Here is a 66386-nt window from a genome sequence, read left to right on the forward strand (position 1 = left end):
AATAGCCCGGCGTCAAGGACGCAAACTGACGTTCTATCGGGATGATCAGGAGAAAATGCCTTACGTATCATAATAACGGTATATGGTAATGACAAAGGTATTTTGTCTCGTGGGTAACTTTGGAAAGGGGGATTAAAGAAGTGAGAATGTCCGGTTATGCTTGTATGGCGATGCATTGTAAAGAATAAAAATATCGCAATCCGCACCCATGAGGTCCTAATGACGCATGCTCCGCTATTATTCACGATGTACTTTCAATTATAAGATTCCGATTTGAACATGATGTTTGAATATAATATTCTCGTCAGGTCGTAAATTTCAGCTTTGTTATCACATCTGAGCTTGTGGTGGATTCCATAAGACTCCTGAACAAACAAAAAATCTGAAAATAACGATTAGAGTTTCGCGATTCAATGAATTGTTGTCTTGGTTAGAACAAAATTAGACATTTTGTTTGAATATCTAGGTAAACCAATAGCGGGATACAAGTCATGTTCAGACCAGATTTCGTTGCCGGCCTATACCGGTAGTTACCATGCCATTATTCAAATCAAATAGCCGAAATATTCGAATCTTTCCTTTGGTATTATCCTGTTGTTATTACTCAACACTAATTTTCTGATCTGTTTATATCATTTTAGTTAGGCTATTATCCCACTTTATAACCCATCCTAGCTCACCTACAATTAACAGAATATCCAAGAAAACACATTTAACTCTTAGTAGGTGTGTTTGGGGGTGTATGTTTAAACCCACAAGACTCCTAAGTTCGAATGATGGAAGATTTTTCAAAATTGATCTGTCGTTTGAAAAATCAACGTTTCTAATTTATCGTTTCAATTCAGATAACTCTTTGAGATAAATTCCATTGAAGATGTTATAGTTCGTTCATCAAGGCCCATGTTGATACATTCAGATACTTTACGTCCCTTCAAAGGAAGGTGAGAAGGCGTTAACTGTCGGGGCACGGCATCAAATCTGACCAATGTTAGCGTCCCCATTTCAACTCGGTTACGTAATTAAGTTGTGAAAACATTCTTTCGGAAATGAAATTCTATTCGTTGAAATGGCGTCGAGGCTAAATTGGGAAATGGCCACTTGGCAACGGTTATCTGTGAGTAAGATAATATGTGGGATTATCCCCCATTGAGAAATGTTGAATGAATAGGCGCGGCAAGAACAGAACTTTCAAAATGATGACAAACGCTTGTCGGTTAGATACCGCATTGAGTTATTTTTGTAAATTCACACTGTGATTGCTGTACAATCCCAGGGGTAGACTCATCCGGCCTCCTCGGCGAATTTACTTGATGTATCATACCATATAATAGAATATTTCGTAACATCATCATCGGCACGCGTACCACACATGCTCAAGTACCTTACTCAGCTTCTCAAGAGTGCAATTTACAACATACCCGGCGTATTTGTGACGTCAGAAAGAATGGAATCCATTCCCATTTATAAACAATAGTTACCACTGAGTGATATGAAGAATGTGGAATCGGTGGCCCAATTTTGGCTATTCCGGACAACTAGTCTTTTTAACTTCGGTGCTATTTTAAAATCTTTCTCCAAATTACGTGTGTTCTTTTGCACAATATGAACACTCATCATCTATTCTATGAAATAAATCTATTGGCCTTGGCCGGCTCTTGAAACACTAATTCAAATTCACGCGCTAACTATTTGTATAAGAGATTTTAATTGTATCTATATATACCTATTTTTACCTGAATTAGTTTAGCAGCATCTTCCATGATATACCAAAAATTAAAACTTGGATCTAACCAACTTAACTTCTGCTCTGTGTGTGTGTTGACTGATCTTTTTAAATTACATCGATTTGCTCGTATTTTTTGACAGTACAGATAAGAAATTCCCGGTGGAATACTAATAGTGGTGTAATCGATTTTCAAAAATCGCTCATAGCGGTAAATCAAACAAAATTATTTACCTGAAATTTAAAATAAATCAAAACAAAAAATGAAATATTTCTGTTTCACAATCACTAAAAATTCCCTCCGGGATTAGTGTGGTTACGCAACTGACAAAAAAAATGAATTACGCAAGAAGTATCCAAGTTAACTTAATTTAACAGGGTTTCCCTCCTACATAAAGTAAAAGTTCTATATTTAATATTTGAAGTTTACCTAATAAATATGATTATTTAGCAACACAATGAACTATATTATAAGTTCATCAGGTGTGGGACGTCACTTTTAGAAGATCTTAAAATTTATTCTATTTTTGATTTGGTAATTCGAACACAAATAAATAGTGATTAAATAATGAATTCCCCGACGCAGGGGATAAATATGATGTTCTTTCGATGATTTTGAGAATCATTGACGTCATAATACAAAATTTATTATCATAATCGGTAATTGGGAATAGTAGAGATTATTTTCATCGTTCTATTTATTTTACACCACATCGATGTTTCAATTATGATCCTTCCATACACCCATCTATAATCGGAGTTGTGAATACTAGATGATTTTTGTGGTCAGTAGCATAGCCAATCAAATTTGACGTAGAGATACATTGCCACACCCACAGATCGATAGATCCAGTGGAACTGCGACTTAAGATGCCCGGCATGGGTAAAGATATCAACAACGGATGGTTAACAGGTGGCACATTAAGATATTCGGTGATGTCTCAGACCTCCTGGATGTTTGACGTTGTCGAAATTTAAAGCCATCGAACATTTCGGCGAAACATACATTTCTTTGGTCAAACATAAAAATGTGGAACAAATCTGTTACTAAATCGCGACAATTGGGACAAATATTGCGACCCGACAGTGTAAACATTGCGTAGTTTCGTTTTATAAGAATTGCAAAAAGAAAAATAACCGACTCGTTAGCAATATATTGTAAAGACAGACCTCCTGTCTCACTCTCCCACGAAGAATCGTGTCTAGGGGTCAAACAAGGCGGACAAAAGACGTTCGGAAAACTTCCGTCGTGTAAACTCTAGCAGTGTCAATATTATGTCTTTCAATTCAACTTAGTAAACAGTCACATAATGGATGTATATGTACATAACGAGATCTATGATTTAGCCTGCGAGTTTAAAAATATTCAGTTCAGCTCGCAATAGAATGTCACTACCTATGGAATACCTCGCACATCTGGGCCGGTTGTAAACTCCACCCACGTGTGCTCTTCGAGTTCACACGGAAACAACACTAATACGTGTGGTTTAATGGGTATTCACCGTTACCCAAAATCCGGCCCAGTCTGCGGTGAAGATTTCTATTGGGCGCCACGTGACATTACTTTCTATGTCCTTTTAATTTTATATAAGTGTTAAGTTTAATGACCTCACATACGCGATAAATGCAAACTATTATATTTGCACATTGGCTCAATATACATTAACCAAAATTTTCTTCCCTTTTTCTTTTAAACCAAAAGCAAAGGTCACAAATCTTTCATAAACTTTATTAAAATAGAAAAAAGAGGTTGAATTGGATGCTTGCGAATCTTGACTAGTCACTTGCTTATATCTCATCCAGAAGGTTATATTTGAACTCGCGTCTCCTCTACATAATTCTTAATTTTCATCACTTTAAATTAAAGCCGTAGAATTTCCTGAATACAACTTTTATCAAAATGAAAAAAAAAAATATTCATAAATTGAACTTTTTGGGAAAATTACCAGAAATAATAATTCTGATCTGAAAATATACACCCGCATTTCAAATCCATTGAAGCTCGAACTATGTAATATTCAAACATATGTCGCGATTCTGCGTCACATGTTAATTATCTCCTTGTTTTCATGATAAATTCTAATTATAAGTCTCACACGGGGATAATATCAACAAAATTTAAAATTTGTGACGCAAAACAGAATGCTTGGATGACGTTGTATGATTCTACGTCGACAGATAACTTTACGATTTCAACTGGTAGAACGAGATTTGATTATTGGTTTTTATTGCAATCCAAACAAATTCTGAGGAGAGCAACTGTTTTTAATTGAAAACAATCACAAGTGATAGGATTCAGTCAAGTACGGCCTAGAATGAATCACATCATATCAAATTTTTACATGTATGGGCCACTATTAATTTTTTCTATAATAAATAGCATTGGGCAAAAAAAAAATGTTGCGACTAGCCTATATTGGAAATTTTTGACACCTTGTCGTTTTGTTGACGAAAACCGACTTTTTCAAATTAAATTCTTTATAATAATTAGTGATATTTTTGTTGAAGTATTTCTGGGCGTATCCAATTGAAATTCCCATAGAAGCACCGTGTTTACAGTTTTAGTGTGGTGAAAGTGTTGGAAATAATAATAACTCCATTCTGGAAATGAATTCAATTATCTTGTGCGCTGGGTCGTGTTTTCAAGGATGTCGGCGTATATTCAACAGAGGAACAAGCCAAAATTTCTGAAGCAGCATGGCAATTTCGCAACTTTGATTTTAAAACGTGAAAAATATTGCATCATTAGAAAAACGTTTTTAACAAAAGATTTAAGGGCAGAAACCACTTATGAATTATGATACATGCTTCTTAAATCCCGCAATAAGATTACTGTCTTAGGTTCAATTATCCATTGTTAACACCCTAAGTAAAGGTTAGAAAATTTACACAGATGAACCGAATCTTCTTATATACGTCAATCCATAGACCCGAAACGATAAGTGCAACAAACCGACACAATAATAATTCAGTGAAACCATAATATATAATATAGCTGGTCGGTATTCAAGTATGCGTCCATTTCTTGCTAAATCAATATGTAATATGGTTATTTTCAAGTATCTCAATTTTTACCGATTCTACTAAAAATCCTAATACGAACGAAAAGTACGATTGGTACGATGACGCTCTTCATTCATTAACATTCGTTCCGTATAGGTACTGATGAATTGCAATTAAAATTCAGAAAATATTGACAAAAGTATTTGACAACCGGTAATTCCAAACGGAATCTGGCAGTACTAATATTCGTGCTTGGCTAAGAATAAGGCGGATTCATGTCAGAAGTCGGTATTTCATGACGTCAATCGCAATTCTGATTTCAAAGGAAGTCAGTGCTGAGTTGTCATATAATGAATGGCCCCTCGTTTTGTTATATATCGAAGTTGACATAACCAAGGCGTAGGCCTACAAAATTGCCCTCATCCAAATCCCAAAATTGCCCTCATTTTAGGCAATATATGTTTGCATAACTGATTTGTAATCCAATATAAAATATACGAGAAAAAGAACAATGAAGCCATATTAGAGACTGTTGTTTACAACAAAAACAAATTGAACAAAATAATTTGAGCTGTTCTGAATTTTGATCCACCGAAAAAGGGCAAAGTCGCCAAGATGGCTACGCCTTGCTCTGTCGTTTCTTTAGAGGTAAAAGTTCAAGAACACGTTTGCAGCTTTAAAAAGCCACTTAGATTGGAATTTAAAAATTGCCATCAGACCCATTATAGTCTTACAGGCCGAATTGCCGGTACTTTTCTGTCGCGTTAGTCGTTTCTGGTGGTTGACGCAACCACTTCAACACTCGAGTTGCAAATGCAAATCAAAACATTGTAACTGAAACCACGCCTGTGAAAACATTTTAACAATAACATTGTCTGCTAAACTGTACCTGGAATTTTCAAGTCAGAAATATTGCAAATGCTGCTTTTGTCAAGGAATATAATATATATGTATGCCATTTTTTATAATCATTCGAGTATAAAACAAAATTGGAACATTGTCTAGATTGCCTTCCACAGAATATGAAAATAATATATTTACTCACATACAACAGCAAAATAAGCTCGCTGTATTTAATTTTTTGTATATAAATCGTTTGCTTACTTTTACTTGTATGTCATTCAAAAATATTTTAAAGTCGACGAGAAAGAATTTAGAATCTGAATTGTTGTTTGTTGCGGACTGGGAGTCAATTTTGGTAGGAAGGAAAATTTTACAATTGACGCACAAGACTTTTAAACCATTATCAGCTAATTCGCCCAGAGAAGAGGAAATTCCATCATTTTTTCAAAACAACGTCAAAGCATGATTGAAAATAAAGGTCATAATAAATGTAATATTTTCCATCCCACTACAAATATTTTTCATCATTCATTATTCGATTGTAGTGTGAAAATTGCTAGTTTGGGTAAAAAACAAATATCGTTTACCCCAATGTTCTAACTTAGCTACATCTTATGATCGCAAAGAGTGAATGACGCTTCACAATGGCAGACAAACTTTCCCCCTTTTTTTTATTAAAATTCGTTACATCTTATTCAGATGCTTTCTGGGATAGACGTCTAAACAGTAAATATTTGTTTCGGTTCCCATAAAACACGAGTTTATGTTTTCGAAATTGGTTGAACAATGGACCGACTCACCTATATACTGAAAGAGTAGTTCAAGGTGATTCACAAACTTGAGGTAATAAAGTTACGTCATACTTATGTCGCGACGAAAAAATCAAATTTGGTTGATTAAACTAAGTAAAGTCCAATCTTACAACTGTTACATCCATATTATCCACTATTTACACGACAACAAGACGGCGTCAAATCATGGAATTGTTTATATGACCAAACACGTCACTGGCGACATATCACCATGTTGATGTTGACCACCCGCAAGCTGAATCTCACGGATGAAAATTACTATGAATCGCGTAAGTGCAATGGGTATAACAAGAAGTAGTCTGTAACGGGATATATCTACTCCTAGTCTTACCTTAATTATATTATTGCACAAACACATATTAAATTTACTTTATTTTAATTATAAAGATAATCCTATAAGTACAGAATATATCATGTGCTGTTTGCAAGAATCGTATAGAAATTAAAATATTGCTATTTATGCCGACTATAGGCAAAGATTGCTATCAAATGTTGTATTGTGGGATCGGTTGGGATACAAATTAGTAAATTATATTTTCTATAATGGTTTACAAGTTTCCATGTAACAATGAGTGTCCCATTTTCATATTTGTTTACCGTTAATCAGTTTATGCACAAAAACTAGTCAACAATGAATTTTAAACGACGGTTACTTCGCCAATACCACTGAATTCACTTTAATATTGTTTGCTTCTTATTTTTTTTGTACCAGAATATAATATATCGATGCGTCATGATCATATACGGATCAGTAGCGATGATTGACAGTTGAAATGGAAATATTTACAACACAAAATTAGGGCGAATATTTTCAAACTTAGTTGGCCTTCATACTCTGAAACTCGAAGCCAAAATCACGATGTGCGTTTGGGGTGATTTTAGCAGTTAAGGAGTGTATATTTGCATATATATTTTTATCGCAATTAACTTGACAAATGATATCGTTAACATTTTTTCTGTCTACGTGGGTTAAGGTAACCATCACGAGTGTGGACTTTTATGCCTATTTTTGTTAGTGGGTAAAGTTTACTTGCAGCTGCATTGTACATAGTAAGATATGTCCGCAGTCAATTCTTCAAATATGTATAAAACGATTCATACTTGGCTGTATGTGAATTTTTTGTTGTCAAAATGTGACGCCAAAAATTTCCAGATGAGTTGAAGAATCACACCCAAGCCATATTTGTTAAAATATTTTTGCAACGAAGACTAATTTCCTGCCAAACCTGTTGCACGAAGCTAATAATATTAACTTTATAAATTTGAACTTAAAAATTGTCTCACTAGCCCCGCAAATTCTTACTGTGTTTTGATATCGGGTGATGTAAGTGAGATGGAACAGCTAACTGATATTGCAAGAGGCATGTTTATGATAAGTGGGCATTACCATAAAAATTCCTAGACAAATTTTGCAACATTTTAAACGGGTCGATGCCTGATACAGCGTACTAACGTCCATAGAAAATATTTCGCAAGATGAAAAAAGCCGCGGGAACTTAAACACTACGAGACATAGCAAGGTCCTATTAGGTAATGAAATGATGATGACGCACTATGCAATAAAAACGCTTGTTGATTGTGTATCATCATTTTGTAAGTAAAACAATGATTATACATTTTACGACAAAAATGAATGAAACCTCCGAAAACAAAAGGTTGCACAAAACAACTCGTAATGTAGTCCAGGTGGTAAAAACAATAGCTTTTGGGTGTTTACAAATTTTTTATTGCTGGAAAATACCAAGGTTTATAAAGAGAATATTGATAAAATAATCAAAAATTGTTATTTTAAATTAAAATAGAATTAAAAACATTGTTCATCGTTTCAACAATCACGTATACAAAACTCCGAATTCAAAATTCCATAAAAGACTAAAGTTAGAACGCATTCAATGATATTACGTCCAATATACCTTACCAAACATAATATGCCAATAAAGCTTAACGAAAATCGCTTGTATACATACATATATTTACTTTATATTTGATATAATTCTTTGTTTATTTAAACTTTAGCTATATTCCTTCACTTGTATTTCTATTATGTAACAAAACAACAAAACAAGTTAATTGAAAGTTTTCGCTTATGTATTCATGCTATTCAACAAGATACCATCTATATTTCATCAAATTACAAAAATATACAGACATGCAAATGATTTAAAATAAAAAGCTGAATGAATTGCGAAACTATTGTTTTGTATCAATGCGTAAAACACGTGAAAGATTTATATCTTCTTACCAGAGTTATATAACTTTGAAATGACACAACTTTAACACTCTGGTGGTTTTGAATAAAAATATTAACGTACACCACAAATTTCAAATGAAATCAAATCTATCACGTTGAGGTCAACTTGTATGTCATTTTTCGTTAGTCTTTGTCTTCATAACGTAGACGTGTGGTTTATACGCAGAATGAAAAACCTCTTTTGACATCTGAGCCTGCTTGCTTGAAGATATTCAAAATGATAAATGATGCGAATACAGTGTTCTGCAATGAACAAAATAGAATTCAGTATTTAATCTAAAAAGTCATCTGAGTTTACACTATAGGTCAAACAATTCATCTTTTTGTTTGCTAACTGTCTATATTTTATATAACTTAGAGATTGGCCTATTCAATGTCACCTGTCTGTCCCACAATTTCGTAAGAAGTAACATCTTGCCTAACATGTTATTCCAATTCAAGTTAATGTGTATCTTGATAGTCGATACATGTAAATTTGCTCAAAACTGAGTACTTTAGGATTTGAATGTAATAGTGAACAAAACCATAATAACAAAAAATTTATATTTATTTTAGTTCTGCTGATAATATAAACCAATTCTAAACCGCGATAAAAATTAGAATTTTTTTTTAATTTTTGAGCAGAATTTGCTTTTATGTATAAAATATTCGAACCAAAACATTTCTGTGAAGTTTATGAGATGAATCGTAGTTAATAAAATGTTCTATTTGTCTCAAAACATTTTAAACTTGCATGATACATTAAAAATATTTGCATGAGGTATAAGGATAAACTCACCGTTATACAATAAAAAATATGGAATATGACAAATGACAGCAGACCGTAATCCCATGCAGCGTGGGTTTATATATATTCCATTATCAAATCTAATCTTATGAGTTTCTATTTGAAATAAAACAAGCTTACTCAACATCAGAGCGATTTTTATACATTTAGGTCATCATGATCTGATAATTTTGTCAAATACCTATACGATACTTAGAGAAAAAAATATTGATGATTATCGCGAATTACGTAAAATTGAAGCAGATATGTATTGAGAACAAGAAACAAGTGAGCATTCAGTTATGTTGTCACATACATTATTGAAAATCCAACGAATTACTTTCAACAAATATTGAAATGTTATACCAAGCGGAAATCATTGATCCATTACACGAAATATAATTTTTTCATTGATAGTTTCCATTAACTTATGGAAAATGAATTTTTCAGCACTGTATTTTGTACGAGAAGTTAAGAATAAATTTCTTGGTTGTACCAAATTTTAGTAAAAATATTGCCTTGAAACATATTTATTTTTACAGAATTTGTTGAATATCATAATTGGATGCTAATTTTATTATAAAATAACATTAAACTTTCAATTTTTTACTTCTACATTGACTAAATATTGTATTGATTATGGCAATATTACCGTACATAGCCAAGTGGCCCCTCCATACAAAGTATGAATATGTTGATGTTTCCAGTCGCTTGCTAAGTAAATACATTATTACTAGTTGATTATTATTAAGGAAATCTCTGCATCTGTATAACTTATTTAAGATATCGCAAGGAAATCCGACATATTTATTCAAAGCCGTAAAAGGAATGATATATTCAGTATCGTATCGTGGTGTAAAAAATCAATTCTTGTAATACGTTGTAACGCATGATACTGTACACGCGCAACATTCAACACTGAATGGGTTTCTGCAGCAATCGAAAGTATATTCTAGATTCAAGACGTCACAGTGACGCAATGCGTCAAATTGGTGCAGATTTGAAATAAGAAATACAAAGATAAATTTAGCTGAAGAATCAGGACTACGTAAACCGTAATTATTTATTTATAAATGGCTTCAAATATTAGGGACTTTTTATAAACAAAAATAGTTGAAGCAATAGAATACAATGTAAACCATATATTTATAGAAAAAATATTTTTAACGTAATATCTTGAATTAAAAATGAGTTTGATTTCTGAAAATACACCTATAAAATACAATATTCTTTCCAGGTTTAGTTCAATTAAGTGCGTATATATATATAAAAACTTTTTGATTAAAATATTACTACGACCTGCCATGCTTTTCATTCTTCCGTGCTAATTCATTTGACTAAGCAGCTAGTTGTAGTTGCCACGAGCGTATCAGAAAACACAAAAATCCAGTTTCAGTATGCTAAAAATTTTACTGGGTAGTCTAAGCAGTTTGACGGTGTAAAGTAGTGATCCGCTTGATACATTTGAAAAATCCTATTCAATATTCTAGTTTTAATCTCTGAACTCAACTGCACTGCTTCATTTCGACTTACGACAATAAACAGCTTTTATTATTTTTCAGCAATGTATTCCGTGTCAATTGTTCCAATGTATAACATACTTCCAATACTCGTAGCGATGTAATGATAAAGCCGTTACATGAACAACGGTGATATTTAAAGTTAGAGATTATTAGAGAAAAATTCCGAAAACAAGATGTGGTTTCTCGCTTTTAAATTGAGGCGGAATTTTTTTTATATTATCTATCTAATGTTTATTTGCTAAAATGTATCTGTTTCCCCGTCTGATCATTTGTGAATCCAAATTTTCATTTGAAGTTCAAGGTGCTAAATAATGGTGATTTGATAAAGTTATATTTTTAGTAAACACAAAATTATCTTCGAAAAGAACAACTATAATTGGTAATTACTGCGACTAAATCGATTATTTATTATAGTAAAAACAGTTGTTTGACAAAATTAGGATTCTAAACTGGAGTTTTTCCATGTAAACTGACGAAAGTTCATTCGTTTTCTTTTTATATTAAACAAATAAATTGATAAACATCTTAAAAAAGTTACGAAACTTTAAAAAACATCATCGAAAAAATTCTAAGACTGTCGAAAAGAAAATTTGATATTTAGCGTATAATACAAAACCGTAAGATGTGGTAAAGATTACGCTACGTCACTGTAAAAGCGTGAAACGTAAAATTAAATAAAAGCTTGTAAAACAAGACAAAGAGAAAAATTTTCAGTTAATTTGTGGTAAATCTACATCCAATATGTGAAGCATAAAAAAATTCATAGTTATTAATAGGTGATTGGCAAGTATTCAAAGCCTAATGAATGAATGCCTGTTATGGAAAGCAATTGCATGCTGCAGGTATATAAAAAGCAAATGTAGCTTGGCTTGGCTAGACATATTGTTACATAATTCTCAACAACTCAACAAAGATAAGGCATTACAACGCTAATATTTTATTTGGGGGATTATCGAGTTTAAGTATTCATGCAATTATTTTAACAAACCCGAGTTTTCAACTACAACATGCAAAAAACGATGGGATACAGATATAGGTTGGCACAATATACATTACAATAATCGTGTTATTTGAAAAATTATCCAAATACAAATTTGCATAATGTATCCGTAGGTTTGTTTGTGTGATCATAAATGTTAGACTACGTATAATTTTTTGAATGCATGAAAGTATGTCCCAAAATTGTACCTTGTTTTATATAATTTTATGATAACTGCATATAATAGTAATATCTGTCTTCATATATATACTGAAAATAACGTTTAATTACTCCCAACAATCAAATATATATTAAAATATAAGCAAGAGTGTCAGCTACAATAAAATGGATTAAAGTTTGAAGTTTGTTTGTCAAAATTGTACTCGTTGGAATAAAAGAAATAATTTCTTTCACAATATGTTATTTGGATTGTAATCTAATCAAATGGTCGAAAAACACTTGCATTAATGGCAGAATGAAAACTATAGTTACAATGTTTCTGAAGAAAGATTTTTGAAATATGTTTTGCCTCGACAGATCATGCAGTCTATTGTATTTAGCTGGCTTTTTACGAATGCATATTGCAAAAAAAAAATACAAAAAAAATAGAACTGAGCCCAGAACATGATAATGGAATTGATGAATCATAGAGAAATGCTGTAATTCAAGTTACATGCGCTTCACTTGTAAAGTAAATATAAAAATATTCATTCCATATACGTATTAATGCAATTGTTGAGAAACGTCAAAAGTTCAATTATACAACTTTTTGTGGCAAAATGGTGTATAGGAATGTGACGAATTAAAATATATATTGATATATAAATATACAAATCATATATAACTATTTCAATTGTAAGCGCATCACGCAAAATCTGATATGTGGTTTCAATGTATTAAATATTTTTTGGCACAACAACTCTGGGTGAAGTTGTAAAAATCCACATATTCGGCTTCGACGTTCTTAAATATCGAAATTATGAACAATGAATGAAACTCCAAAACGAAAACTGGTGTGAAAAAGTTTTGTTCAATCTCAAGCATAATATGACAACTAATGTTCTACGGGTACTTGGACTTACTTCCTATCAGATCTAGAGACGATTTATACAACATGCATTATGTCCCACCATTACATAATTAAAAGCATGTATTGAATAAAAACAAATGCACATTGTTTCAGAGTAAGGTGCAGAGTGTGTAACATATGATCGCTTTTGAAGAGTGATTTAATTGCATGTTGATTGATGATACAAAATCTTCAAAAACGCGCAAAATGTAGAATCATTTTGTGAATTTTTCAAAACAAGAGTAATGTGTAATCAAATACAACTTTCCTCACTCTGCCTGTTATCGGATCCGAATGACCGACTAGAACTAGATACTTTTGCAGGGATTAAAACGGGTGATATGGATGTAGGGTATTTCGAATCGTATTGTAGATTATTCGAATCGTTTCAGACGAAAATTCCGAAACGCCGATATCTTGTATTTTATTTGGCCGCCAAAAGTCATAAATTTTTTTCATTGAAGCCATATTTATACAACGCAATTCCGACATATGAATCTTTTTATTAGTTAGTTATTGATGAAACATGTTTCTTGTTGGGTGAGAACGCTCAGCATACTGTCTGATTGGTGGATTCTATATAATCAAATATCGATTTGATTTTGGAATCATAGGGTATTCGACAATGCCTAGCTTCAGTTGAATGATGGATTTTTCAACCTATAAAGTTTATAACTGGTTTTTAATTTCATTAGATATAGGAAGTATTATGCGCAACTGCTGCAATAATTGTAGGCAACATGACGAAATGTTATGACGTTATAATCATGTAACTTGTTTTTCCATGCTCCTATTCGGTACTGAAATAGCTACTGAAACATTTTTGGTAACAATTCTAGAGTTCGGAACAGATAATTTAAGCCTTGGATTCAGTGACCTCAATTTTTCAGATCAATGTAATCCACGGAAAGTTTAAATACTGCAGGGTGTGCCGTGAACACGCCCTATCTAACGCATGTTTATACTAAATACGGTAAGTCAAAATGCGGTAGACATATTCATGGTGGTCCATCATAAGTAAAAAAAAAAATATTGTGTTATAATAAGATTCAACCATTTATATTGACAAAACAGTCATTAAAATTTTCTACAGTCAGAAATCCCTTTTTCTTTTTATGTATACGTGACAAAATATATTTTAAAAAAGTCATTTATTTTAATCAATCTTTTTTTCACGTTTATTTTTTCAAGTGTTACGAAAAAAAATTTGAGAAGCAACGCTGAATATAGCAAGCATGCACTATATGCTGCATTTTTATATCGTTTCGTATCACTTTTAATACTATCTTATTTGCTGTATAACAAGCAATTGGACCCCTGCCGAATAGATTGCAATTTCTGTTGAGAAGTAGAATTACTGGCATAGTTCATTAAAATACGTATAGAATTAAAATGGTCCTACGGGTAAACAAATGAAATAAAAAGTGTGAAGTTCACGATGACCATATTAATGTTTTTGAATACATTTAAAATTCAAATTTATCAGAAATTCCAGATTGTGTGCAGAATTATCTCCCCTATTTAAGAAAAGTATAGAAGGTAAATTTTAATCAAATTAAGCACTGTTCAATTTCAATTTCATTGTATTGTCAATACAACGTGTAGTAAACAGTTCATGTGCGTACAAATTTTACCAATACAGACAACCGACCGAAACCGCACAAAAGAGCCAGTCGCGACACAATCTCTTTTAAGTGCACCACGATGTTGCCCATATGTCAGCATAAACGAATCTGTTCAAACAAAATACGGCCTTAGCTCTTGTCTGAGTACACACCAATTTATTTATCAGGCAATAAATTTTCTATCAATTCTTCGTACCGCTGCACTGGAGATTAACTTGAAAATAACTTGAGTTTGACAATAATTCAAAGCGGATTTTGGTAAAATTTGCTCTTTTCATTATTTGATGATTGCGTCTGCAAGTACAGCACGATGCACATTTATATGAAATGATCTTTAGTAACAATCTCAGAAGTCCAAGACCTCAGACTAGTAGTTGTAATGACGTGAAAACTCCGGTTGAATTTATTCAGATTTTTTGCAGAAAATCAACCAGATCTTACGACAAGACTCGGGTGGCAGAAATCTTAACAGTTCTTCGAGTGGGCATTATTTGAAGGTCGATTAGTCATTGTCGCGAACGAATCAATTTGCCCCGGCAGCGAGAGCAATATTCGAGCAGGTGTTTGACGGTTCACAGAAAAATGATCAGAAACCTTTAAAGCGACTGCAATTGGCGACATCAAAGTGAATGATGCGCATTTAGTGAGTAGGCCTATTTACTAGCACCAAATATTCACTGACTAGAAGAGTGAGATTTCAGCAAATATTTTTCTATCTTATAGGTTAAATATAGGTTTCAAGGTCTTTCCGCCTTTCAACTGAGCGAGGGGTATGATTATTGTATTTAAAGAGAGCCGTTATCTAACACCTTATGCACACTTGTATGTTTTCTTGCAACACGCACAAAGTAAACCTCTTTTAGCGAGCAGCGAGAATCAAACAAACTAGGGACCAACGTGGTGATGGTAGTCCGTTTGTTCGCTGTAATTGAATGTACATAACTTAAATTCCATACGGTATGCAAATAATATTAAGTGACGCTGTTGACTATGGATAACTATGATAATTTTTCTAGTGGGGGCCGATTGTTATCTGTAAACACGTGGAGCTAGTCGTACGAGGAGTATTTATTAAGATAGTATCAGCCTGGGAGACATGATTTTGTATATCGTCAGATATTGCTCACAACAGAAGGCACGTGACATGACGAGCAAATAAATGTAAATCCCTTTATTTATTGTCATACTGTATGATTTGGTCAATCTATATATCATGGTTAATAATGACGTCAGATGTATGCTTCTGACCAAGCAAGATACATGATTTTCTTTCTTTGCTGTGATCTAACATGATCATTATACTAAATGTTAAAAACTTAATGGACTATATTCAAAGTAACAATGTTTATGATTCAAATGTTCTTTGTTGTTTTTCAATTTCAACCTTAGTACAGAAAGAACTGTTTAGTTATTCCAATGAAGTAACTTCAGCCACGTCTCCAAAAATTTTCAAAAAATATATAGAAGGAAAATGTAGACGAAGGTTTGTCCAAAACTACCCTTTTAATTATAAGATCCGGTGCATTGATTCTGATTTTGTGAAGACTAAATCTCCTTCTAGTGAGTCATGCTATTATGTAAGTTACCCGTTTCATCCGGATGCTTCAAGCCCTAGTAAATAAACAACGTAAATTGGGTAACCAGGAACAGAACACTTCGGAAATCCAATTATCATTTTCTAAATTATTTCGGCAACAAATTAACAGTATTGAAATCTTTGGCAATTTGTACAAACATTACACCCAGTTATCCTTCGGAAATGTCGAATATGTTTTGACAACAATTGCCAGTAAATTGTAGTGCCCAGAAAGCGATGTTAACAATACCCAAATTAAAATGCCGGTTTAATATTTCTGATTCTGTACTGTATATACCAGTTTATTATCAAAAACATTTCATATTGCATGAACTTTTTCTGAGTAAAGAGGAACCTTAGGATCGAATCACGAACAAGTAAACTGAAATATCACACATAAGACAATTAGTTGCACGTTTTGCATCGTTTCAACAAACAAATTTGGAAGTAAAACTATAAATAGCGTATTATGTTCAGATAGGAATTTGTAACGATAAAGAGTCATTAAATGACACGTGGAAATTGATCAAATTACACATATCAGACATGCAGACTGCATACATAACATCTCAAGCACGGGTCCTTCAATGGCATTTCGCTTTGTTCAAATGTTTTACGACCTTATCTAAATGCGTATTGGAGTGTTCAACTTTAACTATACGGATATAAAAATGTCATGCATTCATCTTCCATTCATTTTAATTAGAGGACGTCATTAAATTGCGTCATTTGTTTGTGATTGTGAAAAACCCCATATACGGCAAAGGGGGATGATACTTGCTTGAATTTGCACTCGTGTGAAATGGGAAAATTTGCCCTATTCTGGCGTACGCTACGTTAACGATGTAGATCTGACTATTAGATAGCTTTATTAAATTGTATACAGATTATAGAATTAAGCAAGCCTAAGGCGGGCTTTTTAATGGTTGTTTGAAAGAGAGTCACAAAGATTCGATTGTTTTGAAAATGTCACGGCAATTTTCACGACCGATTTCATATTATAACCCGTTTCCTGCAAGTTCAATAATTTATTGAACGTTATTGGATTATTTTCATTTCATAGATAGTCCTATATATGATTGGTGTTTCAAGAGTGAATTGGACTTTGTCTCATGTACCATATTATTTGTTTTTGAGGGTTAGATCCAAGAATAATTGCTACACCAGTAAAACCAAACACATAAAGTTGCAAATTTTATTTGGCTCTGAAAAACTGCATACACTATTGAAAATAATACTGGAAGATACAGCTAGTGACGTTCACTGACGACACAGGATGAGCGACAGTTGCACAAAGGGATAATACGTGCAGTGATACCTGTGGATAACCCACAATAAACACGTAAACAGAACTAACCTAGAATATGATGTCATCGACAAAATTACTATGAACTTATTTTCCAACAACATACGGCGATTCTCCGGTTTTATTCAGTGAAAGTACTACAAGTGCCGAAGACAAGTTTTACGTACAAGAAGATTTCCACTAAAGCAGGGGAGAAGTCATGTCGCGCTGAGATTACAACAGAAAGAGCTCAAAGGCTAGATTGTAAAACGCGATAGATGTTAAAACAGTCTTAAATATAATTCATTAACAAAATTAACCATGGGTCAGGTCAATAATTTGCTTTCTAAACTGAGGTGGCGAATAAATAGAATAGGGTCGTACCGTAAGATGGCGTTCATAGGAAAGCTGGAGAAAATGATCGCAGGGTAATAGGACAGACAGACGGCAGCGACCGCAAGTTTAATTTTAGCTCATAGATCATGTGAATGAAATAAAGTTTAGAGAAACGATCTGTGTATTCAATTAATCTGGAAAGTCAGAGTGTCAATGTTGTCAAAGATATTGTGACCTGAAGAACATGTACCCTATTTTAAACTAGGTGGTAGTCATATGAAAACTTTTTTTTTTATATTTTGCAGTTTAATATGAAAAGTTGGATTAATAATTTAGCGTACTGTGTATTTAAGTTTACTCTCGTGGCCGATATTCTTCCGGGGCTATAAAATATAAAATGGAGAAGACACTTTAATAGCATATTTTATGTTAAGGATATGGATACACACCATGAAAAGGCATACGGCATATTTCAATATTTGTGAAGGGAGGTAACATTTAATTATTCCAAACGCAGACATTTTGATAGATTTGAACGTGAGTAAATGAACTTTAGATAATCATCATCAAACTAAATCGAGAAAATTAATCAACAGGTAACAGGTCTTCGGGCATGACTTGTAAGGTTGGCGACAAATAATGACTCTTCTAGCCGCAGTTATTCAATATTGTGGTAGGCGTCTCCAGTTGATTATATCAAATCAAGCTACACGTAATTTTTATATTCATCGACATAATTGTGTTATAACATTATCTCAGTGCTTATCATACGTTCATGATAATATCATTCTAATTGAAAATTTTAATATATTTGTTATCGACAATAAACTAATTCTAGTATTACAGTTTGTAGCAAACCTAGCACATATATTTTTTTACTTTTGCTTTTTCGAGAACAACTCGGTTCGAGAGAGTGATACAAAAGGATCGTACGCCCTGCTCGCCTACGCTCTTGCCGTCACATTTTTTCTCGAGCGTTTTCACGTTCTCTAACGCAGTTAATTTCTATTTTTAAATATATATGTATTGTTGAATAGCAATAGGAAAAAATACGTTGAGCGTCCGTATCACGAGCGAGTGTATAAAAGAGACGATCGGGTTGCGAGGTTAACATTCAAAGACGTTGCGACTATTGTGAACAGAGCTTTTACGAGCATTACAAAGATATACGCAACTAATTGCTTTTATACTACGAATCTTTTATAAAACAATTTCAATCAAACACTTCAAGATGTGCAAACTTCAAATTATTCTTTTCGTTGTGATCTGTTGTATCGCGTATGGGTCAACTAGACCAACTACAGAAGATGGAAGTCGAAAAGTATCAAAACACGACAGGTAAGAATATTTTCATTTAATTTTTACATTGATTAATTTCAAACCTTTGAAAAAATTTCATTGGTTATGTGAGATCATTTCAATAATCATATTTATCTTATTTCGACAGATCTTCTGCAGCTAGGCGACATGCCGATGTTAACATCTCAAGTCATGTTGCCCGAAAAATGCATGAACGCAGAAGAATGAAAATGCTTGCGAGACTTATCGCAGCAGCTGAAGATGGAAAGAACATAAGTGTTGAGGTAAATATTCAACTTTATGTATTTTTATAGTGATTCGTTTTGACTAAATGAAATAGCTTCGCTGATTCGCGAGTTCTTTGTCTTCGCGATTTCTGATGCACGAGAAAGATTACGAAAATTACGCAGTATAATGTTTATGTAAGTAAACGCTGAATAATCAAGGGAGTATATTATGGTACGTTAGTAACATAGATCAAAAATTGATATGAATGAAATTCAAATATTGTATTTGTTTCATGAAACAGGATAAACGAGCACTTTTATGGAGATTCATGTCGAGAAGGATACGTCACCGGGGATAAACGATTACTTCGGCCATGTCCTATTGTACGTGGATATACCTTGCTTAGAGATCTTCTCATGGAGCTTATCTCAGGAGAGGGCAGTTGGATGCAGCTCTTATACGCGAGAGAAGGAACAAATTTGTCCGCAAAGAACGACGATCACAATGCGGCTATCAATGCTGAATCCGCGGGTGCAAAGGATAAGCATTAATATTCAGATAAAGACTATTTTTCGGACTATATTGATGCTTTATTCTAAATATCGAGGATATAAGGAGGAAGACTGTCGGATGTTACAGATTACGATTTTTGGAAAATTCGACTTCGATGGTTGACCTATCACCCCGCCGCGACACAGCACTTCGTTGTTCGCGTGTAGAGGTGATGTCACCGAATTACCGAAGGATTACCACATCGTTAGCTCGATTCACCAATGACTTCAATCTGTGGATTAACGTCTGAGGGAAGTGTGACTTTAGTTACATAACTCGGTGTCGAGTAAAACATATACAAGGTGCACCACTGTGATTGTGCGCAGACGACAACTTCGTTCCAGTTAAAATAATTTTTATCCAATATTATCGAGTCGATGTTTACTGCAGACCTCTGACAGAAAAGTTTGGGATGTAACATCTATCCCAGTGCATTTATTTACCGAGACATTTTTTGCTTTGATTGTCCAATATTGTTCTGGAGTGTGCTTTTAAATGCTCCTTCCAATTCCAAAAGTTCTATGCATTCAATTGCATTAAGCATAATAATATAGCTATAATTATTCCGGTTTTCTGCGCACACTTTTACTACATTTTCGTGTTATTGTTCATTTCTTTCATTCTCCATATTATTGTCTACTGTGAGTTTCAACGTTTTACATTCTGCACCTAACTTGTATTTATTTATGCAATTGTGCCATTGGGCCAGGTATTTATTTTGCTAAACTACCGTCTTCGTATTTATTTTTTATCGTTTTTATATTAAAAATTTTGTAACTTCAAGATTAATAAACATATGAGACAATACTTTGTTTGTTTTTTCCACTGCGTCTAATCAACAAAATGGTTGTTCCGTAGACAACTCAATCATATTTCACAAAAGATAGGTTCTCTTGTGTCATACAGATTTATCTCCCACAAGAAAATTGAAAAGGATAGAAATGTTTTACAATTGAGCAATTCACGACTATGTTTTTCAGTAGAATATGAAATTTTGCAAAATACGACACATTGGTTATTAACGCACATAGGAGACAAATTGGCGGTAGTATTTTTAGTACATTATGTCAAACTTACGTGAAAATGAGAGAATTTGAAAAAATAGAAATTGACCATGTGTCGAACGTGCGCGACACCTTATCTTAATCTTGATCCATTTTAAAATTGATTCACACTTATTAAAATACATACAGGAGTTGTGGAACACTGATTACGCAAGAACTAAATATTGCCGTGAACTAGGTGTCAAAGTAGACAATGACATCATGAATGTGTCTTTCGAAGTTTACGTCATATCCGTTTACAGCGCAAACGATATTATTTGAACAAGTCGCACTAATATGGTTCATAACTGCCAAATAATTATTTTGGCAGCGTGTGATGCAAACGGAGCCAATCAATTCTATATATGTGAAAAGAAAACTGGAGGCAAAAGGATTGAAAGGAATAATAGGATACCAGGTGGATGTGTCACGTGCTTCCCAAAAACAATAGAAATCATTCATGCATTCATCACTATTGTCGAATTAAATCATATAAAGCTATCTTCTCAACCTCAAATATAATTTGGACCTATTTATTCACAAAAAAGTTAGCAGTTGGCGATATTTTTCAGTTCTTTAGAATTTCACATTCGCCCATTGCTCAGTTCACAGAGTGTAACTGTCATCAGTTGCAGACCTTGCTGTGTCAAGAATTTTAATGACCCTTGCTTGTGGATCGTCGACCATCATGATGTCTCATGAAAGCATTTAACTTTAATCGCTTCAGAGTCATAAATATATACATTTCTGTATATTCAAGTGTCGTAAAATATGCGACACATGTTGTAATTAAAAAAGGTGCATTCAAATTAAGTGTGCAAACGCATCGGCGCAAAACTTGCTCGCAACATCGAAAAACCGAACATGAAGTTAATAGTGCTACATAGACCGATCTGACAACATTAGCACTTGCGCTTTTTTATTGCATCATTACGTAATTGCTGAATTTGTGTCTAATACTGTAATGAATATATGACACTTAACTAAACATTAATCATTCAGTTAATATAGTAATATTCATTCTCACTTCTTTACCATGGATGTAGTTGGAAGGATGTCAGCAACACGGTTATTTACATCTGTAAAAATTTATCAACATTAATAATCTCTACAAGTTTCATGTCATTTTAGCACCGCTCAAAATTATCTAAAGATATGTAGTAGTCACATGCAGTTTGATAATCTGTACATTTTATGATTCACCAACTAACCTGAACATACTGCAGCTTGATAACTTCATGCACAATACACCATGACGCTCTCAGTCATGGTCAAGAAAATTATGATCGTGCTGAGGAGATGGCCTCCGATTTATTCACACAATATACAATGTTCTTAGAAGTGCCATCAACACCGATAACTGAACCCGAATTCAATTTGCATTCACAGGTGCTTCCTGACAAGTCTTCCATCCCAAGTCACAAAGACACATCAGAGAGACTTCTGTCGCACTTGAACGGCGCGAAAAGAGATGACAATTTGCGCGTTCGGGTTGTGGATCAGCGACCCGTGACCGCCCCACGTCACATCAACGAGTTCATCAAGTAAGTCATTCAAATATCACCACGTTCATGTAATTTTCTGCTATTTTTATCTGTTTGTATTTCTACTCAGTTTGGCCGACAGCCTGCGACAACAAGCTGCCATGGCAAAAACTTGCCTCGAACTTCAAAAAACAATATTAAAATTGCCTTCCGTTAGAATAAAGGTGAAGTGCAAGACAACTTCTCCTAGCAGGTCGACACCAGTTGCCAAATCTTTTCCAAAACCACAGGCTCTCATGTCGCACGGATATACCGCATACAGATCCAACAGAAGGTCATACATTAATGGAAGAGGAAGGAATCGACATGGCGGACTGAACAGACGACATACGCCATACAGACGCTACTACAGGGGCTAGGCGCATTCTTTCATTCAAAACTGATTCATCATCAAACGAGGATGATTTCGTTAAAATCGTTGAAAAACGTTTTTGCGACTTTTTGCTTTGAAATTCAATACGAGTAGGAATCATGAAGACAAGATAATAATTGCCCCTTTCTTCTCTTATTCAAAATCCAAGTATCTTGTTTGTCCACATTGTATTTTATGTTTCCTGAAGTTTCAGCTGTTTGTAACTGTGCCTTAGTCCACGCAATGACTTACACTGCCGACAATCAATCCAGAGGCTCTTTATTGAATGTTCGGGTCTCTGGTTTGATTGTGGTTTGGTAGAGTGTCACTGTTATCGAGTTGTATGTGAAAGAAACTTTTGAAAATTTCCTATTTTAGTTTTAGTGTAGTATTGCATGATGTTACCTTCATAACGCACGTATCTATATGCGTGTATAATCCAGTACGACATTTTATTTTTTCGTATAACTCAACGTTTCTGAGCATTTTTGTCTTTTTGTAAATATTCTTACTCACATTTTTCATTTCTTCGAAACATCTAGAACAATACGGCTTCAAAGTAGCGTATTCCCCTCAAAACTAAATTAGAAACAGCATTTCGAAACTACGTCACGACCAGCTTTGCGCAAGCCCCTATCAGTGACAGCATCTGAAAGAAGACCTATCCTATAAAATCATGTGATGTGCAAAGCATTTAAACACGGAGATTATGTTTATGCGCTTGAATAGTATAATGCTTTGTCATTTTATTTTGGGATAAAATTTGAAAAACTGTGGTAGAGGAATGTTTCGCTAAAAATTTCTTGGTGATAGTCAAACTTTGCATTGGAAACCAACAACCACCTTTCTTCAAAAACGCAAATTTGACAAAATAACTTTTAATTCGAACAAAAAAAGCAGAAACCGCTGTATAATTTTGATATTATTACCTTTACACAATATTCAATCTACATGAAAATATTAAACAAAGGCAAAGGGAAAATGACTAACGCATAGTGGGGGTTTTCATTTTACTCCAAACCCTGAATTGACGTCAAGAAGAACGAACAAATATTGCTCATTGCTTTAATACATATTTCTGTTATCTGATGTTTTTCAAAATGTAAAGATTGGGTAATAAGGAAAATTACAAGGGTTTTTCTTTGGAAAATTTGTAAAAATTTACCAATGTTCACTGTATCACTATATTCCTGTATTGGACAAACTAAAATCAGAAGTGGTGTTAACGAAATTTATTTGTCCGTGGTGGTACGTTTATTGTGGAATTTGTTTATTATTGTTCATTTATGTTTTTATTATACTATAGCTGAATTTTAAACATATATGTTGCTTTAGCGCATCTTCATCTTAATAACAAAGTTGTAGAGTTGTGAGCCTGGCCGTTTTGGCGAAGCATGTGACCAGCAAAAATCTTTTCAAGCTGCAAAAAAATGATTGTGACTCTATTGTATGAACCGAATCATACATTTTGCTAAATATGATAAATGATATCTAAATGATTGTGTAACTTCACTTATTGGGCACAATTTAAAGATCCAAACGAACAATTTCTCAAGTTTTAAATATGTTTTCGAGTTCGGGTCCAAAATCGAATCTCCGGAGACTATTGTAACTATTCGCAACACAACTCATTTTATACCCATGAAATTTGCAATTTGTCTTGAATTTATTTAACAAGATATAATATTTTATCACTAATACAAAGAATATGGTATCTTCTACATCGTTTTGTCAATATGTTTTTACTACTTGTCGTTTGCTTTACAAAAACTTTCTGTATAAACAGTGTTTTCACTTTTATTTTGCTATTATTTGCAATGCAAATAGGATTAAGCTTGTTTATATAATTTTCCTCGACGCATTTAAAAACATTATTTAACGCTCCAATTTTAGTCAACTTTTAACACCTTTTGTTAACAATAATAAATCCATTTCATGCTTGTATTATGTGCATACGTAATTGTCGAGAATTAGCAATTTATTCATTATTTATTATTGCAAGGTTTAAGCAGAAATGGGGTGTATGTGAAATTAGCGGCTATCAAAGTCAATATTGTTGGATAATATCCGCTAAAAAGGGTTATTAAGATTTATATCTGTATAGTTGTGGGAGTGTTTGGAATCCAATACCAGTACTCGTGTTTAAAAGTGGAGATATTAAACCTCAGGTTTTGTTAAATGAAATATTAAAATTAACGATGAAATGAAAAGGTCACATTCAAAGCGTTTAAAAATCGAAAGAAAAAGAACTTGAATCTTGACGAACCACAGTAACACAGTGGATTTTAGGGCTTATCTCGCAGATTGTAGAATTTGGCTTCGAATTCCAGCTATTTAGATAATCGAATCGTAAATCTCCATTCAAATTGTGATCAAGTTCGTGCATGTCTGAAAAAATATTTTTAGGCCTCGTTTATAGCAAAGATAATAATCAAAAATATAATTTAGTTAGATCTTAAAAATAGATATCGTGATTTTATACACATTTCGTAATGTTTCGCTCTCGGATGATGGTTACAAAAGGTTTTGGAATTTTGCACCAAGAAAATAACTAGCAAAAACAATGAAACACACTGATATTTGTATTAACAATTTTGCTGAATTTATTAGTGTGTTATTGTATCTACAGAGTTAATTTTATCTATCATTAACCGACCAAAAAGAATTGACTAAACATGTTTTTTTCGTCTTTTTCCATTTCGTTTGAGTCAGAATCAAAACAATTTCGTTTTACGGTTGTCAATTATGTTAAATGCTTATCTTTGGGAACGTCCAAAAATGACTACTCCTTAGGAAGGAGCTGTCACGTACACACTGGGGTAGTTGGGATAATCTCCAGCATTTGGATAATACCTCTTGAAAGAAAAGCAAACAAATTATCACAAATTCCTGCTCTTATTCAAAGTAATCGAGGACTTGTAAACATTACTGAGCGATGAGTAAGATAATAAACTGCCAAAAGTATGCACCACAAGCGGCAGATAAAACCGGTATCATATCAAATTATAAAACTTGTGTGAGATGTAGCTTAACTTAGTATCCTTTCTGGATATAAAAGCAGATCAATCTGGCAAAATACGACTAGTATATTATATAATTATAGCAGGTAGTCATCCGACAGCTAATCTGTCTTTGGAATTTCTTAAACATTCAAAATGACAATTTCCAGTCGAGGAGTCATATTGACATCCCACCGCTTGCCCTTCAAATAAAAGCGATCCCTCCATCGAATATGAGCTAGAGATGGATCATGCTTTCAATGCCTGAAATGCACGATAAAATTCTAGACATCATGAGGTCATACAGGTATCATCCGCATTTCATCTCCATTCTTGGTCTTGAATCTAAATACAACGGCACCCATTATATATCATTATTTATAAGAGAAACATATTTGCGGTAACAATTTTCCGAAGAAAAGACAAAGAGACTCCATTGGCATTAAGTATAATTGAGCTCAAATAGTCAGTTAGCTGTCACCATATGCCATTCTGACACAAATAAAGTCTTTGTTGCGTCTTCAAGACTGAACAAATTGCAATTTTTTTTTCGTGTCTTTGTTTATGGTTCGGAAACCAAAGATTCATAGGCTGTTCACTGACGTTCATAAATCGTAAATCGCGAAATTAAAGCGACGGTAAATCGTATAAAACACATACACTTGTTTATTTTTCACATTATGTCATGCTATAAGATGGAAGCCAAACAAAAGTCAATTGAGAATCTGGTAGACAACCTCATTAAATTTTAAAGTAGAAGAGAGGGACTTCCACACCGGTGATGGGACTTGACGTTTCAATTCATGAGTAATGCTTTATTACATGATGCAATCTTACTCTCCCAAATAAAATGATATATTTGAATTCTTACCGTCCCTGGGGTATTAAGGTTTTGATTTCACAATCGAGCGAATTCGCAGAAATTTTTTCTTATCATATCATCACAAATGATGAAACATAATCACGTCCGTTTGTATCGCCATTTTTTCTGAATGAATCCATTATGATGTAATCGATTACGTCATGGTTATTCAAGGACGCAACAAAATGAAAAGCAACTCCCTAAAATTGAAATTTTCATCAAGTATGATTGATACATGAATACCTGGAAAAGGAGCGCTGTACATATGGGCTATCCTTGATCAAATGTTAATTTACTAAACAATTTACTCCCTAAAATTGGGGATTTCGTAATAAGTAGGGTCTCATTAAAAACGCCGCTTATTATACGATAAAGTAAATAAATAAGTACCTAGGAGAAATGCCGGATGTCTGAATAGCACGCATATTACAGCATCCTATTTCATTACCTAAACTGCTTGAAAATATCCCCTAGAAGTTAAACAATAGAGATTATGTGACTAATCTACAGTAATTCTTATTACTTTCACTCCAGTAATTCGGCTTTCAATATATGACAATATAATGTCCCGTCCATTTTGTTTCTACGCTGCACAAAACAACGCATACACCACGCCTACATTTGAAAAATTTCATCGGTTTCATTCAAATCGTGAGGTGGTCCATTGGGTTACAAAATAGTTGGAAATTTAATTTTAGGAAACAACGACTCTGTGACAAAAAGTGTCGTACAAGTATACTAGCCAGTGTGCATTTTATAACAAAAATTCAGTGAAAATATTCAATAATATTCTGTTTGGTATAGATGTGGTGGAAATAAAGCAACTTTAACCTCTAGTTCTAGGAATATTTTAATTATAAGCAATACAACAAACAACTGAAAAGTATATTCATATTCGTTTATAAAATATAATTTTCTATCAATAATTTTTATGCGAATTTTGTCAAAAATTTTGAAATTTCATAAAACTGTTTTCTTCGCGAATATTTTGACGAGGTCTGCACCTGTTCCATCAATAGACAAATAGAAAATTCCTCACAATGATATATCCATCATATTTTAATATTAAAGTCACTGGTTATGACAGGTCTTTACGAATTAAAGCCTTTGAAGTTCCTGTTGGTGAATAGACGAAGAATGCACGTTTATTTTGCCATTGTACAAAGACAGATGAATATGTGTGAAGCATAGACCAGAGATTTACAGTAACTAAAATACGCTTTCAATTTCGGCGGTTCTGCCTATTGAATCCCAGCTTTTCCTTTTGAGTTTATCCAAGGTATTAATGTAATGGAGAAAATATATATCAACAAAGCGTTTATTGTGTGTGAGATTTTCTTACGCAGGTAGATGGTTTTTAATCTCTAAACATTAGTTATAGATGACATGAATGTATATAGTACTACTTTATATTCCGCATACCACTGGTACTATGTTGAAATGTAGACTTTTAGTTCATAGATTTCATGAATAGGATTTTTCGACTGACTCATGGATCGTGGTGCATACTGACTTTTCATGATTTATTCATGATAAGTGATCCATGATAAGTGAAAACCATGTTTTCTAAAAAAAAATGGCATGCTTGTAGAGCATGGGACTCTTATACGGAAACCCATTTGTTAATAAATTTCGGATTGTCAAATGTCATCTCTCATGCTCTTTAAAGTACTATGTCATTATGTCGATTGGATATCGAAGGTTTACTATAAAGGTCTTGTTTCAAACACGATAATCCTACTAAAAATGCGACTTTAGTATATAAATTTCGAATTTTACCTCAGTTAACCGCAAGAATCGGACAAACAATTAGATTTTCGAAATGCACGTACGTGTCTCAGACAAATGAAATTGGGCTTCCGGTTTTCGCGTACGAATTCCGATTTAAGGTTTGGGGATTGTAACTTTTGTTGCATTCCAGAACTTCATTTCAGTCCGACGTTATGGACAATTTTATCTACTGTTTATTGTATCGCAATAATTAGAATCAGATTCTACTCCGAACGATTATAAGGCGGTGAAAACTATTGGAGCAATGACTGAAAAAGAGAGATTCACGCATGCACTATTTTTATACTTTGGTCTTGCTTCGGAATTTCGATGATATAGCTGCATGTTGATGAATAACACAGCCAGAAAAACGATAATTAAATACAAAACACTTTTAATCCTGGCTTAATACAATTTCAAAGAGATATCGCGGATGTTACATTTGTGAACATAATTATATAATTAGCGGCCACGGTAAATTATTTTCTAATCTTTCGAAAGGTTACATAGAAAGGGTCAAAGGTCCTGATTCACGTACGTTGCGATTGTAACCTCAAAAAGTTCAACGCAAAGTTTTTATTCAGTTTTCGTAAAGATTGGCTATGAGTTCTTGTCGTTTGCTCCCACTACGTCGTCGTGTCAGAAATTTTTCATGAAAGAGTTCTTATGTGCTGGGACTATTTTGATTGACTGAACTATTTTCCTAGTGACGAAATTGACTTGCTTGAAGTATGATGGTGATGTTGCTATCAGTAAAATTATAGAAGTAAGTCGATATTAAGATGTAAATTTGTTTCCTTTGATCTAAATAACGCCTCAAGAGTTTTAATCAAAAATATGAAGCCGGCTACTTCGGTGGCCAATCCAAATTATAGTCATTACCGAAGTTTTGAGACTTTGAGGTCAGAGATATTCTTAGATTCGTCATAACCTTTACGACTATTTTGAATTAATCGCTTACGTTATTGATGTTATTAAGACAAATTCGTCGACAATATTTAAATTTGAATATCCGATCTAGATATATTTAAAATATAATTAGTTACGGCATATTATAATAACTTCATATGATTTATCAAAGAACATTCGACAAGCCATCCGTTCGAGAGCGGTTCGGGAGCGTATGAAAAATGGTAAATTTTTATTCAATAATACAAATTGGTGTGACGTCCAGTTTAGAAGGCAATTAAAATATTGAAATGTTATCTAACTTACTAAGAATTTGAAGTTTTTGAGATGTATCCTAAAAAGGGAACAATTCAACTTATTTTTATGAGAAAACCAGTTGTACGCGATCTCTAACTTACATTAGCTATTTATAGACTTGTAATTGCACAATCAGTGAACTACTTCCCTTTTCCGGTCTAAAAAAGGGATTCATTAAATTGTATAGATCATTAAGAAAATCACGTTATAAGACGTAAAACCTATTAATTATCGTGTTCACTTCACGTTCCTTCCCACTAAATGAAAACTATTGAAACTTTCAAGACATTAGATAAATCAACAAGTAACTTGATTTATACTTCTATTAATTGAATTTTGTATCAAATATTTTAAATTAGATTTTGGGACAAGGACGAACTATATTCGAAAAAGCGAAGTCCCGTAGATTTTAAAATTGTATCGAAATCCCAATCCAGGGAAACGGGTTTGAGTTTAGTTATCTCATTAGTATAGTTTGCGGTAGCTATTTACTCTCGACAAACAAAGCTAGCATTATTATATAAATGAGATCTTGTGGGAATCCACAGGTTTACAAAAATTCTTCACATTCTTTAGACATTGTATGCTGACTATTCATTATTACTATAAGTGTGCGTTGGTCAGTGAGCGATAACGGAAATTGTCACTCGTTGACAGTAAGTCGTCATTGTAAAATTATAATGATAGCGGAATGCATCTCTGATTATAGTCTCCATTGTCTACGATTTTACTTTTATGCGATCACCATATTTGGCAAATGTGATGACAAAACTTCACTATATTATTTGTATTTAACAGTAATCCACGACTTATGTCGAGGGTTTTCATGTACTGATTTTTAGATTAAAACTTGTTTTGCTTTACAACAAACAGTCGTATTTTATATCTTTACGCGAAACTTATGTTGAAACCCAACGTAGCAGCTATACGACAACATATATTTTCAATATAGAATACAAGGCTGTAATTCATATATCGAAGCCATATCGAGATGATTCATCAATTTTAATTCTAAATTCTGATATCTACTTCGCACCTGTGACATCAAGGACACTGCCCAGAATTGTCTTTTCGTCGAGATGGAGGTCGGGCACTGACGTAACACCGCATAACCAAAGGACAAAGGAATCCGATAGAATTGGGAGGAGAAGTCTCTCTTAATCCAACTACTCTGCTGACACCGTCAAATATTTCTCCCAATGGTAAATACAAAAAGTTCGACGAACCAACGTTCATTGGCTAATGTCGAGAAAAGAAATGAATGAAAATGATCTAGAATGATCAGAACAAAATTAAACAAAACGAATTACCATTTTGATAACATATTTAACACTGATCGTTATTTGAACAACCTGGTACTTTTCAATTCGCGATTCAATATATTTGTTGTTTGAACTTGATAAATTAAACCGGAAACGCTGAAAAGGCGGGACAGCAGGTTTTTCATTGGTGATGCAAAAGGTTTGGTCGTACATTGTCAATATATATGTATAAAGTCAGAGGAAAAATAGATTTAATTCTTTGGATTTTAAGCTTAATTTAATTGAATATATTATATTTTAGGAAATGAGATCAATTCACGAAACAGCCAGTTCATAAAAACATATACTGAACACTAACGAAAATATAAAGAATGTGGGATTAAAATGCTTTCTAATTTATGTACTGCTATGTATACGCATTGGCGTAGGCCTATTTCGAGGCCTAAATAAATTGGAACGTGACAATAAACATTCTTTTCCGTTAGAAAATAAAATTTTATTCAAAACTCAATGTAAAATAAAAAATTCCCATTTTTGACACAGTCGCGTAAAACATAATTGGTATCATATTAAAAACAAAAGTAATCACTTTTCGTAACGTTACGTGCGTTCCAACCACAGTATCTTACTATAGATATATCGAAGTGTAATTTTCTGCTATACTCGTCCAAGAAAAGTATTCAAATATTTCAAAGAATTAAGAAAAATCCAAAAATATGTCGCCTTTGAAAGTTTGGTTTATTTGAATACTTACCTCATGCATTTATGATTCTTTCAAAATTTACCAGGAACCATAATTATGCGCGTATTCACTTTTAGTCAATATTTTTGGATCACAAGTTGGTAATATGGGGCATGGAGTGCAATAGAAATAATAAAAAATAATCGATTCCTATCAAGTAATGTATAAATATTTTCGATAAAGAGTTGATTGCCGTTCGACGAAATTGTATTAGAAATGTTTAATCCACTATCTTCGCTCATACCCATAAATCACAATCTGCGCACATGTTTAGACAAAATCTAAATTGGACTGGTCGTGTCTAACAAGAACGAAGAATTCCAAAATTTGCTGACTATCCAATTCATTCTTGTTAATTGATGGAATGTTTACGTTGTTGTTTGAAAACAAAAGACTCGTTATGGTGTAGTTTTGGTAACACGGATTTCAGGCTTGTTGCAACAAATTCATTAGCGCTGTGATCAAAGCTTTGGATTGCCAAATTATCTCGAGGGGTCTTTTCATTTAGTAAATCCCCTTTAAATTATCCAGTTCCGAAAAACAACATCATCATCCTTTTTCTAGATAAAATCATCACAGTTTACCTTATCATACGCTACAGAAAAAAACGCTATGCTAAATTTATCAGTATTGTCATGTAAATTTGAATCCTGAAACATGTATTTCTGCTGATTGGTGCTGAAAATGGAATACTACAAAACATTTGATATTAGTTTATTGTTAGTAATATATCGTAATTCATTCACGCATTCGTAAAGCAGTCAGATTGTGGCCAGTGAAAACCCATAATCCTCCAGTAACACACAAACAAGATATTGAAGAGTTCACTTAATTGAATAACCATGAAATGACACATAGTTAACTCTGTTTTCCAGTATAAGACTATTTTTGTCTATGATGTTATTAACATTAATCAGCTTTTCTGGGTTGTTGAACAAGAATTTGTTTATGTTAATTTTAAAAATCAACATGACTGGACGTCGCCTTGTCCGGTACGGCTTAGTCTGCTATTACCGGCTAGATTAAAATTATATTTTTTACTCTTACATATAAGATGATAAAAGGTGGTAAATTGTTTCCCGATATAGAGCAGCCAGCCTTGGAGTTTTCCGATTGATAAACATTTGTTGTCTTATTTAAAGTTTCACCTAGTATTGCCAAGTATCATTACTTGTAGCTGAACCCTAGCAAGATCAATGGCCGTTGTTTTCCCATGAGTGATCGGACGAGCGGTGACATTGATTGTTGTGCAGGAGGGATTGAACGTATATTTCCTGTATATTCGTGGATCCGTCTCGAGTTCTTATTCTCAACATTCTTCAAATTCTTGTAAAAACAATATTAAGTACATTCTGTATATTTAAATGATAAATTCATGGGTAACGGCTGCTGAGTAACGATTACCAGAATATCTGTAAAGATTGCTGGCGCGACGAGACAGTAAACACTTGGGCGTCCGCTATTCCCTAAAAATAAACACTTCTCTAACCAGGGAATCTAGAAGTTTTAATTTAAACTTTGTCCAACATTTACATATTACCATAATATGTTCAGACACGATTATCACAAAAGCTCGAAATTTGGCTACGCCTATAACTTGACCGAAAAAGTATGCGAATTCCCTTGTCAATGTAAAAGCGCAAACGCGAATTTTGCATATGCATTCAGTTCAGTTGGCCATTTTATTTAACCATAGGGAACATAAAAGAGAAAAATAATTTTATGTTGATGAATTAGGCGTGATCAAGTACATTAATAAAATGTTTGATTATCATGAGTCACCAAGAAACAATGGGAGAAATAGATAAATGTGAGATTCTCGTTTAAAAGACGGCCCAGAATAGAAAATCATCGTTTCAAATTGCTCGGTGTTTTGCATTTGATACGATGTAGAAGTGAGAAGGTATCGATGGAAATTTCAATACCAAGCGACCTAGCACCCATAGCATCTGGTTCACCAGTTGTAGCATATCTGGAGTATTTGCTCCCTTACGAATGCCCCATTTATTTAACAGTATGTTACCATATTGTAACGTCTTTGGTGGGTTTTGAAACCACTTTAATTCCGCTAGGGGTTAAACTCTTGTGCACGTTTGTTGCGTCATCGCGGTCAGCTTTTCATTCTTATGCGAGTTTGGCGTTTTAAAATATCAGAACGGCGCTACACAATTTTCAGACATTCTCCAGAACCACTTGGAAATTCCGCGACACAACTCAAAGACTTTTCTGCATAGTCTACATGCTTTGCGAGTTTTGTTTTGAAAGTCAAGTGTCTAAATTACCTGGTATATTGTTTTCCCATTTCGATGTGTTTTAGTTGTGCGAAAATTCCACTTTGTCCGTACCACTCAACACCGGAGCCATACACCGGTATTCAATCAAAATTAAAGTATTAGTTGAGATAATTCGCCAAAAATATATTATTTTAGGCTTGGGCCGGATACAGAATATATAGTGTAATTGCGCTATTTGTATTCAAACCCAAAACGAAGTATTTATAAATACTTTTACCAAAAGAATTTGTTGATAGGATTTAGAAAAAAAAGAAAGACATAAAAAATTGAAGAACTGCTAAAGTGAATCTCTGCACGATTTCTACAAAACGTAGTCAACAAGACTCTTACTATTAGTAGGATTATGACAGCAAATTCCAATAAAGAATGTCAATTAAAGAACAAATTTAGCATTTGAGAAAAGAGTCAATTATATTGTGGCAAGTAAATACGCTCATTAAGACTGAGATGTTAATGCGGGAATTTTAATCACCGTCAATTTTAGAAGTCGACAGTTTTGGTTAAAGACTGATATAAACAAGACTAGCATATAGAAAGCAGTCGAGAATGATGCTGAAAATACTTTGTATCCACATATTTCACGGAATATTGACGTTTTTTTTTCTACGTCTGCCGTCCATTAGCTTTCCATTATCCGTATTTTTTCTATACCTCTTCCTCTCCATTGTCTTTTGAATTTTATTGAAATCTTCACGAAATATAATTGTATTTGCACTACATATGACATGGCAAATATGTGACAAATAAACGTAAAATATGCTAACATTACGAGACTTTATATGCACACATAAATAAAAATTGCCTTTTGCTTTTACAATTATTCAAATTCGTGATAATTTCGGGTCAATTTATAAAATAAACGTGGGCAAAAATTTACTCTTTTTGTTTGCACGACCCCATTATAAAACGCAAATCGTTAGTAATTTATATACATTTAACAAAATAGCTATTACTGTCTTTTTGTACGAGTTTATCATAAAAACCAGTCTCGCCCACATTATTACAAAAGGCATCTAAAATAGTAACGATTCGTTTCAATAAAACTGTGAATTATTCCTAATAATATCCCATAATCAGCGCGGGCGGAGCAAGAAAAACCACAGCCCGAGATGTTTTTAATGCCGTGGGAACGATAAAAACGGTTTGACAAAATTCCTTCTTAGTCGCGTGCGATTAAAATGTATTACATTTTATGGTAAGTTGCCATAGTCGAGATAATATGCAAACACAATGGAGGTTCTTTATCAGGAACGATCAAGATTCTTGAGCACATTTGTTGGTAAAACATTACGCCAAATAAATCCCATGTTTTGTTTGTATACTGTGGTTAATCGCAACTAATTATATAAATTATATTATCGTCTGCAGTAATGTCAAAATAAATTTATTATATTAGTCCATGGTTCATATAATGAAAACGATTGTACGGTGTCAATACAAAGATTCTGACAGTGCAACGGTTGATAACAACTTTCTGTGTTCCATTTTAATTAGGAGTGAAATGTCCCAAAAAATTTCATTTCAATAATTTGAGTCCAAACTCACTCGCAGTGACCTCTGGTGAACTTATTTTGTACGACAGTATTTATTTATTACTAATATCGTAAAATGATAAATTGAAACATTGAAGCCATGACATAAACTTGAAGAGAAATTTATAATTTGAAACCGTTCAAATAGTTTTGGTAAATTGGTAAACTTACACTTTATTGTAATGATTAATCTGATAAGAACTATTAAGTGATGCGAATATTTATAGCATACATTACCAGTCGTCGCCACTTGTGCCATCGTTGTTCTGCGGCGCCGCGACATTCCCGATCAACTCGCTCTGGCAGACATTTTATTGTTCGACTTTAGAGATAAATTTTACCGCAATTATGGGAAATTTAAGCGTTTTAACCATAATTGCAGATTTAGAATACAAAATTAGTATGCTTAGGTAACTTTTCGTCGAAATGAGAAGAAAAACATATTTTCTAATCTTTGAAAAACTTATTTTTAAATATTTTCTTTCATATCTCGCGCATGAATATTTACAATGCACGAAATTTACACAAAAGTATAGATGGTGGTTTGTTCAGTTCAATTTCAACGCACCAGCGTAACATTTAAAAAAGAAGAGCGTACTTATATGTACCAAATTGGAAGTATAACATTCACGACAAAAATATTTTTTTGGGAGAATTGTGGTCAACTATGTCGCTCCCTCACATAATTTGACCAATAATAGTTTGTTTTTGCATGATATCTCGCTATTTTTATACAACTATTTAAATCATTATTAAATACTTGTTTAAATAGTGCGACTGCGATGCCACGATGACTGGAAGGTTTATATCATAACAACGCTTCAGATTTCACTTTATTTCCTATTTTGTGAGAAACGGCTGTCCAAAAACTCTTCCGAGGCTTTGAGGACCAAAAAAGTTATTGAAATTAATCGCAATTGAGCAATTATTAGGTTTGACGAACATCTGTATTGGCTTGAAAATATCTTATTGGACGATGGAGATGAAAGTTTCAAACTTTGCTAAACCTCACTCACGAACTCGGCCTAGTCAATCCCATTTAATGATCGTGCCACGTTTGTGAAGTTACTGAAATTTTTTCAAGTGAATTATTATGAATTCGTGAGCCGGGAGCGTTTATTGTCAACCCCTGTAGTACAAGCAGATGAACATGTGATACATCTCATCATGCGTATGGTCGTCGCCATAAGTTTGTTGTCATGTCGCCAAATTGCTTTTGTAGTTTACTAACTAGATATAAGTGCATGATGATACGGCAAATATTCCACTTAAAATTCTTCGTATCAAGCTACGACAGCAATCACATGGTATTTGTCCAATTATGATAATTCTAGTATGGGACTTTGTTAGTGCGCGTATTGTTGTCGAAGGCCATTTGAGCCCGTTCGCAACCAAGAAATATCTTTGATTAAACAAAAACAAAAGAGAATGATTTTAAATGGTTTATCATGCTTAGTCAAGAATGATAAATAAGTTTTGAATGGACTTTTATTGGTTCAAACAGTCATCGGGTTCCGGCGGATGAGCTTCCAGACCGGTTCACCAGAGTGCGATGAAAGTTCTCTCAAATACCAGAAAGGTTGGACTGCATGCTTCAGCTGAAACTATGCACTATTGGTCAGTTTTCCGTGTGTTAATATTTACATTGTTACGTCAATTACATACATAATCATATACATTTTATGTTCGAAAGTAAATTTTGAACGAGTAATAGAAACTGATATAATCAATATCGTCCTAATAAGTCTTAATACAGAACCCGAAGCACAATAAACATGTCAAGTTATCATATATATCTTCGCTTTATTAACACCGCAGGTCGTCACACTTATAAATAAAATAATCCGCAAAACCTCGGATCAGCAATACGAAATATTATAACCGGTTAAACTGACACTCACTGAGGAGTGAGCATACATGATTTTACGCATAAATTTGTATCAATTTGGTTGCTGTAGTACGTGTCTTCAAGCAATATCCAATATAACACTCTTATATAATTCATAAGTATGAAGGCTACCATTTTTCGCTCTTCGACAGTGTATTTGCTTCACCGGTCTCACGTAGACGAGGGGACCAAGTATCCAAAAATCGTGTTATTGCGCAACTTTATTTTCGCAAGTATTGGCTCCCGGGAGGTCGCAGGTGATGTATTAAGTACGACAATTATTACATATCATTATAACCCATATCGAATTTATCGTAAAAAGTAATATTTCACTTTCATATGGAGTGTCACCTGGAGCATGGTATGCGCATTGGTCAACAAACACGAATCCGCAAATAGGTAATGGGTTATAGATGTTTAATATTCCGTGCTCAACCAACAAAAACCCTTCTTAGCTATTAATTTATTACCGTACAGAATTTATAAATATTAGCATAGGATAGACGATTTACGATTTAATCGGGTATTTTATTGTTTCATATATATACATCGACACTAACAGAATAGCTGATTCATAGATTTTTACGATTGTCGGTCCTGACACATAGTCACATACTTCGTGGGGGAGATATTAAATCGAACCGCAGCTTGGAAGCCAAGGCCGGTTAGCGTCATATATATATAATAATATGATTTTGTGTATATTCACAGATCAAAAGAGTTTAGAATCCTGACGACGGACTAAAATGCCGAATAAGTGTGATTTCCTTTAGGTTTATGTGGAAATATAAAATTCATGTTTGATTACTTTAAAAGAAAGAAAAAATGACTATATTTCGATACGCCAAAATTATGATATTTATAATATCGCGCTATAACACGCAGCACTGTCCGTGGAATTCGTAATATATCAATTTCCGAAAGTGATTCTACGTATTTAATTAACAGCGTCGCGTGTGGCATATCGCGGTGGCGTTACGATTCAACGTATTTTCCAAACTACATAATCAATTGTATGCAGTGTATAGAACGATTAATTTCTAGGTCACAGCTGGCCACTATAACTAAATTGTGACGCAACAACATGTAGGCGATACATACCAGGTCATTTGTGTTAATGCACCACCCAAACAAATAATACTTGTATATAAACAACAATTGGTGTATGCAAAACGCCTGTGTGTATCAAATAATTGCCTTGAATTAGCCAAACATACTCTCTTCAGGCCGTCATTTTGAAAAGAAGCGATAAGCCTGCCAATATTTTGTATTAATGAATGGCACTTTGTATTGCTTGAATATTAAATAACACATTAATCGGAAATGTCAGAAAGTATAGAAATAACTGACACCGATGTCACCCGACGATATAATCAAATGGCAACATTCAGCTAATTAAATGTTCACTTGGGAGTTGGTGTCTTTTACAACGGTTCTTCGGATGGCACATGATAAAACGTCCATATTTAATAGCGATGATTTCATGAATGAAATCGCAAACAGACCCCCAAGAGGATAGCAGTATAGGTACGTGACATTCAATTATAAAACCACCTATCCCAAATGACGTATATCATTGGGGCAAACTGCACTGCATGCAAATCCCTGCCGTAATACTGTTTATCTGTTAGATGCAGTTTCGCAATGTGGTGTTATTTAGTTATTTAGTAGATGACACCGCCACTCCTGTAAAAATAAAGGTATCTCAACAATGATTTATTCATTAAATAGATTATTATGGACAGGTCCCCAAACAGCGTAGTTGTACTGAAATTTTCCGCCATCATTTGCAAAAAATGGTACTCACAATTGAAATCAGATGATGTCCGCAAGTGAAACAGAGGCCTTTTGCTCCCACACCTAGGCCTACCACAAAAACAGAAAATCGCAGATAAACAATGTGCTGATCCAAAACACGCGTCAGTAATGTTGTTTAACGATAGATAATTAGGATAGTTTTTAAGTAATCAAAACATTACGGGAATTAGCAAAGTAGACAGAAATATATACAAAATAGATAGTCGAACTAATGATAGCAAAATTAACAGAACTTAGTATTGACAGCACTCAATCATGACATTTCTCATTTAATAACACTGTTTATTTTGGTAAATTCCATATATTTAATTGCAAACCCCTTTTTGACCACCAATGAGAGTAAGTAAGGATGCGGTCGAATCAAGATCGCAATAGTTTATTATGTTAGTTTGAGACAGTGCAAGAGCGAACTCTGGTGGTGAGCCAAGGAAAAATGCCTAAAACTTTTATTCGAATGTTCACATCAAGATTTATTTTATTCTAGCATTATTACAAAGAATTGCCATTTACTTACCGCATTGTGTAATTCGAAGTTTGGCATTTCAACTCTAATTTTTGAGGTAAACAAATCTTATGGTAAAGCGGGAGAATAACAACTACTCGCCAGTGGTACTTCTTTTAGATGAGCATGCAAAGCTCTGTCAAACACAAACAATTGAGGATACCACAAGCATCCCTCACTTCTCAAATTAAAAAATACCCCATTTAAGACAATCATCAGGGCCACTGCTGGACCCATTTCATCATAATACATCACGCTTATTTATATTATGTTTTACAGAAAAATGATCTGTATGCGACAGGGCCGGTTTCGATTTTCTCACAAACTTTGTCATATATATATATTATTTCCGTGTAAATCGGTCACATATTCGGGCAATAGATCGCTATAATATGGCCGTATTACAGACTGGATTTTTATCTATCTCTCCGTATTATTAAGGTGCGCTGACCATATCGACTGTGACACAAGTCCTTAGGACGAATAACACGAAAATGATGGAGTAGCTTTAATCTATTTCTTAAAACCAAGGCGCTACAATAAACAAAAACTATGTATTATGTAAAGTTGTAAACATTGAGTGCATCGCCAAGAAATCACTTTACTAAAAACAAAATTAAACAAGACTCCTTAATTTGTGAAAATCACTCGCCTCTTTTCGTATCCATGTTGCTACTGAAACTTCGTTTCACTGTGGCGGTGCTATTTAAAGAACATTGCCCGTGACAAATCGGGATGATTGATTAGATCCATCCGGTTTCCATTCCCACTTCGCCAAACTAAGGTCGATTGTGAAGCTATTTCCATGCGTAAGCAAGGGCGTCCTGGTTTTGCAACAAAAAGTAACCGCTTTTGCCGTTTCGACCGCTCCCGAGGACCAAATCTTTGCCTCACTGCCATTATTACCCTGGTACCTTACTTAGCGAATCTTCTCCCCGATGTGCAGTCTTTGTCAATCAGGAAATTTTTTCTCCCTTACTTGCTAATATATCCTCATGAACGACGTCGTTGACGCCTTATATTCGCAGGACCAGCGGGTTTTCGCCAAGGTAGTTTCGACCAAACAAGGCTCACTGAGATGTTTTCTCTTTTGTGCTCTCACATGTCTCGGTTGTTTGCGAGTGAACAGATTGTTTGTGTGTGTCTTGAAATATCCTAATGACATGTGGGCCATAATGGATAAATTATGAAGCATTCGCAATATTATGGTGTATTGCACAGATAATAGGATAGCATTCAATTACTTAAAATTCATTAGAATAACATCATATTCAACATTGGGATATTTATCACACAACACAAAGGGCAGCAAAACTAACGATGACGAACGCTTAACAAACGTTTCAAAACTCTTACTAAACGTACCGAATTCGTCGGACCTTCTAGTAGTAAGTTTCCAAAAGAACGGCTTCAGCAAAGCAGGTTTTCGATGATCGATTTTCGCTGTTTCTACCACGACTTTCTTAGACAAACGGACGCTTCAGGATTTGGAAATTAGAAGCGATCCAACTAGGTTACAACAAAATAAGGCAGAGCTAATACAATCAATCAAGAAAATACAGAACATAGAAAAAGAAATACAGTTGATTTAACATCAGTGGCACATGCAACATAAGTAGTCTTTGGATCATTACATATATTCTCTGAATTGAAACGTCCATAATATGGCTTCAAGCATATAACCGCCACCCACAGTTTGAATACCAGTTCAAATAAAGCAGGGGCCGATAACAATGCATGTATGTGGGTGGAAAAAAGGGACATGTTAGAGATTTTCAGTCCCTGATCGTGGGCAGTCCACTTCTATAGGCACATCAAATTTGTTAATATATCGCAAAATACTTACTCGTATTTTGCGAAGCTGAATAGTTCATTGATTTGTGGTTGTGGAAGGTGGCATTGGGATATATATACCGTATATATCAGCACAGCACAAGACGACGAAGTATTAAAGCTTAGGGCTCTCCAGGTCTTGACGTTGATAGAGAAACAACGTATTAAGCTGAGCAGAATTTTGATGATGTATCGGTTCAAGCAGCAACATTAAAAATATATAAGATATTGGAAATAAATGCATACATAAAAAAAAGAACTATATAATAAATAGGAAATCAGAAAGATGTCAGTGATTTTTGATAAACATGTAAATGTAAAGATTTAATTTTAGCACCAATATAATTCAAATTTATAAATTTAAAATTTGACATGGTATAGTATTTAAAAGCAGTAAATGGAACCCACTGGTACTAGACCTCTAAAGTAACCATTCTATGCATGAATATCTCGGTTGGATGGATACAATAGAAAATCATGCAACCTAACTTTACTATTTCTAATGTCACAATGCTAATGTAACTTTTGGTACCACAGCGGGTCCTTTTCAAGTAACTTCCAAATATAAGTTGCAAAATTGCTTTGAGAAATACATTGGATGGAAACAGGTCCTTCCAAATTCTAGGATAAATGATATTGAAAAAAAAGTTAAGACATACATAGATTCAACCAAGGAAATCAAGCAAATCTTGCTTACTTAAATTAGCGCCAGATGGCTGAGAAATACTCCCTTGAGCCAGAGGGGATGGCGTCGCGAAAGGGTTATCAATATCAAAAGCATTTTGTTGAACAGGGGCAGGAAAACCCATGGCAGGTTGCATATGTGACACTGGTCTCTGTATACCATACTGTGGGCGAATGTGACTTTGCATGTTTTGCATTGGTTGACTTTGCGCATGAGAAGGCATTGATAATAGATTATCCAAAGATGACTTTTGGCCCATGCCATTTCCGAAGTTACCACTACTTGACCCAGTGTTCCATGACTGTATGGGCAATCCAGAGTTACCTATCACACTAGATGACTGAGGCATTATAGGTGCCATCGAACCACCATATGATGATAAGCCAGGTTGAGATAATGAATTACTCATATAACTTGGGCGATCTGAACTAGGTTGTTGCGGTATCATCGGAGCAGAGTACATAGAGGTTTTGTTCATAGATGTACTTCTTGCTGAACCCATTGACATATTGTTCATTGTACTAGCTGATGACATCACATTATTGGTTTTACTACTATTTATCATACTCCGGTTGTTCTTCTTCAAAGTTGATGTTAAATCTTTAGGCTGTAAATCCATACAATTGCAGTTAACAACTTGCATATAATGCTACGAATGATATAAACTGGAAGCCATCGTGAAAGAAAAAATTTTTTTTTTCCAACTGTCACTGAGACTGCCGACAAGAATAAATACACTCAGAAACACACAACATACGACGCTCCCGTAGTATGTGAACCAAGATGGCGGACACCTGAACATAGTATGTGAACCAGGTTAGGGTTAGGCCAGAACCTAATTCCAATTTTCCTTATTTTAGTTCTAGTACAAGTTCGGGGACTAGCCAAGTGACTCCCATAGTATTTATAACTGAAATTATGACCCAATCCTAACCTGGTACACATACTACGTTCCGGTGTCCGCCATCTTGGTTCAGATACTATGGGAGTACCCAACATACTAGACCAAACACATGTACATAAAATGCAACATACCTTGGTATTTGAAATAGTATTTTGCTGTTTATAAGATTGAATTGGTTTTAATTCCCCCTGTTGCTTCATTCTGTATTCTTGTTCTTTCGTTTTTGCGAGTCTTTGTTTTTCTTCTAATGTCAAATGTTGTCTTGTCATTTCCGTATTTTGTGATTTGAGAAAACTTCCATTGCTGGCCTATATAAAAATAAAAATTATTCCAAACAGCTTTGTACATGTAACGTCATAATTGATTGCAAGCTGTGATGGCAACATACCTCACCTCATTATGAGACTTTGCTATTTTTCATATCTGACTAATTTATATCACTTAGACTATAATATAATGAGTCATAAAAACATGTATATGGTTCTGGCAGTAAGATTTTAAATAAATTTTTGATCATAAACTTTTCTACTTTTTAAATAATCAAATTTGAATATTATTTTGCTTTTGATCTGTGTCTTCAGAATTGTATGTTGAGGTTGTTTCAATTCAATTATACACTATGTCATAACTATCAGTCTAACTATAAGCCAACAGTGGTCATTACAAAGAATAAACTCAGAAACAAATTTCAGGTGAAACATTGGGTACCAATTCAGTTTTTGTTCCATTTGACATATTGGTTTGTTGTTCGTTCCTTGTTAATTTATTGAATGCTTCCGTGCTTTCATCAACTTTCATTTGACTCAGCTGTTCCAGTTTTGATTTTTGATCGTTTTCTACTCTTTGTAACATCTCCTGTGAAAAATTAGGATAAGAAATCAATTCTGTTCATTCACTGAAAAATTCGTCTGGAATTATAATTTTTCTCCATCTTTTATGGCTATAAATTGTTTGGCTGGTGATGTTTTACTATAAGATACTTAGTTTTTGAATAGACTATCTAATCCAAGAGTGTGCAACTCGCGGGCCACAACCCGGCCCGCCAAGCCATTTACTGTGGCCCTTTGTTTGAAGTTGGTTATATGGTTTTATGGCCCACCTACAAAAAATGTTGCACACACCTGATCTAGTCCACCGTCTGCATCAATTTTTATATTAGAAATGTTCAAGCACATCCGAAAAAGCAAGAAATTGCGTATTTGAAATGATAAAAACTTACTTATACATTATATTTACAAACCTTTATGACAGTAATAAATGTAGTAAATTGTTGTAGATTTAAGTTATTTTCAACAGTCATTGGTAGTAGATATGGTATAACCTTGGTAGCAAGAATGTCTTTTGTAATACCTGAGTGAACAAAGATGAAGGAAATATAAATTAAAAAGGTACGACAAATTGCCAAAAATATTACCATTACGCTCACCTAATTTCTTGTGACTGTATGTTGTTTGAAATACTCCGAGTAATGCCATTAAAATTCCTGGTTCCCGAGATTTAATGTGAAAAAGGATCGGAAATATTTGATCGTATATAAACCACTTGTCTAACATAGGTAGAAGTTTGCCTGTACAAACAAGGCCATTGATGCGTACCTATAGAAACACAATATACCGGTGACTGAGGTGAGTGATAAATATGTATGGTAAGCACTGTTAATACACTTGGTGGTATAAAATGATGACGGACATTTTTCCAGTTTGCATTCAGTACAAAAATGCATGGGAAACTAACATCCACAGGATTGAACTCAATTGGAAGTGATATTTGAAAATCCTTAGATTCAGACTTAGTATATCAAACAAATTTATGTGTACAAAACACACATTACCGGTAATAACAATACTTTAAACAGAACACAACTGGTGTTACCAAAATGATATCATTTGATGCTGTTTCGATCGTCTATAAAGAAAAATTTAATCAGGCCATAATATGGTGCACTAGTGCATGTCTTTATAATTTTTTTCGTAATAAATATATTACACTAAATCGCTAATGTCTAACTATATGTCATTTTAATGTCATGATGGAGTTTTTAGGCATAGAAATCCCAAACATTGTAAATTACATTGTTCTGCTAGTAGTACCATATTCACATGCACATCTTGATAATTTTCTTCATAATAAATATATTACACTAATGTCTAACCATATGTCATGATGGAGTTTCTCGACAGAGAAATCCCGAACATGGCAAATTACATTGTTTCGCTAGTACCGGTTATGCTCTATATATCTTGAATATGAATATACATGGCAGCAATAATGCACTATTTATTGTCACATCATGCGTCAACTGATTTTCCCATTTAGACAATAAAGAATTTTCACTTCACACTTACCGACACAGTTCCACCCTCCCATATTAATTTTTTAATTTTCGGTATGATGCTATTTTTCATAGATGGCATGTCAAGTAATCGAGCGAATGTTGGAATGATCGAAAGACAGAGTTCTTGGACTTGAATTGACGGAGCAGCAAGTGCATTGCATATCATTGGTAATAAATGTGCTTGAGCCATTTCCTTTGAAGTTTTCTTCAACAATAAATCCATTTTTTGAAGAAAAATTAGAAGGACCTAGAAGGCAAAAAAAACAAGGAAAAATTGGACATCAATATTGGATGAGACGTAGCCTCTTACTGCGACATATTTCCAAGAAATGAAATAGTTCCCCAAGTACCTATGTTTGATCAGTTTCAATCGATGGAGTTCCAGTTTAATTTCTTTCTCAATTGAATCACTAGTAATAGGTTTTAAATGACCAAACATATTTTAAAGTTGGTCATAGTTGAGAATGAAAAGTTTTTTCTTTTAGAAAGCTTGGTAAAAAAATCCAAGGTCTTTATTAATGATACCCATTGATTAACTAAAGTATTAGATAAATTGATCAGAAAGCGAAATGAAAAAATAATTGCAAAACAAAGTTTTCTGATAATCTTAACAAAAGTTTCAGATATAAAATAACAGACTATAATTAAAAGGAGTTTAAAAAAATATTTGTTTTTTGACGTCACATGTACAAAAATAATCAAGATAAAATGATTAAACAGTAATGGCACCATACACTTGTCTAAGATAATTGATGAGAATACACAATCATTTAATTATGTACTTATCATATCTATTATTTACAATCATTTACTGGTTTAAATTGCGTATAATAATACATTGCAGATGAGGTGTGGTCTATCTAACATACGTAAGATAGCAAATTCTTATTTCCAGGCAAGGAAAAGAAACAACATATAGAACAACCTAGTTATGTATAACAATTTCGCTAATATAAAAAAAAATAGAGTTTGAATCCACCAACGACTATATAAATTTCAAAAGGTTTGCTAACTACCTGTATAGGAGATTGAACTTTAAAAATAGGAAGAAGTGCAGGAAACACTAATGTTCTAAATTCCTTTTCGTCACAATCTTCAGCAATGGCCAGTACATTCGGAAGCACAAATGGCAGCATATCAGAGTTTGCAAATTCTGCACATAAACTGGGTAAGATTCGTTGAATGATAACTCTCTAAATAAACCAGAACATGCTAGTAATATGATGAAAGAGAAATTGCATCTCAATCTCAGAGAAAATACATACAATATCCATATGGCTATATAGAGTTGAAAGATTTTTGGTTTACTTGAATGCAAAATCTTTTTGCAATTTGCTATTTGTGCATTTGCATTTTGTTGCAATACCAATAAGTAAAAAACCATATGGATATATGACATCACCAATTAAGAGCTAATGTACTATTTATAAAAATTGAACAGAATTTCCTCTAATAATCAATTAGATCATACTTCATATTTCATTCGTTGAAACGAAAAATGTTTCAGCTGTGATACAGGGTAAGAATTGTGTACCGAAATACCTTCCTAACATAAGTATGTCTGATAGAGATAGTACGAATAACGAATAATACATAACGAATAATAAGCAAATGTCTGTATTGAAATGATTTAAAATATTGAAATAATTTGGTATCAGAAAAATTGAAGTATTATTATCTAACACAAAATATGGAAGGACAACTTACTTTGGGTAATTTTGGCAACACTTGAGCCAATCCTTTAAAAAATTGAGATTTTTGTAAGTTATCTCTCTGTAGAATATTATCTAGATACTGTAACGTAACGACTCCAATGTCTTCAAAATATGGAAGCTAAAAATAAATAGATTGAATGAAAATATCATTGCATGAGCTAAATTAAAATATATGAAACCATATGATTAAAAATGATTTTTTCAGACAAGAGGTCTTAATTAAATGAACTATGGTATGAAAGACCATATTATCAGTATCTTTTGCATTAAACTATGCAAGTCTGATGGCAGGAAGTGGGAACAATCTAATTGTAATTAAAAAAAAATGGCCTTTTACTAGCCCTAAAACGATAATAAAGTTGCTGTAGTGACCAAATCATAAAAATATAATTTCAAACATTACTTTTTCCATTTGATCAGCATCCGGTCTAATTGAAGAATCTGGATGAATTAACATTCTTTCGTGTTCAACAACTTCTTTGGGAACTTTGTCTAATTCATATGATGACAAATTCCTCAACTAAAACAGATAAGTATCTAAAAGTTAGCCGGGTATCAGTAATTTAAAGATGGTAGATCTGGCTATAAGAGTTATTTTCAACAGCCACTAAAATGTTTTCAAATAAACATGCAATATCCTCATTTAGCAAATGAAAAGTAGAAGCTAATCAAAATGCAAGCTAAAATGTAATCAATTACATGAATTTTTTAGGAAATTCACAACCGGGGATGGCAAAAATTGGTAGAAGTAAAATGAAGTATATTTTGTCTGACCTAGGGATATGAAAGTCCAACATGACAAATTTTTAAATACAATTATTCCTAAAATCTTATATTTACTACATCAACTATAACTAATTTCAAATGTAATCATTTATTTTAGACATCCCTATTTGTAAATCACAACAAATGAATTTTAGAACATATACAACAGAAACAAAACAAAAGTTAGTCTCTTGACAATTGAGCAAATCATCATACTATCATACCTTGTCAACCGACCTTGACATCACTCTATACACATCAGTATGGGTGCATTCAATTAATGGTTTTCCAGAATAATATATAGAATAAAGTAGAGCACCAAGTGAAAATAAATCACTGCAAAAGTCACATCTCTTTTCCAGAATGATTTCAGGAGCAAGGTATTTGCAGTTTGGTTGCGCAGCAGATGCAAGAGTGGTGTCCCAGTCACGGCAAGTGAACTTTGCCTGGAAAAATTATTCGAAACTTGAAATCTGAACAGCCTATTTATTACTGTCATGAATAGCTCGCTGCCTTAGGCAGCCTTACAAACTTTATTGAATCGAATCGAACAAACCTATCCAGATATACCGGTAACCATTCAAATTGTATATTGAACCGAAAAAAAATAATTACATCAATTATTACATTTCATGGAGTCAATAAATTCATACTAAAGTCTATTTATGCTGTTCATTATTAAATTCAATTTGATTTTACATGTGCACAAATTGCCATAAACAACAGATAAATGCCATAGCAATATTTCCCTTCAATCCCAACTCCATAGCAATGTTGAATTTCGAATACATAAAACTGTTTGAGTTCATAATATTTTAAATCATATACTCTTTCACTACTTACCTATATTAGAATTTTACTGCTAATCAAATAAGCAACTCCAATATATAATTTGACATATTTGATCGGGATTCATGAAATGCATTTTTCTAAGATATTGAGATAACTTAGAGATAAATGTTTATCAGATCAATTGACTCATATGCTACTGAGCACAAATCATAGGTTTCAAACCATTTTACGAGAGTTAGCTTGGTTGGAACGACACAGATGGCAAACTAGTCAACTAGTCTTATGGCTTTTTAGGATGATAATGGATAAAGAAAAAAGCTTTAGGAAGACTAAATCAAATAGTCCGCAATAAGACTTCGGGACTTTGTTCGTCAGGTCTTACCGTTACATCATTCAGCTTACCTTTGAAAACAAATTCAAGATATTTGAAATTATATTTTACATATTCCCAATACTATATCATGATACAAATGCTCACCTCACCAGTTTGATTGACATTGTGCAAACAGAAGTCAAATCCAGCCAGTTTCCAGACTCCTTGTTTATTAATTATAATGGACTCTGGGCATAAATTTCCATGTAACATTTTAGCACTGGAGTGAAGAAAACTTAAACCTTCTGAGATCTGTAACATAGGTAGGAAGGTAAAATAGAGATAATTTTCAGCATTGCAAGTTGTAATGCTGAACCAAATAAACAGATAAAAAATTAAGAAGAATAAACCAGCATATAGATTTCTGAGATACAGTTGGGGACTTTAGGGGTCTCAAAACCATACCTGTAAAATTCCATATTTTATTTCAACATCATGTAAGTGAAAGGATCTCAGAGGTGTAGGAATTTCAGCAATATTTTGCTTGTTGCCAAGAACATTACCCAAACTTGCAAAAACAGGTTCAGTACAGAAAACAAGACTGTCTCTAAAATGATAAAAAATTTAATACAAAATCACAAAAGTCTAATACCCAATTGAATTCATACATATACATAGATATTGCAACACCACAGCTGGTAAAAAGTTTGATCGAAATCAAGAAATCGAGAAACAAAGGCAACCATTCCTTTTGGGGTACCTGTTTGAACTTGATTTGAACCAAGTAAGTGTAGAACCACATTCACTATAATGATTTACCATTGAATTCAGATTAAACCATTTTTGAAACTCATGTTTACAGCGTCAAAAGTTTTGATGCTAATTGCATAGAAGAATGAGAGAATGAACAAAATGAAGGCAAATGTGATGCAAACAAACTTCTGACTATATTTACCTTGATTCCTCGACAGCATGCTCAACAGTCAAAATCCGAGGATGGCGTAATTTAGTTAGCTGGATAACTCCTTTTCGAACTGCCTCTAATATTAACTCTCGACTTCCTCTAGGATACTGATCCACCTGACGTTTCTCCAACACGAAGATTGAAACTGCCTATAACAATTAAAAGCATGTGATACAGCTATTTACACTCGAGCATTGCAATTTATAACAGAAAAACAATGTATTGTTCAACCTTTATTTCGATGAAAGTCAATTTATTGAACTAGCAGAAGATTTGAGAAATGTGATGGTGAAATTCCCGTATATACGTTCAAGTTGTGAAGGAGCAATAATGCATGTGTTAGTGTCTTCAGTGACATGATACTAGTAGTTATGATCATAAGTGAATTCACATTAAAAGAAAAAAAAATAAAGAAACAACTTGGTATACCTGTATACATTACCCATTAACATGAATACTCACTGCCTTAGTAGATTTCTTTGTACCTTCATAAATTTTCCATAAATAATCAGGTCCAGCACTTGCAACTTGATCTCCAATATCATATTCTCGAAGTAATGGATTACCTGAAATAATAAATTACTACCTTTATATGTTGTAATACAGTAATATTAATACAGTAATATCGCATGGCATTGAAACAATATCAACATCCCTACATCACTCAAGGTCTATAATTCTGTAATTCAATAATATACGGTATCATCTCATGGCATCATGCTCTCCACAAGTCTATGAGTTTTGCAATAACTCAAGCATTAATTTCACATTACAGAATTATGGGTCGGAAAATTAGTTCATTCTGTCATTAGTTTTAAATCTATGTCACCAAAATTGACAATATTTATGACAGTGATAAGTACTTAAGTATGTAAATGAGGAATTGATATATCAAGTCTAACGGTTTTCCTGTATTGTGGTAGAATGCCTGAAAGCAGAATCGTGATGTTGTACCTACCTGGCAGAGCTGCTGCTATTTCGCTGACAGTGCTAGTCAAAGTGCTCTTGATTTTGTTGAAAACATCCATGGCAGCAAAGTTAACCAACAATGCAATGTTTATCACGTGCAATGTTTGAATTCTGACATTTGTACCTAAATCTGTTAAAACGAATACCGGTACTGGTTTGTCAGTTCTGAATTTCTGATGTTAGAGGGCAGTCGGAGTCGGACAGTAAACTAGTCACCAATACAGTATCGTGATATCAGAACACTGGTTGCAGACTGGCACTTGCAGTGCCAGTGGCCAAAAAAACGTTTTTTCGTATTACGCTTCCTAGCGGGATAAATAAAGCCCAATATTTTTCACATAAATATTCTTATAAAAGTTATTGAAATGGGGCACAACGCAACTTCACTTCTGAAACACTTACTTTTTCTGTTGCTTTTTTATTTTTATTTTGGTAAGGATACAAGTTGACGATCTTAGGAAATTTCTTCTATAATCAACTTAGCGATATTTTTTTATAAATATATTACCTTTATATTTCAGTCCTGTTAACTAATTCTGCATCAAATTTGGCAATTCTTGCAAAATTATTAATATGGTGTGGCAAAATTTTATTTTATTTACTTTTTGTTTGTATATTTTTCGTTTTACTAAGTAATATACAGTATCTCATGTTTCCTCCTTTTCCCCTCTTTTCTAATTGGACACGTTTAGTGGACATAACGATCGTTTCAATATTATGTTGTTGGACACGTAGTGGACATAGCGATCGTTTCAATATTATGTTTTGTTGTTCTTATTGTTGTTCTTAGTGTCCTTGTTCTTTGACACGTTTTGAAGAAATCGCTTTTCTCTTCGAATACTGGACCAATTGCTTTGAAATTTTCAGTGGTTGAAGATAAAATTATTCTTCAGAAGGCTATCACTTTTTTTTTTGCTATGACGTCATCAAAATTATTCCCACTGGGTTGCGCTACGTGTCCATATATCTGAGCATAGCTCTCTTGTTGGACACGAAGTGGACATAACGATCGTTTCAATATTATGTTGGTCTTGTTGTTGTTGTTGTTGTTGTTCTTTGACACTTTTTGGACACCTAGTGTAGATATTAATAAACCGCTTTTCTCTTCGATCACTAGACCAATTGCTTCGAAATTTGTAGTTGTTAAAGATGAAATTTTTCCCCAGAAGGCTATATTATTTTATAATATATTTCTGTTAGCTCTGTGAGATTTGTTTTTTGTTTGCTATGACGTCATTAAACGTTCTGCGGACATCGGACGCCCTTTTGTGTCCTACTGTACTGCTTCGCTTGGTGTGAATATATTTGTAGACTGTGATCTGACGGTACGGTACACCGTACTATACTGCGAACAGACGTGTCCATATATTTGGGCGTAGCTCTCTTGTTTGTCTCCATCATTTTTTGAAAATATCGCTTTTCTCTTCGAATACTGGACCAATTGCTTTGAAATTTTCAGTGAGTAAAGATTGATTTTTTTTTTGCCAGAAGGCTATTAGCCTACTTTTATTTATTTCTAAATTTCGCATGAAATCTGATATTTCGTCTAAAATTTCGCTGTATTATTTTATCCATGGGAACACTGGCTGTCCGGTTTGATTCTGTAAATTATTTCTACGCGAAACTCGGAATTTTTTGTGGGTACCGGTGGCGTTAAAGGTAAATACTGCTTCGCTCTGGTTAACGTGTCCATATATTTGAGCACAGCTCTCTTGTTTTATTTTGTCTGCGTGATGGACGTTTTCCCGACCTTTGACCCCTAAAAAATCACCCTACTCTTTATCTTGCATTTCGACTGTTATTTTGTGGCGGTGGCGCTTACATGCTGGCTCACATGCTCAAAATTATCATTTGCATTAAATACATCAATCCACGTGCGGCTTACGGGTATTGATAGCTAATTTTGGTCTAGTCTATCGCAAGGTTTGCGGGATCAATTTTGAATATTGCAACTAAACTACAGGTCCTCGGAAGACATAATGACAATTAGGTTATTTTATTTAAATCTATTTTTTTGAAATCACAACTGAAAACTGACAAATAAGTAGTTTACAAGTTTAACAAAATAGAAAAGTAAGATAAAAAGATGCTCATACTGAAAAAAAATAGAAGACATGCATTAACAAAAAAATAGTAGATATTAAAAACTAATGTACAGAAAGTGGGAATGATTAAATATATATATACCCATCAAAAGAAAGAATAAAATGAGGAAATGAATAAATAACTAAGAACTAAATAATTGAATAAAATAAATAATCAGAAAACACGTAAAATTTAACATAATTTGTGTTTTAAGAGTTTCTTTACAGTTCAGGTTTTTTCAGATCAAGATCGTTTTCTTTAATACGGCTTTTTGACATCGGATGAATTTGCTTCGATCATTAACACTCCATTCGATGAAAGCAGCGATTTTTGTTGATCAATTGAAAATAACGTAAAATAGCCTTTAGTACATTCAATTATTTTTTTCTTCTTTCATTTTCCAAAATGATTTTTAGGAGCAAAGGCACATAAAAAAAGATAAAAACACGAACGTCATTCGTTCGGCATCCAACTAGTGTGACATAAACACACTGCAAATATGTGGGAGCTAGCAAATTAGTATTAAGACTAATTCTGAAAATCACAATTGAAAACTATACTGGCGCAAAGGGACCTAATTACAGACTCAATAAGAATATTATAATAAGCAGAATATAGATTTGATTTAACCAAGGTCGGGTTAGAAATCATATTAGCTCCGACTCCAGACACGCAACTGACGATTTTTGATGTGAACTACTGCTGTACTGCCTATACCCAAAAGCAATGCGCAAAAATAATTAGATGGTTATGAGCAGGAGTCAGTAGAATTTTCGTTAGCTCCGGAACCAGCCACATCTATTACAGAGATATCCAAGGAAACGTTACGAGTGCTTCCTTCGACTCGTCAGCCCTGGATTGAACATAAATTCTTGGATACAAAACGTAGCAGGGTTGGCAACGGTGCGCTGGGCTAAACGACTCGCTCTAAATGACCATTGACTGGCTTTGGAAAAAAGGCTGTACTACTCAGCTATTCAATTGAAGAAGAATAATACAATAAAACACAAAGCAGTCAGAAATATTAACACCGCTCCAACGGTACACTTTTGTATTGCAAGTGTTCAGATACTCAGATACAAGTGAACTCGGATATCAAATTACAGGTGTGAATATATTGAATAAACCAACAATTGGAAATACGACACATTTAATATAATAACACGAGAATATCGGTCGGAGACCGAAGACTTGTCGATCGGAGGTTAGGGGATCCCCCAAAACAGAGCTCTTACTCCATAGTGACACCGTGTGTCTCATCACTAATTAATTAATAACTCGCTAATTATACGACATAATTCATCGAAAATCAATATGCTTCTGTTCCGAACTATGATGGATGCACATGCAAAATTTGGAGCATATTCAATCTCGATTTCGTGAGATATCGCGTGTATCTAACAAACAAACAGACAAATACCTATCAACATACTTACCGAACTTAAGATCGATAAGTAATAACAAACGTACAGCGTGGAAGCGTCATATGACAGAACTAATAAATTCAATGACAATTTACGAAAAGAAAAATTTACATCATCTGATCAGGATGAAGACGTTTCCACTCAAGCTCGGCAAAAATATAATTGAAAAATATTGAAATACAGTAGGCAATATAATGCGACAATAGGAAAATTCGCACAATAGAAACGATTACATTGAAAATTACAATAAACACTGTGAATAATACAAAATAAAGCATGATATACAAATAAATTCAAATTTACACACTCATCAATATGAATATACTAAAATAAAAATAATAACGCGAATTTATTATATATAATGAAAAATCTTCAAGATGTGTAGGTAACTTAGCAACACGAGTTTTCGAATGAAGGGCTTTTGGATGTTTCATTTGTAGAGTACTTTGGGTATCGGGCGTACCACGACAACCAAAGTTTACGCCTTGTTATAAAGGGTAATCTTTCCTAGACATAACATCTAATGCACTATCAATTTCACGAGAATTGCTTCCGTGAGAATCGTCGCTCATCGGGTCTCTAGAATTACTCAGGTCAAAGGAGTATCATTTGGTACAATTTCGTAAATCAACGTAATTAGGGGCGGAATATCAGTCGAATCATGTATTGCAGTATTATAAGCATAACATGCCAAGGGTGAAACAAAATCCCTAATCTATTTTTTAGAAACAGTCAAATGGAGATAAATTTGTAACAAAATTTGTTCTTTGACATCTTTCTGTACATCCATTACCCATTTGATGAAAATAAGTCGTTTTGGTTTTATTAACACCATATTCTTTACACTTATCCCTAAAATATACCTTTCAAAATTTGAACCTGAGTCAAGATGCACAGATTCCGGCGGAGTATCAATACAACTATAGCGGTTATCGTACTAGCCTTTTGACCAGGAATTGCTACACATCGTACCTATTTACTAAAATTGCCAATCATAAAAAAATATTCTTATTCCAGATATTGGACTTCGAAATCGTAAGAATATCACAACTTACTCGTTTGTTGATGTCACTCATTATTGTAAGAACCGGATGTGCTTTACGAGTCGGAACTGGACAAATTTAGAATGGCTGTTCAAACTAGATTTAACGAAATCATTTACGTCCCAATACAATGAATGGCAATATTGACATTGCATTGCTCATAAACGAGTTCTTTTAACACTAAAATTATTATTATTACATGATGAAGTACTAGGGGAGTCAAAAGTTTGAGAACCACGATTCTATAAGGATCTTTTCCAAGATTGAACCTCTAAAACGTCTATACACCCACGTCATCAATGATTTTCAAATCACCAAATTTTGACCCCAAGGTTTTCAAATCTGGAGATAAGTTCGCAATCTCATCTATTTCCCTTCGGGTAATTTACCTAAACGCTCATTGTACGCCAAAAATGATTTCAGTACAGACCAACTCATTAAAGCATTAATTTTCTCAGTGTCTGGGTAATTACCTTCACTACTTACAACATGACCAAAAGAGTTACTTTGTACTCAAAAACATCGATTTACCGACATTGAGCTTCAGTTTCGCGGAACGAATCCGATCAAAAGCACGGCAAATTTTAGAATTCAGTCAAACTTGAAGCATACACAAAAGGTCATCTGAGAAGAAATAGTGCATATAGTGCTGCTTATGACAGTGGCACTCAGGTACTGGTATAAGCTTTGCGACGCAAAGAGATTGAAATTGCTCGCACGTACAGATCATCTAAACTAAAAATTCGTTTCGTGGGCACACCATTAAAACTTGGTACTTCTCCGCGGGCCGCACAATTTTTCTTTGCGGGCCGCATTTGGCCCGCGGCCACAGTTTGCACACCCCTGCTTTAAATAATTCTTTCAACATACGTCTCATTAGTTTAACCCAATACAACCCCAGGGCCCGTTTCACCGGAAGATTATCAAGATCCAAATTCACCAAAGTCTTTGCTCGCTCACTTCCTGGAATTTGCTCAAGCACCTCTCGACAATTGCTAATAGATTTCGTTAGATGGAACCCACCACTTTTTAGTAGAATAGACAATTGCTTCACTAAATTGATAGCCTCACCACACTTTGCCAAGGATTTCAACAAATCGTCAACATAGAAATTCTTCAGTACAGTATCAACTACTGATTGGTCAACACCTGGCTCATTATCTGAAGCACATCTCCTCAAAGCGAAACGTGCAACAGATGGGCTTGAACGGCTCCTAAATATATGCACCAACATAGGTCGATATCTCCCTACCTGCTATGGCCTTACCCCTGACCGTGACTGGTACCACTTTGAGTCTAACATTCCCAACCCCTCTCGTAGCCTCCACACTACAAGAAGTTGCTCCACACGTAGATTTCCCACCGGCCCCAGTGACCGGAGCACTCATTTGTTTTGTGACCACTTACAAGGCAATTATAACACAAATCATTCTTGCCAACCCACAATGACCTCTCATTAGGAGTCATTTTTGGGACCAGTCTCTCGTTTAGGACTTCTCGACTTTTTCTGTTCCCGCTTTGAACAGACAATCTCCACATACATGTTAGAAGCACCACGAGTAATTTTCAAAACATATTCCTTCAAATCGGAAAACATTGGTTCAGGGTTGTCCAAAACGAATCGAATATTCGAATATCGAAGTATTTGAATATCTTTTCAGTTCATTTTCGAATAATGCCCATTTTCGACCATGACAGAGGACTTTCCGCAGGAAACAAACGATTTGCTTAGGTAAGTCACGTGTTGTTTTGACGGCGAAATGAATCAGCGGCTTGATTGATTTGTCGTTGCAGCACTTTCTGGCACGCTTGTTATCTCGTTACTCTGATTAGTTGGTTAAAGTCGTGTGCGCATCTTTTTTTTCGCAATACTCTCGCGCTTTCTATCTCGTTACTCTGATTGGTTGGTTAAAGTCGTGTGCGCATCTTTTTTTTATTTGTGACTCTCGCTAAAGAGCGGTTTAGCACGCGAGCGCATTGGCAAGCTTTAAATTCAATAAATCTGTCGTAGCCAGCGCAGGACAGGAGAACCCAAGAATAAAAGTACGCCTGCTTCAAATTTTTCCGAGCTTAGCGAAGGTACAATCATGTATTATCAAGCTAAATAAAACTACCTAGGTACAAGTTCACAATTAACGTATATATATACTTCTCATTATAGCTTATTGCATAAACTATACAGATAAATCGAATTCCTAAAAAACATGCGTAGAGGTCGTAGAAAATCGTCGGAAGTGTGGTTATTTTGCTCATCACATATAGTAATAAAAAGACAGTGATTTGCTGCTTATGTAAAGAAAAACTCAGCTTTCATGGAACAACCACCAATCTGTCAGCCCACCTAAAAGCGAAACATCCTACTACTACATTTTATAAATACGAAAATAGGAATCAAACACGATTATAATCGGGTAGTTTACCACACATTCTAAGTCCGCCGTTATATTTTGTAAATACAAAAATAGGAATCAAAAATTAGTATTAAACGCGAGTTTGCAACACAATTTATGTCCACAGATTGCCGTGATATTGTGCCCGAATATATTAAATTTTTGATTTCTATTTGATTTGATTCCTATTTAACATTTCGAACGCCTGTGTAACCCGGATTATGTCCGCTTCGTGGGCAATATTCGGGGCGCCCAGACCCCCAACTGCCGTCTTAGAATAGAAAAACGGCTGACAGGACTGGTAACCGAAAAACAGTTTTTATCAGACAACGAATGAATGCCCGCGTCCAGCCGCTCAAGGTCGCGCCGACAAAAATACCGAATCCGTAATTGGGAAAAGAGTTTAAGTAGAACAAACCTCTTTTAAGCGCCAACATTTTTTGAAACGGAATGAGCTCAGAAGAAAAGAGCCTCCGAATGTAAATTAAAATTTGGTTTAGAAACTCACTCCGTCCGACGATCCGGTATCCCATATTCTTGCCAAGGTACCTCCAGAAGTTATCCCGGCCGAGAACAGCAACCTCACCGCCATTGAGATGGAAAGGCTCACTGTCCGTGATTATAACGCCTCCCAAACAAACCAGTGCAAGAACGCGACATTTGGATGGTTTAAATTGCATTCCTGGCCATTGCGTAAACTCTTCACATATTGAGAGTTGCGCCTCCAACTGTTGCCGCGACGACGTGTACAGAACAGAATCAATCGTCTGCGTAGCCAGTTTTTAAATTCCGCAAGACTGAACTTCCGCCGCCCTGACAGCCACGTCCTCCTCTACCACAGCCACGCCCTCCTCTACCACCACGTTACCGTGGTGGTAAGTGCTTCGGGACATCTACAAAGACATCGTCTAGTCCAGTGATTCCCAAAGTGGGCGATATCGCCCCTCAGTGGGCGAAAACGATACAGAGGGGGGCGAAAAAGTCTAAGGGGGCGATAGGAGGGCGATTTCGCGAAACCTGTTTTATGTTCGGCGCACTTAATTCTGTACTCTGTGTGCAGTGGCAGGCTTGAATCATGTGGGCGATATTCACACGCGAATGGATTTCTGGTCTCGTCTTCGCAGTAAGGTAAGGTAGTTTACGTATCCCAGTGGTCGGCAAAATACGGCCGGAGTAAAATAATCTGGCCCTGGACGATTCACTGAATGGACCTTTCCCCGACCTTTGACTGCGGAAAATTCTTCCCATACTTTACCATTTTGAAAGTTTCGGGGCTTATTTTAAGAGTGGTTTCGCGAGTTGTTGCCTTTAAAATGGGGTATTTGTTTCAAACTATCATTCTAATACACACCATTCAACAATTTGTTTTTTAAAAGTACCGATAAAGAATTTTAGCCTAGTCTATCACAGCTATTTCTACACTAATTTTTGATTGCTGTATTTAAACTGAAACTCATGGAAAGGCAAAGTAATCATTGACTTATTTGATTTATATTTAAATTTCCGAAAAACAACTAAAAACTAACGAATATAATTCAAAAATGCGAAAATGAGGTAGTGTTCACGACCACGCCTGAAAATCTGTCTGAGTGAGAGTGTCTGAGCGCCTGCGAAAGGGGGCATTGTTCCCTTTTTTTGCATCTTGCTGATTGGCCAATGTCACGAAGTAAACAAGGAAGTCTATGCCCGGGGAAATATCCAAACGGCGGTTTTGACGATGAAAATTTTTCATTTATAATCTACGCTCGAGGAGTAAATTACATTTTTTTACGTAACAGAATTTATCGTGAGACACGTTTAGACTAAATTATACTATATCCTAACAATCTAGTGAACAGCCACTCGTTTAACGAGCCTACAATGTAATTATAATTAGACAAATGAAAACACGCAGAAAAATTGATGCTGAGTGCAGGGGTTCAATAGCGCAGTAAATATTCGAATATATTGCGAAGCAATAAGAAAATAAAATTCATATTCTAATCGAGAGATTCATCACTGCTTAATTTTTGTAAGAATGTATCTTCTTAGAGAGAAAATATTTATCAAAATTTCACAAATCATGCGAAAATATTCACTTCGATGTTTGGAAGTACATATTTGTGCAAATCATTATTTTCGAAAATGAACATTACAAAGAACAAGCAAAGAAGTGGGTTTGGTGGTGCCCATTTAGAAAATGTTTCAATCTTGGCGTCGTAAAGCTATCCAGCGTGATGCAGCAACGAGACAGTGTCACATTAAATATCATTGTAATATTTTTTTAATAAGACGACTGAGTTGAGTTCACGAATTGTCGCAGTTTTTGCGTGCTGTTCCGTTTTTAACTTCCAAAAAATATATGCGACCCGCAAAAGACTAGCAACCCTGAATTTTGTCCTGCGAGCGACATAAAACTTGCCGACCCCTGGGCCGTAGCCGATAGTCAGTCACGGCTTCTTCCACATCCGAGTCAATGAATCAAAAACAAATGGCTGGTTAATTGTGGAATGGTGATCGGACTGAAGGCCGTCATAGGATGAGGAATCAGGGATGAATTTTTCCGAAATATTTTGGTGCAGGGCATCAGGCTGTACGAATGAATGAGATGTACGAAAATCATTATTATAAGTTTGAGAAAATAACTTTGTTTTTATTATTTTAATGTGAAATGGGGTGAATTTAGAAAGTGAAATGCTATAAGGCAAGAGTACACGGCGGTTTTTGAGGTGGTAGAACCCTGGATTCTTTCATTTTCGATCTATTATATGGTGAAAAAGGGGTTTTCAGCCGTGCTACTATTGCTATTAAAACAACGAAATCACCTTTCCATCAGTAAACGGGGTAATTTTAGATATAATAAATAACTCGCTGAAGAACACCAAGCTCATCTATTTCATTAAAAAACACCACAAACTATTATTTGTCTTCTTATTTGGTCTGTAATATATTCGTTTCTGACTGTATATTTTTTTGTAGTGCAGGGGGGCGATGAAGTTGCATAAACTACTTTAGGGGGGGCGATGGTCAAAAAAGTTTGGGAACCACTGGTCTAGTCTATCTAGTGCGAGCCGAATCAGTGCAATATTTTTCCTTTAGTATCGTGGATGAAATAGAGCACCGCAGACCACCAAGTGAATCCTCGAGAATCGACTTAACTGTACTTTTCTGATTTCTCCACAAAGCCGCCCTCAACTGAGGACCGAACCCCGGCCGATAACTACGTTTGCCGTTCAATTGGTTTGATTTGGCCCGTTACTGGGCTGAACGTGAATAACGGTTTGGGGGCCGGCGTTCGCCGCTCTGGAAAACAGAGGCACGAGTAGACCAAAGTTTAACCTTCCCCTCCAGATGGACGAACATCTCATCTGGTGAGGACATCAAGACAGATTCATCCACCAAGCTGGACAGTTTTTGACGCAGCCTCCTGGGGAGATGAACTCTGGCGGTCATCCGGCGCAGAAATTAAGCGCTGATTTGTCATGGTTAGCGTGGAGGTAGGAGTGGCTGCATTAATATTTTTTGCAACCACAGGAAGGCCCGGAATATGGGTAACTACGGGCTCAGGCTCAACCAACGAGAATAGGCGAGGTCGTTCCCGAGACCGTAGATACGACAACATCAGTACGACTCCCCGATCTCAATTACTCAACAACGACTGCCTTTGGAGTCCCTATCGACATAACGGCGCACGGGCCTGGAGGTGCGTTTGGGCGGAAATTCCTTTATCGGAGGTCAGATTTGACCGAGGGGAGGCGTCTTTACGGCCATAGTAAGAGGAAAAGGTTCTACTTTACGGGGAGGAGGTTCTGGTGTAAACCAGCTTCAATGAGTTTTGTCGGGGCGAACCGGGCGAAGATGAAGCATAGAAGGTGACAGATTTTTTCTTAAGGTTTAAATTTGGAGGGAGAATAAGTTTTCGAATCCGGGGAGGATAAAGATGGGGTAGTGTTTTTAAAATGTGAGAAATAGAAATCATTGGTTTGAATGAGTGGTCGACGAGTGGTAAACGAGTCATTGTGAATTTTATACTTGTTAGATTATGATATAATTTAGTCTGCACTCGTCTCACGATAAATTCTGTTACGTAAAGAATATAATCGTCAAAACAGCTGTTTTGTTACTATAATTCAGTGAAGCGGGCCGGGTAATAGTACTCCGAGGGCCGAATCCGGCCACGGGCCGTAGGTTGCCGACCCCTGGTTTAGATAAAGATGAGGAAGCAGTAGAAATAGGAGGGAAGCCTGGAAAAGAAGTTTCGGAAAAAGATAAGGAAATGTTAGATGCTATTTGCTCCGGTATGGGAGACACAAGATAACTCGATAATAGAGCTGAAGGGCCCGAATCGGCCGACGAGAACCCTAAAATTGGAACGGGTGACAATCGAAGAGGGGTACGGGGACGCGATTGCTCGAGTGGCGAGAGAGAGCACCCCGGGCGGCAGGCAATCCAGTGGGATTTTACAGGTATGAGGTTTTTTGATGCCTGCATTTTCACCTAGAACACCTGCCGCACACCGGATCCAGCAAAAGTTTTGCTAGCAGAAGCCGGTGTACATTTAGGAAATGTCTATACAGCAATCTTAATTTGCTGTACCGGTGAACTCTTTCACGACTCTCAGGCCGTGGGCAAAGAAAATGGGCAATTGTGCCATTGTATATGATGGTAACGGAAGTTTTAGCTGTAGTAATAGGAATGACCACTTCAAATTCTCCATCAGGGGAACCGTTTTTCTTTTATGTTCACGTGTAAAATGGGACTTACCCTGTACGAGACATTGCTTTCCTCTTGCACCGGTTCAAATGCCGAGACGAATTTTGCGGGGAGATTGAAATATGATTGTCGCAACGAGCGCAAGAAAAGATTATTATTCCGGAACGCCGGTGCATAACGTTCAAGTGCTTTAGTAAACGGGTCGGGGATGCAAATTTAAGTGTACAAGATTTGAAGGGGCAGGAGTATATGCCCACGGATCGCTCACCTACGAGAACAAGGGCATACAAGGGAGGATCAGCCAGCCCTTGGGAAAAACTTCACTTGACTTGAAGGCTTAATCAGATCAATTTTTCAAGATTGTGGAAATTGGTGGTAGTTGGACTATAACTGATTAAACTGAAGGTTGTAATTGCTATTTATGACGGATTACGATTATGATTGTGTATACATACAAAAATAACGCCGGAGTACGTGATGATACAAGATAATTTCGGCAACTATACCAATTACACACTTATGTAATTCAACGACGACGACTTGCATAGATATAATACACCATGCCGTCTGAGTTTCAAGAAAGTCAGTGTCAGTAATACCTTAGGTTGTCTGTGGGTAGGCTCTAGAGCACGTTGGGTTGTTTCACGTGTTACACACTTGTAACCCTTGTATCGTGTATCCATTGAGATGTATGTGGACAAAACAACTGATAAATGTGGACAAAACACCTTAAGAATGGAATGGATATGGACGAAACACCTGATGAACGGGATTCACGTGGACAAACCATCTGATGCATAAGATGTATGTGTACGAGACATCTAATGCAGTGCTTCTTGACCTTTTCTTTAAATTCCCCCCTCTGCAATTAAGGAACTCTTTATTCCTTCCTCACTATGCATGAAAACTACTTTATTTTTTTTATCTTCAGATTTTTATCTATCGTTATGCCCTAGTTGCAACCTCGATTTGATAAGGTGGATGGATGTGTACGAAACACTTGGAGAATGAAATGAATGTGGACGACACATCTGATAAGTGGGATGGATGTGTACGAAACATCCGAGTAAGGGAATGGCTGTGGACGAAACATCTGATGAGTGAGATGAATGTGTACGAAACACCCAAAGAATGGAATGAATGTGGACGAAACATCTGATGAGTGGGATGAATGTGGACGAAACATCTGATGTATAAAATGTAGAAGACATCTGTTGCAATTTTTTCTAATGTGTGCATATATACAGGGTGTCTCAAAAGTAAGTATACACTTTTAATTTTGATTTGCTCATCATAGAGCGTTTATTTCTTCAGAAAGCACAGAATGGATAAATAGTAAAATTTAGGTATTGTTTGCATTTTTCATCAACTCCCAGAATGACAATGAGATTATATCAAGCAATGCTGTGCAAAATTGCTGTTTGGCAAGAAGCATACAAATCAGTACGGCAAACTCAGCGCCTCTTTAACAGATAATTCGGCTCCGAATGTTTTCCTCAGATTGTAAATTCCTTGGTCTTCCTAATCATTGTGCATCAACTACAGATCCAGTTTCCATAGATTTACGATGAATTGCATAACTTGTTGGTCGTGTAGAAGAAGCCGAATTAATCCCAAATACTCTGTTAAAGAGGCGCTGAGTTTGCCCCACTGATTTATATGCATTTTACCAAACAGCAATTTTGCACCTCATTTCTTTGGTTAATCTCCTTCTAATTCTGTGGGTTGATGTAAAATGCAGTGGCGGCCCGGTTGTTTTTTTGGTATAATAAAAAATATTCGAAAAATACCTCAATATCGGTTGCACAGACTGTCTACACTAGCCATATTCTCCCGACATGGTTCATTTTTCGCTCGCAAAGCCTTCGCCGAACGTCGACGGGGCGACGCCGATTTTGCCCCGGTTGCTCATTGTATATCGTATTCTCTCTTTTATCTTCCACTCGCCGCGTTTGTCTCGTTTGTTTTCTGTTTCTTTTACTAAATCATCGGGGCTAGCACCGAAATTATGACGACACAATGCCGACGTTTCTTACAACAACGTGTTGACATATTCACGCATTCCTTCTCGTTCGTTGGTTGCTTGAAGAGTTGATAGTTTCCTCGCCTTCGTTTTTGTCGCTTGTTTCGCTATTTGAATCAGTTAGAGACCTTTAGTCCATTTGCTTTCGATTTTCCACATTCCTTTTGAGCTCCTCACTTCTTTCCGGCTTCGCATTTCTTAGCCTTAGACCTCATAATGAATAAGGTTGATGCACTACTTCGCACTCCGTTTTCGCAGCTGCCGCTGGAACAAAAATTAGAGGTACAACGTCTTGGGCCTTATCAACCAAAAAAATGTTCACTGGAACAATCCCATGACGGGGGAAAGCGTCGGCGTACATTCTGCGCAGAAACTTGGTATAAAAAACACGAATGGTTGTGTTACAGCGAGGACAAAAATGCACTTTTTTGTTTTTATTGCCTACTTTTTGCTACCGCCCGTGACTCACGTTGGTGTAAATTTGGTTTTAGAGATCTTAAACATCTTTCCGAGCGTGCCAGGGATCATCAATCTTCTATGGAGCAACTGGACAATGCAGTAAAATACCGAACATTCAGAAATGTTAATATTGCAGCACAGTTGGATGAAGGACGCGCGGTTTCTATTCGTCGGCACAACCAAAACGTCGAGAAAAACCGCCATGTTCTCGGTCGATTGATAGATGTTTTGAAGTTCATTGGTTGTCACGAGCTGTCCCTCCGTGGGCACGATGAACGTGCGTTATTAAAAATATGTGTCTTGATACCCCTCTCGTCCGTATATTTTTTGCAAATGTTTCGGGGTTTTCTTCATTTTTTTCCGTTTCGCCGAAGCGCTCTGACCTCCTTCGCCAGATATGTAGCCGCCGTCTCCCAGCTTGTGCACCAACACGTTGGAACTTCCAATCACGCGTGGTGCAGGGCGCGTCCAAAATTAAGTCTGAGCTCATTGAGTGTTTCAATGGCATTCAGAGCTCTCCGGTTTGGGACGAACGCTCTGTGAGGGAGGCGGCAGGTCTAAAGCGTCTGCTAGAAGATGGTGAGTTTTTTCATTTTTTCTCGCTTTTTTCTCCACAATATTCTATCACGTGGATGTATTATACGGCGCATTGCAGTCAAGGCTAATGCCAATAGAATAGAAATAGGCCAATAGAAGCAGTCGTGTATTTCAGACTTCTGCGATGCTGTATCTCGTATCCGGGAAACAATAAAATACGACGACACATGGAGTGCTTCTTTACGCCGCGGGCAAACAACGCGGCGTTTGATTTTGTCTGCAAAGGAATGCTGTGACATTCTGGTGAATCAAATAGGCGATCGTCTGCGCACTGAACACCTTGCCGCGTTCTCTTTGATGAACCCCAAAAAATTTTCAAAATTTGCACGTCAATTTTCCATCCATTTGTTGGCTACTGTCTCCAAATTTTACCCCATGATAGACGTGGGTCAATTGGAAAATGAATTGCGATGTATATACACCAATCAAACATTTTTGAACATCACATCAACTTGCGCGCTCTATGGGTTCCTCATAGATAACACTCTAGTAACTACCTTTGCGGCGTCTGCAAAATTTCTGGACATCATTTTGACGACGCCTATTTCTTCCGCCGACGCAGAGCAAACATTCAGCACGCTGAAGCGTATTAAAACGTATCTCAGAAACACAATGAAGCAAGATAGATTAAATTCCTTGGCTGTTTTATCCATTCACAGAGACGTTATTTCTGGGATGCATGACTTTAATCAGCGCGTTATTGAGCATTTTGCT

At 35.0% G+C, this 66386-nt stretch overlaps 2 protein-coding genes and 1 long non-coding RNA gene across 5 annotated transcripts; 1 reads left to right on the forward strand and 2 right to left on the reverse strand.

Moving 5' to 3' along the window:
- Positions 1-18538: 18538 nt before the first annotated feature.
- On the forward strand, positions 18539-24751 carry LOC120328932 (uncharacterized). 2 transcript variants are annotated; one of them, XM_078114474.1, is made up of 5 exons: positions 18539-19129; positions 19239-19374; positions 21245-21331; positions 22303-22457; positions 22528-24751. In XM_078114474.1, the coding sequence occupies exons 1-5, from the start codon at positions 19023-19025 to the stop codon at positions 22814-22816; spliced, it is 774 nt and encodes a 257-aa protein (XP_077970600.1). In that variant the 5' UTR covers positions 18539-19022; the 3' UTR covers positions 22817-24751. The 2 variants fall into 2 exon arrangements, with proteins under 2 accessions (XP_077970600.1, XP_039251456.1); XM_039395522.2 differs by lacking the exon at positions 21245-21331 and having other exon boundaries at positions 18541-19129.
- Positions 24752-25688: 937 nt separating this feature from the next.
- LOC120328935 (uncharacterized) lies at positions 25689-39425 on the reverse strand. Its single transcript, XR_005567699.2, has 2 exons — positions 39172-39425; positions 25689-26153 (listed from the first exon to the last, which is right to left on the reverse strand). It is a non-coding gene; the product is annotated as an uncharacterized LOC120328935 (long non-coding RNA).
- A 757-nt stretch (positions 39426-40182) lies between these two features.
- LOC120328921 (SCY1-like protein 2) lies at positions 40183-51569 on the reverse strand. 2 transcript variants are annotated; one of them, XM_039395508.2, is made up of 16 exons: positions 51468-51569; positions 50949-51089; positions 50453-50556; positions 49982-50139; positions 49492-49633; positions 49192-49338; positions 48146-48367; positions 47560-47676; positions 47149-47274; positions 46458-46634; positions 45452-45688; positions 44533-44701; positions 44347-44456; positions 43815-43961; positions 43238-43414; positions 40183-42809 (listed from the first exon to the last, which is right to left on the reverse strand). In XM_039395508.2, exons 2-16 carry the CDS (start codon positions 51016-51018, stop codon positions 42183-42185), a joined length of 2730 nt encoding a protein of 909 aa, XP_039251442.2. In that variant the 5' UTR covers positions 51019-51089; positions 51468-51569; the 3' UTR covers positions 40183-42182. The 2 variants fall into 2 exon arrangements, with proteins under 2 accessions (XP_039251442.2, XP_039251440.2); XM_039395506.2 differs by lacking the exon at positions 51468-51569 and having other exon boundaries at positions 50949-51194.
- Between the last annotated feature and the right edge of the window lie 14817 nt (positions 51570-66386).

This window comes from Styela clava, chromosome 7 (assembly GCF_964204865.1).
Source record: "Styela clava chromosome 7, kaStyClav1.hap1.2, whole genome shotgun sequence".
Classification (NCBI taxonomy): Eukaryota; Metazoa; Chordata; class Ascidiacea; order Stolidobranchia; family Styelidae; genus Styela; species Styela clava.

What these genes read in the sequence shown, in the direction of transcription:
- LOC120328921 (XM_039395508.2), bottom strand. Translation starts at nt 51,018, where the DNA reads ATGGATGTTTTCAACAAAATCAAGAGCACTTTGACTAGCACTGTCAGC. An exon ending in CAAAGAAATCTACTAAGGCA is followed by an intron (nt 50,140 to 50,452) that starts GTGAGTATTCAT and finishes TAATTGTTATAG; the next exon opens with GCAGTTTCAATCTTCGTGTT. An exon ending in GGGAGGGTGGAACTGTGTCG is followed by an intron (nt 44,702 to 45,451) that starts GTAAGTGTGAAG and finishes GTGTTTCTATAG; the next exon opens with GTACGCATCAATGGCCTTGT.
- LOC120328932 (XM_078114474.1), top strand. Translation starts at nt 19,023, where the DNA reads ATGTGCAAACTTCAAATTATTCTTTTCGTTGTGATCTGTTGTATCGCG. An exon ending in GAAAGAACATAAGTGTTGAG is followed by an intron (nt 19,375 to 21,244) that starts GTAAATATTCAA and finishes TTATTTTGGCAG; the next exon opens with CGTGTGATGCAAACGGAGCC. An exon ending in AAGGAATAATAGGATACCAG is followed by an intron (nt 21,332 to 22,302) that starts GTGGATGTGTCA and finishes TTGCATTCACAG; the next exon opens with GTGCTTCCTGACAAGTCTTC.